A 56,446-nucleotide genomic window follows, 5' to 3' on the forward strand; every position below is an offset into this window, starting at 1 on the left:
AAAGCTGTGACAAGGTTAGAATTAAAGCATATTTCACCACAAAGCGAAGCCTGTCATTGGCTGCACCATCATCAGACTCATGATAAGCAACAAAGGCAGAGATTTATCAGCAGCCTGAAGGCCTGACAGCTGCTTGACCCTGAACATGTCCCTGAGGCCACGCTGCTGTTACCTCACACTGCACGTGTTCAGCACCACAGTGTTAAATGTTTGTTGCTGATGAGATGTCTGAAGGCACGTTCCACCACAGAACTGGCCTTCAACCACATATCAGCTAGTCAGCAGAATCCATGTAGCTATAGTTACACACATTCATATCAAACTGCTGTATTTATGGAGGGGATCTGACATTTGACATAGTTCAGGAATTTAAAAAAAGATATTTGAAACAGCTGCATAAAGGAACAATTTTTGTGAGCTGAAAGGACCATGCCAGCCCTTCTTAAACAACCCCAGTAACACAGTCGAAACATTTTCTCAGTGCAGTCTTGATTTCTGCCCAAACAGGTTATGTATTCTCAGAACTCAACAATGTTGAAGTGTCGTCTCAACAGTACGTTTTCAGGATGACTTGGGGGACACTGGATTGTGACTTTAGCCCAACTGGAGCTCAAAAGACAGACAGATGTACACTGTAATCTCTGCTTATACAATAATAATGACAATTCAATATCATTTTTATTTTATATTAATTTATTATATTATTATTATAAAAACAAGTCCACAGGCCCAGACAACATTCCTGAACGCGTAATAAAAACTTGCGCTGATCAGCTAGTTAATGTTATAACTGAGATTTTTAACACTCACTCACTCACTCTCACAAGAGACTGTTCCCTCCTGCCTCAAGATAGTCATCATCATTCTTGTACCTAAAAAGTCTGCTGTGCCTAGTCTTAATGACTACTGCCCTGTGGCTCTTACCCAATCCTGATAAAGTGCTTTGAGAAATTGGTTCTCCAGCACATCTAAGACAACATCCCTGCCAGCCTGGACCCTCACCAGTATGCTTTCAGAACCAACAGATCCACAGAGGATGCCATATCTACAAGTCTTCACTCAGTCTTCACTCACCTGGAGAATAAGAACAGCTACATCAGGATGCTGTTTGTTGACTTCAGCTCAACAGTCAACACAATCTTTCCCATGAAGCTGATTGGAAAACTTAACTCTCGGCTTTAGTACAACACTCTGCAACTGGATACTGGACTTCCTCACATGCAGACCCCCAGAGAATTCAGATGTGCAGACGACACCATCATCATCTGCCGTATTAAAAAAAAACGATGACAGTTCATACTGGGAGGAAATCAACAATCTTGCAAAATGGTGCACAGAAAACAACCTACTGCTCAACTAAAAAATCAAGGAGCTGATTGTTGATTTTAGAAGGAAGGAGGCAAAGACCCCTGTCTACATCAGTGGAGCTGAGGTGGAGCAGGTCAACAGCTAGAGGTTCCTTAAAATTACTGTCACTGAGAACCTACCATGGTCATCACACATCACCACCCAGGTTAAAAAAGCACAGAAAAGACTCTACTTCCTAAAGAAACTTAAGAAGGCTAAATTCCAGAGCAAGATCCTGTTTAACTTCTACAGAGGAGCAATGGAAAGCATACTGACTGGAAACATCACAAACTGGCCTGGTTCGTGCACGGCCCAGGACAGGAAGGCTCTACAGCGAGTGATTAAAACTGCCCAGAACATCAGTGGTTCCCATTTACAGAGCATCAGTGAAGTGAGGTGTCTGCACAGAGCCCAAAGGATACTGAAAGACAGCAGCCACCCCAGCCAGTCTGTTCACCCTGCTGCCATCTGGAAAAAGATACAAAACTATCCACAGCAGAACCAGCAGACTACGGAGCAGATTCTTTCCCCAAACTGTGAGACTCCTCAATGCCTCGTTTGAAGATGTAGCAGGATGTAGGGTCAACTTTAATTTCATTTCTTTTTAAACCCTGTTTAATAAAAATGACGAATAAATCTTCCTTGTACCTTGTACTTTAATTATATATATTTACAGTACTGCATTACAATATGTTAACAGTGTTTATGCAACCCCAATGTGGAAAAAGTTGGAATGCTGCATAAAAGGTAAGTAAAACCCTAATAGTTATTTGAAAATTCCGTTGATCGCAATTCAATTGAATCCAGCACAAAGACAAGATATTAAATGTTCAAACTGACCAACTTTACTATTTTTTGTAAATATACACTCATTAATAATTTGCCTTCAACTTGTTCCCAAAGTGTTAGCACAGGAGTATGTTTTTTTCTTTTTTTTCCAGATATTTTTATTTGTTTTGATATTTGAAACACAACATTACGTATAAAACCTGCACATACAAACAGTGCTGCTCAGCATAAAATGACTTTTGAAAATCCCTTCTGAATAACATTTAATCACTTCATCCGCTCACAGATTTAAAGTGTCAGAGCGCTTCCATCAAAAGTCATCACCAATATACAGTTATGTGCAAAAACCTTAGACCACCATAGATTTTTTTGTTTTAGAAAAGTTGTAATAAGGACATAATATATACCTTTATTGCTTAGTCTCTTTATGAAGATACAAAGAACACAGAGAACATGTACAATGTTTTAAAACAGCAAAAAAGTCAAAACAAAATGGCTTCTTCTGAGTGAAGTCAATATTTATTGGAAACATGGAATCATTCAACCATAACAAAAGGTAGCTCAAACAGTCAATACTGAGCTTTGGACATGTCTTGAACGCTACCTGGTGTCAGGACACCAGCAGATTAGTATTGTAAATCTCATATTGCCTGCTTAAGGGAGTTCAAGACATGCTAAGTGGAAATGGCGGTCACAGTAAATTTTTGCGACTTAAGCCTGATGAGGTTGTTTTATTCTGAAATATTTTTAATACTGTATTCTGGTTGCATTTTAATAAAGAGACTACTGAAATCAATAAAATAAATATGTATGGTCATTATAACCCTGCTAAAATAAAGTTCAAAGTGGCCTAAGACTTTTGCACAGTACTGTATATACTATACAAAGGCTCTTATTAATATAGCGGACAGGTTTACATCAACATATTGCAAAAATGGTATTATATATGTTAGATAATCTAATGGAATGTACTCCAGGATTAGTTTACACCAACCAAAAAGTCCAGGGGCCTTTCAGATGTCCAGCAGAGTAACATGTTCTTCCTTGCACAGAAAGTCAAGATGTTAAAAAGTGTTTTCTTATGTAGACTGACAATACAGTTGCTGGGTAGGCCTAAGAAGAAAGACAGTGGATCTACTTCAGTGCTCATCTTCAAAATCTACCCTATTTCTCTCAAAATACTCAACCAATATACCTGAAGTTTAGGGGAAGTCCAGTAACAATGGTGAGAGTTCCAGCATTTATCTTACATTTAGAACACATTGGAGAGACCCCATGTTAAAATTTTGAGAGACGGTCTGGGGCCAGGTGGGCCATATGTAGGTAGCTTTTTTCTTTAAAAACACTCAGTCAGTGCTTGGCAACTGAGGACACTAATTATTTAAGTTTTGATAGTGAAATTCTTTTCAGTTTTTGCTTGGGATACAACTTCAGTTGTCCAACAATCTGGATCTCTGTTGTCGTATTTTGGGCTTCATAATGTGCCACATATGTCCAGTGGGACACAGGTCTGGACTTCAGCAGGTCAGTCTAGTAATTGCACTCTTTTACTATAAAGCCACGCTGTTGGAACACGTACAAAATGTGTCTCATTGTAATAAGCAGGGGTGCCCCCAAAAAAGACGTCGAGACCAATAATTATCGGCCTGATAATGGGTCTTATGAAGTCATACCGATAGTTCCAATAATACAATTTTTGGCCGATAAATAGAAGTGATGATAATAAACAATAATTGACTTGATTTCGCCTGTGTTGCCCATGGTTTTGCTCCGCCAGTACTACACACACTGCATTATGCAGCGCGTGATGTCAAACTGCTGTGCCTGCTAGATCAGTCCAAAACATGTCATCACAGTCAGCAGCAGGGTTACCCCACTGTTTCTTTTTTTTTTAACTCTTTACCCGCCACTGACAAGATTTTCCATCAATCTGTGTTTTCACTGTAGAGTAGGAGACACTGTTACGAAAGTTATGCAATAAAAAAACATTTCCATGTCCAAAAACAAACAAGACGATCTAAGGTCCCAGGGTGAGAGGACTACTAACGTGCCAACTTATCGCTATTTAGTGGCTTTACGGACCCTCTCAGCTGTGTTGTTTCAAAAAATGCAACACAAGAAACACTTAGCGATTTATTTAGATCATTAGGGAACAAGAGGGAAATATATCGTCATTTATTACCAAGCTCGCTGCTCACAGTAACCGCTGAACACTGCTGACAGCGGCCGCTGCTACTTAGGGACTGTTCTGTAGATGTGGTGCTTTCTGACATATTATTTTCGGCATTATTTTTGTACAAATCAAGTTGACATAAGAAAACAAGCAGAAAAAATCAATAAAAATGAAATGATTTTGCTCTTGAAAATGACTTTCTTTAAAAAAAAAAATGATTTTCCCAGCTTTTTGTCTAAAATGTAATTTTTTTTGATGAAAATGCAAATTCAGATGTTGATAAAAAAAGAAACGGAAGAAGCTAGAATTAAAAGTTTTTTGTGTGTATGAAAGCTGAAGATCTGTTCTTTATCTTGATGCATTCATTGTTTTTATGTTGTTTTTTATGTTCAAAACAAAATATTCTGGATGTCACAACAGCCTAATATCTATCTGTATTCATCAATGTTTCATTGACAAATAAGCAGCCGTAGGCTTTTGGTTGTATAAAAGCTTTTATATTTTTATTGAGTGATACAATTTACAGTTACTCTGATTTGACAGATTGTCAGAGAATTTCATTTGAAACCAAAGTGTCCATTTAAGAGTCAGAACTGTTGTTGTTCTTGTTGTGTTAACTGCAGTGATGTCAGTTATATTTGGTTAGGTCAGAGCTATAATGTTAAATTGATCTGTACTCACTACATCTCAGCCTTTCATACCCCCAGGTAATGGAAAAACAAACAAAAAGAAATTATCAGTATCTTATCGGCCACGAGAAGCTGGAAATTATCGGTTATGGGTCTTGGTTGAAATAATGATTAATTCATCAACACGTATTACATAACTCAGTAAAAAAAAGTTTCCAAGGTCCTTAAATTTCAGAGCAATTCCGGCGCACAGCGCTTGTGTGTCGGAGCAGCGCATCACTTCCTGTCCCAGCAGCACTGACCAGCAGTGTGTTACGATGTAGAAATATGGCAGATTATTAACGTCAAACCCTCCTGCTTAGACAGTGTTGGTTATCGGGGATCCTCCTGAAGCGCAGGTGTCCTCTGCTGCTCCATCACTTGAGCAGGTGTCTCAGCTGGTCCTGCAGGTTTTTAGAGTGCTCCACACTGCAGGAAAGAGAGGAGTCTGAGCAAACAGTCAAATTGTGTTATGGCTGAGTGCTAAGACTGTGATGTCAGCTGCTTCTACTGAAGCATAAACAGAGACGAGTGTTTAGACTTACTTCTTCTGGATGGCCTCCTGCCTGAGTGAGAACAGACAGACAGACACTGTTTAAATATTCACTTCCAGTTTGAGCAAAGTCAGTGAGTTCACATGTTTGTACTCATACACAGCTGATGATACTCACTGGTACTGTAAATGTGTGGTGATGATGGACATTTTCCTCAGACTCTGAAACACAGATGATAATAATGTTGAAACGTTGTTGATCATAAAAACAAGAGCAGTGTGCAAGTGTTTTCTGTATTTTGTTTTTAAAGGATGTATTAACACTTGAAACCTGGATCAGTTTTCTCATGCTGCATTCACACGCCTTTCACACACACCTTTCACACACTACTGCATTTATTAATTCATTCATTAATTCATTCATTAATTCATTCATTCATTGCCCATAACCTCCTCCTCTTAAGGGTCGCAGAGGGGTTCGAGCCAATCCCAACTGCCATGGGGCGAGAGGCAGGGTACACCCTGGACCAGTTGCCAGATTATTGCAGGACTGACAGAAGGCTGGTTTCCATTAGGGCTGCAACAACGAATCAATAAAATCGATAATAATCGATTGTTAAATGTGTTGGCAACAAAAAAAATTAGCAATTCGTTGTGTCAAACAATTATTATATCACTCACTGTGTAGTGGGACTGTTAAAGTACCATACAAACAAGAACAAGAAGTTTTTGAATTGTTTCATGTTTGATTTTGTAGTTATTTATTATTCATAATTTAATATTATTTTGGCAGCTCAGAGATGTTCAAGCAACCGCCTGTTGATGCACTTTTAGCACTGTTGTCAATGATAATCTGTTTTTAAGCAAAGTGTTGGCAGAAAAAAAATGCTTATTTTATTATTTCTGTTTTATTTTTTTAATCTGATTCATCGATTAATCAAAAAAATAAACGACAAATTACTCGATTAATTAATTAATTAATTGATCAAAATAATTGTTAGTTGCAGCTCTTTCCATTAACCCTCAAATTGCACAAATAGCAATTGTGAATACAAAATACGCCTCATGGAAACACATCAGTTTAAAAAAACTCCCGTTTATCACAAAAAAGTTTTTATGCTCACATGAGGTGGTATTTCAGGCGATTTGATAAAGCCATATAACGCAAAACTGGAATAGAAACATTTTTCTGGATTTTCTAGATTATATGATGTGCAACACTGATGCTGTAATGCGACTTTATGGATGCCAACCGCCACTAAACCCAAAATAGAAGAAGGAGGAGGAGAAGAAGTAAAACAAAGTCACATGACATCCTACAAAACACTGTAGTGCAGATGGCGAAAGATACCAAGATCATCTTAATTCTTATATGAGACAAAGAAGTTACAGGCATATTAGATCAGCTTCATCAAGTGGCTGCAATAGAAATAAACCTGCCAGTGTCTTGAAAATCCATCGCCATGCTTCACTGAATGTTATCGCCTGAGAAAAGTTGGAGAGCATTGCAAGGGAAGTCGCAGAACATTCTCTCAATTGTGTTTTATTGAAAGTTTTGCACAAATCTGTAATGGAAACCCGCCTTCAGATAGACCACCTCGCATTCACACCTACGGGCAATTTTAAGAAAACCCACGCTGACACAAGGAGAACATGCAAACTCAGCACAGAGGGAACCCCACCCAAGGTCCCAACCCAGGTTCTCACCTGGGACCCTCTTACTGTGAGGCCATAGTTCTAACCACCACATCACCATGCCACCCTACAGTATTTAGACTTTTTTTGTACTGCATTTATACTGAACAAAAAAGTAACACAACTCTTGTTTTTGCTCTCATTTTTCACAGGTTTAAGTCCCGAGATACCTTTAATGCACTCAACAGATATTTCTCTCAAATTTCTCTCACAAATTATTTAAAATCTGTGTCAGTGAGCACTTCTCCTTTTCCAAGATAATCCATCCACCTGGCAGGTTTGGCATGTCCATATGCTGATTAAGCAGCATCGTAACCACACAGGTCTGTCTTGGAATGACGACAATAAAAGGACACTCTAAAATGCGCAGCTTGATCTCACAACACAACACCACAGATGGAGCGTGTCACTGGCTGCTGTTGCTGTGAACCAAATGTTCGTAAGATGTTTTTAGTTGTTTCTGCGAATTTGGCAGTACATCCAACCAGCCTTTCAACCACAGACCATGTAGCCACACCAGTTCAGGAACTCCACATCCAGCATCTTAACCTGCAATATCATCTGAGAACAGCTAACTGAAGACCTGATGCAACAATGTATTTGCAGAACCAAAGAAATTTTACACAAAGATCAGAAGCCTTTTAAGGGAAGCTCATCTGCATGTCCTCACTAGGGTCTTGACCTGACAGCATTTCATAACTGACTTTTGTGGTTGTGTGGAAGCTTGGACGTACTGCCAAATTCACATCTACAACAATGGAGATGTCTCATGGCAGTGAAATGAACACTCAGGCAACAGGACAGGACAGGACATTCCTGCAGTCAGCAGCCAATGACACGCTCCATCTGTGGCGGTGGGTTGTGTAATCAAGCAGAACATTTCATTGGGCAGGTTTCCATTACAGATATGTGCAATATTTATGCAATATTTTCGATACGTCGATGAAACACAATTGCGAGATGACTGTGTTTTCACTGAGTGATGTGCTCCAAAACACAAATTTTGAGAACAAAATTGGAGAAAAATCTATCTGTTCAGTGCTTATGAAAAGTCTTGATTTTTGACTGTGAAAAAATCAGAGCAAAATCTAAAGTGTCAAATTTTGTTCAGTGTCGTTGTCACAAGCATCAATCAAAGAGCCTGAATGATGGAATTTAGCCTTTTCGTTGTGATGCTCTTAGAGAGGTGATCATTTAACTCTTTAGTTTTTGGCACTGTTGTCTTTCTCAACAGTGAATAGTGTGTGCTGTATTTTGTCCTCTCATGGCATCATATATGATATAGATGATACTTACATCCTCAGAGTGCAGGATGGCATCCTCCTGAATGACCATATTTCTTGCTGCTTGACCAAGAAGCTGGAAGAGACATAAACAACAATATGGCATTCAGGGCTGCAACCGACTATTTTGAGACCAATAAAAATGGTTTTCTTCATGAATCATCAGAAAACAAAACCCGTCATGATTCCTTTAAAGGGGAACAGCATATGGTTTAAGAATCCCAATATGTTATTTCCATTGCTCTGGAAAGTTCGATTAATATTTGTTAACATGAGCTAATCTCTCTCAAAGTGAAACACCGGGAAAGGAAGTCGCAACCTTGCGATGTCATCAAGAAATGAGCTTAATTCTGTTCTCAGTTCTCTGCTCTCACCTCTTTTCCACCAGTATAATACTGATTTCCGTTCCATTTCCCATAGCTAATTTGAACCATTTGGAGTGTTTTGAATCTTTCAGGATTTCAGAACGAGAGAAGTTGGTTCTAGAGCCAAAAAATAGGTGGAGAAGGCATCGATGGGAAGGCCGAGAAATTGTCAAATTAAAAAAAGAGTGTGCATCTGTCTCATTAATAGTTGGTTCATGCTTGGTTTTTGGTGGGTAAAAACAAATATCTGTAATAACAGAACCAAAGTTCACAGTTCATAGTCTAATCCGCAATTTTGTTACAATGCCCTGTGTTGTCCTTGATGGCAGCTTTGATTTGCAAAGGTTCAACTCCAAACTGGTTGAAGTGCTGAGTCCTTAATGGAACCAGTTTAAGAAACAAGAATTAATCTGGTGGAAAAGGGGGTATGGTTTTCATCTCTAACATCTTTCCCAATTCACTTTCTATGGAGCAGCTCCAGGCTTTACAACCTTTTGGCATGCTGATTTTCAGATTTGAGAGATATGTGTCCATGTTTATTAGTATTTTTGGACCATCTTAGACCAAAGGAATAAGATGTATGAATTTTAAAAATGGGCGTAGATCACCTCAAACTTATGGCTATGTCTTACATGTGCTGGTAATTAATAATCAGTTTAAAATCACGAAAGAAAAGCAGAATTCGCAAAAACTGCAACACTGAAACTAAGAAATGTTAATAGGACTCATGATTAACAAAGTAGTTTTTGTCAGTAAAACTCAATTAATCGACTTATCGTTTGAGCTCCAATGGTTAGTTGCATCACAAAGTTTACCTCCTGAATAGATTATGTCTATGACGTAATAATGGTAATGATAACGTTAGGAAGATGTTGTTTGTTATTAAATAAAGATATGCCAACTTTAGTTATAGTGTATTGTTTTGACTTGGTGTTATAAGCATTGACTGTGTGGTTTTGTGCCTTTATCGAGGCCCCCCGCTGGCCTGCGTTAGCAGTATAAAGCTAAAGAAAGTACAAACTAAAGCTCAATCTTAAAAATTAAATCCCCAGTGATGGAGCCAACGGAATCTGCGTTGACAGTACTAGCGAAGCTTTTATTTTGGAAACAAAATGACGTTAAGGTTTGTGCTAACGTTAGTTAGCATGTTAGCAACGCTGGTCTGCTGTGAGTCACGCTCTGCTCTTTTTTAAGAGACGCGCATCGTTTTACCTCTTGACTGCGGGATCCTTTCAGCACCTGGCGGGTCAGAGCGATCACGTCCCCGCTGCAGGAGCCCACTTTGTCGGATAACAAGCCTTTGACAGACTGGCCGAACCGTGGCTGTGTCTCTGCAGACGCCATATTTTGTTATGGCTGGCGATGGTGCGCGGGGAGGGTCAAAGCAGACAGCAACGCGTCCACTATAATGACAACAAATTATGTGTCTCACAGCAGCAGTCTTCATCCTGCAAAAAACAAATGAATTGACTTACCTTGTATTTATTATCAAATCAATATATTTTTCTTTCACTCCTCTCCAGCTTTTTGATAGCTTAAGTTACTTTTTAGATTCTGGTTAATGTAGTCTAAAATATTCATTCATTGTCTGTAACGGCTCTTCCTTGTAAGGGTCTATCCTAGCTGTAATTATTAACAATGTATGGTGTAAATAAATAAGTATAAATCAAGCTACATAGCAGTATATGAAACTAAAATTAGCTCCACCTTCACCAGCTGCAGCATAAACCCTTTTGAGTATATTGTCTTGATTTCTTCCTAAAACATTAGAGGGCGATGAGCATCTTGATAAGAAATGGCACAAAAACTTGTAAACTACAGGAAAATGTAAAATAAGGAAATAATTAAAGATTTTAGAAATTAAATTAGTAAACAACAAATAAGAAAATGACCTCAAGAGAAAACTAAAATCCTAAGCAAATATATATTATATAAGAATTAAAGCTGTAGTTTTCTGAACATTTTTCTTTCAAAAATTTGAGACAAGTTGCTCATTATTTTTTTTCCTCATGACAATGAACCACAATTTTCTCAGGAATTAGAGGTTAAAATTATTGTGAAGGCATCTGAATGCAGCACGAGAGAACTGGTGCTGATGTAGGTGTTAAAGGGTTAAATAAATGGACACATAATCAATATAAATGAATGTATATTGTATAATATAAAATCATCTATACTTACAATCCATTGATGTTGTATTATTCTGAAATGAGCCAAAGTCTGCACAATGGGTAGTCTATTTTTACTTGCAGTACTTCTTTTGATGCTAATACTTGTGTATTTTTACTTAAGTAAATACATAATTAGTAATATGACTTGTAACAGTGTACTTCTGCACTGTAGTGTTTTACTTAAGTAAAAATAAAATAAAAAATTTAAAAAAACTTCAGTACCTCTTCCACCACTGCATTATTGTAAATTATATTATTATGTTTTATGTTGTAATAACACAGCAGCTGCTCTGAGCTCCTTTGTCGGGTATAGTGTACCCCAGTCTATTATTTTTTATAAACTAATCATGTGTGTTGTGTGTAAAATGTTCATGTACATGGTGAGCACTAACATAGCTTTCCAATAAATGGAGTTTGATGGAAATGTTGAATGCAAAAAAATGAATAGCTAGAGTATCAGAATCAGAAATACTTTATTGATCCCTAAAGGGGGAATTTGTGATTCACTGCAGTCACTCTGATGCCAGCATAGAGAATTATAGTAAGGAGAAATACATACCAGCACAAGTATGTAAAAATATGAAATATAAATACAGTAATAGTAAACAATTGGCACTAGTATGTAAATACTTAAAAATATAAGAATGTATAATGTGCTGAGTATGTAAAGTATGTCAAAATATAAGTACAGTAATAGTAAACAATTGGGACTATTATGTAAATATTTTAAAATAAACGTATACATAATGTGCTGAGTATGTAAAGTGTTTAAAAACATAAATGTACAGAAATACAGTAATAGACTATTGGCATTAGTATGTGAACATTAAAATTCTAATATGGATAATGTGCTGAGTGCGTAACATCTAAAATTGTGTCTTATGCTACAATGCAATGTATTAAACTAGTATGTAAGTTAAATATAATATGTGTGCAATGCTACAATGAATAACAGTTAAAGGGATTTTAGGGAGTTTTTTTCATTATCCAAGGTGAGGGTCTAAGGACAGAGGGATGTCGTATGCCTTAGAACCCTCTGCAGCAAATTGTGATTTGTGATAATGAGCTTTATAAATAAAATTGAATTGAACAGAGATACATAAATAAGAGAAAAAACACAGATACATGCAATATGTGTCATATTAAATATAGCCTACATACAAGAGTTGTAAGAATATTGCACATTTTAATAATTGCACAGAGGATTCCATACAAATATTTCAGAACTGTCCTTCAGTGATGTACTTGGCTGCTGACTGCACTTTCATAGCGTCCATGTCATGTGAATATGTCGTCATGGTTGTTTTTTTCAATGAATCAGGTGTCATGTTATCTTTTTGGAAGTGGCCCAGCCTTAAATATTTCGAGTCAAGGATGTGGCATTGAAGGAGCGGGATAAAAGCGAGTCTCTGCAGCAGCTCAGGGCCTCCTGCAGAGCTAACCTCTGTAAAGCTCGGCCTCCCCTCTGTCAGGGCCCCAGCTGTGGATATGACTTGGTTTCTGTGTCTGTGTGTGTTCTTGGTCGTGGGGCTGACTTTGTTAGCTCTGCAGCTGAAGCTCAGGACGCCCACACGTGGCCCCCAGGAGCCCCCACACCTCCCAGCACTGCCCCTGATTGGCAGCCTGCTGAGTCTGCGGAGCCCACACCCTCCTCATGTGCTCTTCCAAAAGCTGCAGGAGAAATACGGACAGACGTATTCTCTGATGATGGGCTCCCACCGTGTCATCATCGTCAACCAGCACCTACACGCCAAAGAGGTCCTGCTGAAGAAGGGGAAGATATTTGCAGGGAGACCCAGATCTGTGGGTAGACCTCCTCTTCAGTGTCTTCCTCCTCTTTGCACCAGCAGCAGTCATTCATTATTTTCTTCCCTTCCCGTCCCGTCCTGTGTGTGATGAAGGTAACCACTGATGTTCTGACTAGAGATGGCAAAGACATCGCGTTTGGAGACTACAGCCCCACCTGGAGATTCCACAGGAAAATAGTGCATGGAGCTCTGTGCATGTTTGGAGAGGGCTCTGCTTCCATTGAGAGGATCAGTAAGTGCACTTCTCTCCAACTTCTCACTTAATATGAGCTTTAGAAACTGTACACATCTCTGACACCAGGCAGCTGTGGTTAAGGATGTAGAGTAGGTTTAGCACTTATCAGAAGATCAGCAGTTTGATCCCCGTCTCCTCCAGTCTGCATGGCAGGCAAGAACCTGAAATTGCTTGCCATCAGTGTGTGAGAATGTTTGATGAGTGGCAGCTGGCTTGTATGTCAGCTTCAGGCATCACTAGGTGACTGTGAAATGTAATGTAACAGCATTTTGACGACTTCAAAGGCTCCATACAGATGCAATTCCATATACAATTCTCCCTCCAGACTCCTTAGTCAAACACACCTATGCATATAATATTAATGAAGAATACTGGAAGTTCTGTGTGAAACAGATGCACAAATGATCAGTTAAGCCAGGGGTGTCCAAACTTTTCAAATGGGGCCCAGATTAGATAATGTGATACATACCTGAGGGGCCAGCTGCTACTCGTATCATAGGGTTATTACCTTAGGGACTGTTGGGCACATTATACATGCTTTTCATTTATTTCCATGGAGGCGTGGGGGGAAAACATTTTCTACATGAATTCAAGGTTACACAGCATGACTAACTGATATAAAAAAAATGGCATTTTGTGGGTGAAGTATTCCTTTAACCTTTTGAAATCTGGATTGAAATAACTTGTCTTTTGTGCATTGTGCTGCATTTAAATTTCCTTTAAAGTTTCTAAACCTTGGAGGCCTGAGGAAACTGGTGCAATTTCTTCAAAAGCAGGGGGGGAAAGGCAATGAACAACCTGACAAGACTGTCCCACAAATTTCAAGACTGTAGATTTATAAAAATCACAATTTAAGCCTTTTATTCAAGGTCTTTTCTTGTTTTTTTTTCATTTGTTTGTTTAACTTTTCTAGTTTTTTTTTGTTTGTTTGCTTGTTTGTTTTTTAGTTATTGCTGTTGTTGTTCTGTGGCTAATTTTCAGGTTTTTACTAATTTCTTGCTCATTTCTGGGTTTCTCCTTAAGTTGCTTATTGCCCTCCTCCCATTTAAATGAAAGAAATAAAGTCAAACAGGAGGATATAATGCATTTGTTTGCGACTATTTTCAGCAGTGGATTCATCCATATTTGGTGCTGCGGTGAGTATTTCATGGTAGCAGGACTGTGTGTGTGTGTGTGTGTGTGTGTGTGTGTGTGTGGTAATGACAGAACATGTCACCCAGTGACACATTGTGGCACCTGTTTTTTACTACAACAGAGCTCTACAGCACAGAGGAAGAATATCCATCAGGCAGTAATACACACCATATACAGTAAATACAGGTGAAGATTTCAGTCAGATTGTAAACATGTCAGTGAGTGAAGCCGGTGTGTGTCCTGTGTGCTGCTTAGTCTATGCAGAGGCCCAGTCTCTGTGCTCCATCCTGTGTGAGGCAGCAGCTGCAGGACTGGCCCTAGATCTGGCTCCTGAGCTGACCCGCTCTGTCACCAATGTCATCTGCGCCCTCTGCTTCAACTCCTCCTACCAGCGAGGAGACAAAGAGTTCGAGGCTATGCTGAGCTACAGCCAGGGCATCGTGGACACCGTGGCAAAGGACAGCCTGGTCGACATCTTTCCATGGTTGCAGGTACATAGCAGCAACACGACATGAGAGCAGAGTGTGAGAAAAAAGAAACTAGAAGAAACAGGAACATACAGGAGATGTACAGGAGCACAAGTAAAGGTGCATCATGAGAACGAAATCAATGTGTTTTATCAGTGCTTTTGATGGTAAAGGTGAGGGCACTGCACTGTAAAATCTGACAAGTTGATCTAACTTAAAATAATCTTGGAAACCAATTAACTTGAAAAATGCAAGTAAGTATTAACCTTCATGTATTTTGACTTTAATAGTTAAGTTTACTTAAAATGTGGCTGTATTTACTTAATTTTGTGAAGTTGCTGCAACTTTAAATTACCTTGTGTTAGCAACTTCAATAAAAGAAGTTAGTCTGACTTCGTTTATTGAACTTGATCATGACGAAGACAATTTAGCCAATAATGAAGTCGGTTCTGTTTTCCTTAAATGTTTAAGAAAATACAAATATCATTGACTAGTTTGCAACCAGCACCATGCAAATATATAGCATATTAAACTTGGTTTACTTGAGTTGCTAAAACTTAGAAAGATTGATTTACTTAAACTTGTCAATTTTTGTTAAAATTAAGTTACTATGACAACATTTTTAGTAAACCTAACAGTAAGATATGAGGTACACATAAATTAAGACTACTAGTTTTATTGATTTACATTTTTTAAGGCAATGCTTTTCCTAGATTTTTGAAATTGAAGTCGACATTTCAGGTTTTACAGTGTATAACTTACAATTGATGTTTGCAATGTACCAGTTAAAGCTGCTGTCTGAATAATATTAGACTTGTCATGGACTCCTGGGTACATGACAGTGTGAAATTAGTCTTTTTTTTCTTTACAGCAGTTATACTGATTCATGTTTGGTCTAAGGTTGCCGCAAAAATGGATATTTAACCCATCGAGCAAATTGGCTTTAAAGAGCAACAAATGAAAAAGTGACACTGAAATTCTCAAGAAATTCATTAAAAGTACCAAAAAATACCTAAAAATTAGTTTGAAAAAAAAGAAAAAAAACACAGAATTTGTGGAGAAAGCATTGAAAAGTTATAACTTTGTGATTTTATGATAAACCTATCTGAGCTATTTTCTGTCTTCCCTAGACGTCCTTTTCCCTAGAAAAAATACATTTCAACTAATTTCTTGCTTTTTGTGGAAGATTTAATACCAAGTTGCTCATTTTATGTTTTTAAAAAAGAAACTGTACCAGATACAGTCAATATACTGTATGATATCATGATGTATAAATGATATCTGTCTCTGTTTGCCAGATTTTTCCTAATGCAGACCTGCGTCTTCTAAAGCAGTGTGTTTCCATCCGAGACAAACTCCTACAGAAGAAATATGACGAACACAAGGTACAGTTGGCCCCTTATTTAATAATATACTGTCACTGATGAGCAAAATATGGTAAAGATGTACGGGTTATATGGTAGAGCTGGCAAAAAGCCACAAATTCATACCATCTCTAATTGTAATCCCTCAGGGACATTACTGGAATTTGTAAAGTGTCACTAAAAAGAGACTGTGTGGAAATTAATTCAAATGAAGTGCAAGCTTCTATTACTTAAGCAACGCCAAAACTTTAGCAGCATTTTAGTTAGTGCACAGCAGGTCAGCTGAATATACTTAAATGTCAAACTTGCCTGTGTGGTCTAAAACTCAGGCAAGCATACAATTCAACAAACGTAGGAAAAGGTTTGTGTGCACAGAGAGATACGAGTGTGTGTAATATTAAAGCAGGTCCGAAGGGTTAATCAGCATCTTGACATGCAGCACCTGTCAAGTGGATGGATTATCTGGAAAAGGAGAAGTGCTCACTAACACAGATTTTAGGTAATTTAAGGGAAATTGTCCTTTTGTGTGCTTAAAAATGTCTTCGATCTTAAACTTGGGAAAAATGGGAGCAAAACCAAAAGTGTTGTGTTTAAATTTTTGTGCATTATTATCATTACCTCGATCCTTTAAAAAAAAAAAAAAAACTCACAAGCAAATTGAACATATGTATGGACATCAACAATTTAATTTTAAAAAATCAATAATAATGATGATAAAAAAAAAATAATAATTGAATTTCAAATTTCTGTTTATAAATGACTCAACAAGACTTGAGACTTGCTTAGATTTCAGATGACTGGAAAGGATTTGACGTTTTTATTAAATATTGCATATTTCTAGACATTAAGAGCTTGCATTTCGTGTTTTAAACATGGTTGAGTGATTTCTGGTATAATGTGCACAAACCTGACAACCGATGAGTCCAAAAACAATTTAATTTGGATTCAAGGATTATGTTATCTATGATGCTCGTAAGAAAAGAACAGCGGCATATAAAGTGACACAATCACCTCAACATCCAACTTCATCCATCACTGACACACCCACAAGGAACGGTATGTCAAATGTATCATTTTAACTTTAACTTATTAGCCCATTCAATCATCAGAATTACATATGACTTGGCCTGTGACTTTACGTTTGACTTGCTTGTGACTTACCTGACCTGCGCAATGACTTGACTTTTCTTGCTTGACTGATAGCAGGGACTCCACATGACTTGTTTGATTCTCACTACGGTAACTTAGGACTTGTTTTAGACTTCGAGGTTAAGAGTTGAGACATTTTTGTGTCTTGTGAATGTGTGACTTCCACCTGCTCCGGTACGCTGACCTGGGGCCCCCTCTCAGGCAGACTACAGCGACCATGTGCAGAGAGACCTGCTGGACGCTCTGCTGAGGGCCAAACGCAGCGCAGAGAACAACAACACAGCAGAGATCGGAGCAGAGTCTGTGGGCCTCGGTGACGACCACCTCCTCATGACTGTGGGAGACATCTTTGGAGCCGGCGTGGAGACCACCACCACAGTGCTCAAATGGGCCGTCATCTACCTCATCCATTACCCACAGGTATGGCTGGAGCTGCAGCAGAGGGCACCAACAGCTGGGGGGTTAAACTTGTCCCATATTGTTAACCTTACCCATTTTCTGGTAAGAGAAAATGTAAGAAAAGTCAACTCAAGAGGCACTAAACTTTCTTAACCATCCAACTCTGACCAGTTGTGCACAATAAGGAACCCCAATGACCATAGGTACACAGGCAAAAAGGTTTAAATGAATGTCATAAATCAAAAAATTTAAATAATTTAAAGGAAAAGCAGCCAGTCCTCATATATTCATTTTATATGAGAATCTGGAAAAATGACTTACAGGATTACAAAAAAAATAGTTGCTATTTAATTTTCTAATTAATCAACTAATTGTTTCAGCTGCAATTGTGTACTTTTATATGGTTTGTGTAAAAAAATGTAATTTGTAAAGTAGTTATCTAATAATAGTAGTAGAGTGAAAAGTACCACATTTCCCTCTGAAGTGTGAAGTAAAAGTAGACAGTGGCATGGGATAATAATACTTGTAATAATAATAATAATACTCATAATATGTGATGTATAAGTTCCTCAGATTTGCATTTAAGTACAGTACTTGAGTATCAAGTATAGGAGTATTTCTTTAGCCCTGAAATTTATTAATCATATCAGTTTAAATACATTAAAACATGATCTAAATTTGATTAAATGAAATTTATGCATTTTTAAAGACTTTTATACTTTATTACACACTTGTGACAAAAACTACTTGCTGTTCTAATGCTTAGTTTTTGTAGTACTCACCAAATCCCACTTTTTCCCAAATACGTGGGAGAAATTAAAAATCTGTACTAAGCTGTCACAGTGAGACAGATTTCTAAAAGATTTCTTCTGTCTTTCTTGTGCCTGACACTCTGAATTTAGTTAAGAGTGTGGCTTTTTGTTAAAGTTTGGTTTTCAATTTGGGGGGATTTTTTTGTACTTCACTAGCATGTGGAGAATGTGGAGTACATTGAGCTGCAGTTCCCCTGAAGTCCACTAGGTGTCACTCTGACTCTTGATATTAGAGGCAGAATCATTTCAGCTCCAAAGTTTAGTCTCTCTGTAGTTTTATTGACAGATATCTCAGCCAATCGTTGTCAGCAGTTGTGACTGCCCTTCCATAATGCCATATATTTCAGATGAAAATCATGATGTATGATAATCAAGAATTCAAGCCATGTGGGTGATGTCACAGATGCTACATCCTCAACAGTTTAACCACAAAGTTTCTATGAAAGTATGAGTCACCAGTGCTTTATTTGTGAAATCTGAAGAACCCACAATCTGCTTTTTAAGTGCTTAAGATTAGTGGTTTCACCTTGTCCTCTCACAGGGTCCAGATGTCTCCTTTTTCATTAGTTGAAGGTCCACACATTAAATTATCACATATACAATTTTATTTCACAAAATGTAAATATGCTGGCTTAGTCCATAAAGATATAAGAACATATCGCAAGAATAGAAATAAACTGCACTTCAAATAAAAAGCTCAGTGGCAGAGATTTTTTTTTACAAACTTTACACATTCATGAAACACTTTGTCAGTGATTCAGAGTAGAACCACCACCCACTTTTGGACTGTGACTCACCAGTTGGGAACAACTGCGGGGGGACACTCACTTTTGTGAATATGAAGTATGAAGTTACTTCCACTACATAAATTGAGAGACAAAACACTTCAGGTGAAAACAGTTTTTTCATGGTGCAGAACACTGATATTTTGACTCTGTGTGTGTGTGTGTGTGTGTGTGTGTGTGTGTGTGTGTGTGTGTGTGTTTAGGTGCAGAGGCATATTCAGGAGGAGCTGGACAGTAAGGTGGGGGGGGACCGGAGCCCCCAGCTCAGCGACAGAGGTAGTTTGCCCTACCTGGAGGCTACCATCAGGGAGGTGTTACGGATCCGCCCTGTGGCCCCTCTGCTCATCCCCCACGTGGCCCTCAGTGACACCAGGTACACTCAGAATATGCCAGTCACTGTTCTACTGACTGGTGTTACATAACCAGAAATACTCTGGTTGATTTTGCTTGTGATTTGATCCTCAAAGAGATATGAGTTTGACGCTCAGCCATCTATCTCTGTCTGTCTGTGTGTCTGTGCTGCTCTGTAGCATCGGGGATTTCACAGTGAGGAAAGGAACTCGAGTCATCATCAACCTGTGGTCTCTGCACCATGATGAGAAGGAATGGAAAAACCCCAAGCTCTTTGACCCCGGTGAGAAAAAAACAAGGCTTTTTGCTTCTTTGCTTTTGTTTTTGATAAGTATTTCTGTGCTTTTACTTTTTAAAATAATATTTTTAAATGCACAAATGGAAACCTGTCACATTTTTGAAAATTCAATTGCACTATAATTTGAGCATCTGTAAATAATAATATCACATGTTGTTCCTCTGCAGGTCGCTTCTTAAACAATGAAGGCACAGCTGTGATCATCCCGTCATCCAGCTACCTGCCATTCGGTGCCGGGGTCAGGGTGTGTCTGGGCGAGGCCCTGGCAAAAATGGAGCTCTTCCTCTTCCTGTCGTGGATCTTGCAGCGCTTCACCCTCTCAGTCCCAGCAGGACACTCTCTGCCCAGCCTGGAGGGCAAGTTCGGTGTGGTCCTCCAGCCGGCCAAGTACAAGGTGCATGCCGTGCCCCGCCCAGGCTGGGAGGAAAAATGCCAGGAGTTTTGAGACTGGACACATGTTTTTACCAACAGAGGCTCAGACATTCATCCTGCAGGCAGAGGACCGAGCAAGAAGCAAAGAACTGCAAATATCATCTCTTTGTTTGCATGACTTCTATTATCATATCTTCAAAATTTGGGCTATCACAATATTGACATTGATGACAACCGTGATTTATGTTAATAATACACCATTATATATGATAATATTGTATAAATAATCCAGCGCCTCTTAAATAATTTTCTTTTTTTTCTGTCTCCCTCTCTCCCCCAGCACCTTCTGCTTTCCTCTTCACTGTCCTTTAAGCGTAACTACTCTTTTTGTACGATTTTGCACAGTTATGGTTTCAGACACCCCCTATTATTTTGGGTGTAATTCATTTGCTAAGACTGTGCGGACAAGAAAAAAGATGAAGAAAGGCGAGCAAGAAAGTGTTCTCCGCTTGCTCCTAGTCAGCACACTGACCTTCCTCTGTAGGTAGGGATAGGGACTGTTTGTTATTTATATGCATAAAGGGGGTAAAACAGGTAAGGCATTTTTTAAAAAACATTAATCACTGAGGAGGGACATACATCTTTCAGTGGTAGTATTTGTAATTTGTTTTAAATAAAAAAGTCACATCCAGTCCCACAACACCGACACGGAAGCTAAGCAATGTCCTGCTGTGGACCGCAGCAAAACATATTTTACCCACTTAAAAAACATCTGTATCAGTTTAACTGTACATTAGATTTTCATATTGTCTCCTCTTCAACTCCCACAACAGCTGATGGAGGCAGAGGCAGAGCAGCAGGTCCACCGTTCAGTGGAGTGAAATGAATGTTTTTCTCAGTGGAGTCTGGTGTTTTTGATTGCACAGCTTCAAATCCCTGTCGGTAAGGGCTGCCTTCGAGCAAGTTAAAGCGGTGAAAATCTTGTAAATAAAGCATTTAATCAAACAGATATTGATTTTTTTTAGGGGCCAAAATTTTTTTTAGTGAAGGCAGAGTTTTCTCTATATCGTTTGATTATATATAAGTGTAACCTCGGTTGTCTATCTGGAAGTTATTGTAAATAAACATTGTGATTGTGAGTGGGTCAATATGGACTGTATAAATAATATAGGTTTATAGCAACTAGCTGAATCACTACTGGTGATTGTATACTAGGACAGGGACAGTAGTCCCATTAAATAACCTAACTGAGTTATTATCATAGCCGCTCCCACATATAAGGGGCTCGCCAAATGACAGCTAGTGTGGTGGCTGCAATATAAATAAAGCTGCTAATGTTTTCAACATCCACCACCATGATTCTTGGAATGTTATCGCAAGAGGAGAAGTAGCAGACTCAGTGGAAACACAGTCATCTCACAATTGTGTTTTATCGACATTTCAAAAATATCGCTTGAATTTTGCACAAATCTGTGATGTGAACCTAGCTAGAAATTTTTGGTTCTAAAATTGTTCTGAGAATAGTACAATGCAACCAATGCAAAGTTTTAGTAACATTTTCAGCAGGAAGTTTGCTTTTGGTTCCCAAAATGTTGTTCTTAAAAAACATTCTATGATCTGTCACCTCTAAACAAAAACAACCTAAGAAAGTTGCAGTTATAACGTCAGGCTACATCTTAGTAAGCATTTAACCTAACAGGGACATTATTTGAAATAATTAACATCCTTAAAAGGTTCTTTGAAAATTAGATTAGAATGTTGTCTTTTAAATATTATTACAACTTGTGGGTAAAGCCAATGTTGTGGGAAAGTTCCCTTCTAGCTGGGGTGGTTGATATTCTCCTGCTCCTCTTACACTGCTACACTGAAATGATGTTACAAATAAATTATTTCGATGCCTGGCCCTCTATTATGGTATTATGTTATTTTGAGATCTTAGATTTAAATTAAAAAAATGTTTTACATTTACAAGAGATTATATATAGAAAATCATCTCCTTATCTCAAGAAAAGGGAGGAAAAATAAATGCACAAATGTGTGGCAGCTTAGGGCTTCCATATAATGTGCTAAAGTTTTCGTATTTGTGTTTTATGGTAGACCTAATACAGACAAGGATAGGCCTGGCAAAACCACTTTTGTCCCATTCATATTTAAGACAAAAATGTGAGTTCATCTTTGGTGATTTACTGTAGATTTTTCCATTAGTCCAACATTTACCTTACAAAACATAAGCAGCAGCTGCCTGGTGTGCTTCTGTCTCTTTGATATTCATTCATGTGATAATTTTTTGTATCCGCTGCTGTTGTGCTTCATGTTGGGGCTGTTGAGCAGGGGAAAGATTTTCCAGGCCGACAAGTGTGTGGCTGCAGCCTGAGCTCCGGCTCCGGCAGTGTGAAGTGCTCCTGCCTCTATAGTGAGCTGCTATCACCATTCATACACCTGTTTTGTTGGGGTATGCTGATTGACACGCAGAGCCCGCCCCCTGCACTTGTCCTTTCTTTGTAATTGGCTCCACACTGTTGTGTATGGAAATTCCCCCGCGCGACCCTTGGCTCGCACCTGACCAGCGGGAGAATGCGCGAGGCCACAGGCGAACAGACACACAGCCGCCTGAATCACTAACGGGCTCTCTCACACCACCAACACCGACAGCTGCTGCCGTTAACCGGCGGCTGTAGATCCCCCGTCACTCCACAGCGACTCCCGTGAAGACCACACCGACATGCCGCGCTCCTTCTTAGTCAAGAACCATCACAGCGCCAAGAGAGCAAACTATGGCAGACTCCAGCCCCTCACTCAGGGTAAGGCTGTGTACCGGACAGTGCAGGATGGAAAGTTACTCAGAGGCTACTCCGTTACTCCGTTACACGTGTACTTGAGGACACTTTGGTTGAGTTTTTGTTTACTTTTTTGACTATATTTTACAAAATAGAAACAGCCTAATATAACCCTTTGAAACACGGGCCAACTGGCTTGATCTTTTTTTTAAACACAGAAACTAACTGCTAACCTGGTGCCTGAGAAGAAGAAAGAAGTGAGAAAAGGGGGAGAGCAATAGCAATGTGTGTGTGTGTGTGTGTGTGTGTTTGTGTGGGAGAACAGATAGATGGATGAAATGATGATGGATGGATGGAAGGATAGATAGATAGAAATATAGATAGATAGATAAATATTTAATGATTATTTGAAGTATATGATAATTTTATATTTATAAATCAACTTCAACTATTTGTCCCCAAAGGGCAACTGGTTTTGCAGTTATTGGCACATCTCTTTTCATGTTGCTCAGTGCTCTTTTGGCCCTGTTTTCAAACCAGTTTGCTCATTTGCTCAGGTTTCAAAGGTGTAAATGAATGTAGAAGGCTTCTGAACGCAGTACAAGAAAATATTTCAAAAGGGTTAACTCTTTTCAGATGCCTTGTAGATTAAGATTTTATGTCCATTACCAGAGGTAGCCTAGAGTTGCCTTAGCTAACATCAATAATTGAACCCCCAAGCATCAGACTGAGTCATTTTGGCCTAATATTGATATTGACAGAGACTCTTTGAGTACTTTGAAAAGTATTCTATAAATAAAATGTATTATTATTAATTTTAGTAAGTAGAATTTTCTACTTGGAAGAGCGAATAAATTTAGTTAACATGTTTCAAGTAAAGCACTGGAGTCTCCATATTTATGAAATAATAATGTTTTGGCCGATATAGGAATTATATGGAGTAGTAGTTTTTGTTGTTGACGGTTCACAATCATTAGACATTAGTGTTCATATAAATTAAAAACGGCCTATTTTGGACCAAACTGACTTTGGATTGGTCCAGTATCCTACTAAATGTTTTAAATCAGCACAACTTTCTGTTTTAGCTCTTTACACATTTATATAAGGTAATGCTGCATAAAGGGACATGACATTTTGTCTGGCCACAAACAAAGTGTCGATTTGTGTTCAGCAGGTGCAAAATCCCCAGGTCCTTGAGAGACCAGAAGGGCCCCATTAAGCAGCCTCAAGAGCCTATGTAGCGGCCTTCCAGGCTCCTCCTGACAAATCCCTCCTTCAGCCTTTGTATTTGTTCCAATACAGCCCTTAAAGCGAGCTTGAGACTCCCTCCTCCCTGTCCCGACTGTATTGATAAACTTCTATTACTGCCATCAGAATAGAGCCCAGGAAGAACAGCTGGTTATAAGAATGAAATCATAGTTAATTCAAAGGAAAATTTGCATTGATGTTAGCTGTACAAACTTGGTCAACTGTGTTAAGTTTTGGCTTGAAAGAAGCACAGATGTGGACGTCCTGCATGCTTTCAAAGGTTTGATCACAGTAAATGTACTATTGTGTGCGTGTGTGTGTGTGCGTGTGTGTTCTGAATATAAAATTGGACCTTTTGAGTAAAGAATTAGAATTAAAGCCCCTGAAAAGTTAGTTATAATTCAGAAGTTTCCTCTTTAGTATTAATATTCATGACTAAATAATCGTGTTGGGCCGCTGTGAAAATTCTCAGCGCTATTTGATATTAAGCCAAAAACAACACTGTACCGATTTACCGAATGTTATAAGGTATCCAACTTGGCTCGACAGCTGTTCCTGTGTGGAACAAATTGACGCTGTGTCTCAACTGAAAATGAACATTAACTATTACGTAGCATTGCGTAACACTGGAGCTCTTTGCTAACAGTAAAAATAAATAAATAAATATTGAATATGTGCTTCTGTTACTTCATGTAACTGCTGGAAATCCGACTGGAGACATAAACACTTAAAATATGAGTGAGTAGCGAACTTGTTATCCTCCTACATTTGTAATTTTACTTTTTAAATCAGAAAACACTTAGTTTCATAACGTAATATCCACTGAAAATTACATACAAGATAGCCAATAGCAAGTAACATTAGCCTAGCTTGTTTTTAGTGATGGTTATTCACCTCAGTAGAAATTTTTAGCTTTCCAGTGATCTCCCTCCAGCCAGCTGACACTGTGTCTGAGTTTTTGTGGTGAAATAAGGAGATTTCATGTAAGTAATTCCGAATTTCAAACAGCTCATCCACAGCAGCACTCTCAAAGCAAGCAATAGGAATAAATAGAAACAGCACCTGCAGCCAGTGAGGACAGGCTGCAGGTGTCCACCAAATATTACCATATAATATTACCATTTCTTGAGTCAAGAAAAGCAATTCAAAAACATTTGACATCATCACAATGTAAATGAATGTAAACCCAGAAGCTAATAAACTTCTCATTCAGTAATTGCCAGGGTCTCCTACACATTCATTTTATTTTTCTGTGGTGGCCAAACACAATTACCACATCTGCAGAAATGTTTTGATTACCTTATTTTGGAGCTGGACTGTTCAGCGCTGTTGAAATATACATATTTTTCAGTTATTCATTGTGCCACACTCAGCGCAGCGCACAAATGGAGCAGCAGAAAGCTAGATGCAGTGTAAGTGAAACCTAACTGTTGATTGCACCAGGTCTAAACGTTTGCATTCCATCTTCTCTGCAGCAGCTGCTCCTCTCATCGACCAATCTAATCAGCTGTAATCAGATCAACTGATCAATTATCCACCCCAAGATTCAAACTCCTCAAACTGCGGCTGAGGAAAAAGAGTTTAAAAACTTCTGCCTGTGCCGCACAGACCTGCAAAAATGTGAATTAAAGGACTTTAATTCAACACCAAGGCATTCTGTAGCTGAATTCATGTAGTCAATAATAAAGCGTGTGTGTGTGTGTGTGTGTGTGTGTGTGTGTGTGTGTGTGTTCCACAGAGGCTCCCTGCAGCATCCATGAAGACTCTCTGACGCACAATGCCATCTCCCCTCACCACCATTGTCCAGGCCCCCGGCTGCAGCAGAGAGCTCCCCCCTCCCGTCCTCTCTCTCTCAGAGCAGAGCGACTTCATCTTCCGTCTTCTCGAAACACCTCCCCTCGATCTGTTTCGGGCGACTCTCCAGAGATTTACACTAGAAGCCCTGCGGATGCCTGCAAACCTGCCGAGTCCTGTACAACAGTGAACCTGGAAATCCAGTGCGTCACAGGAGAGCACAGGAGGAGAGATGCACTCTTCCCCTCATCCCTCCCTCTCCTCACCCTCTTCCCAGCCATCCCTCTTGGTGGCAGCAGCCAGGAGAGTTTTGAGTGTTTGGACTGTCATAAAGAGTACTTGAGCTTCTCGGGCTTGGCCAAACACAAGCAGCTCCAGTGTGAGTGGAGCAGTAAGAAGTACTTCAGCTGTAAGTACTGTGAGAAGGAGTATGTCAGCCTGGGAGCACTCAAGATGCACATCAGGACACACACACTGCCCTGTGTGTGTAAACTCTGCGGCAAGGCTTTCTCCAGACCCTGGCTGCTTCAGGGACATATACGAACACACACAGGTCAGTCAAACACTCACACTCACACATTATAGTGTCTTCAGCCATTTGAAAATTAAAAAAAAAACTCTTTATTGACATTGCTTCCTCCAGTTTTACACGGTGAGTATTAATGATGTCATCACGAGACTACAGGAGACATGTGCATGAGGACATGAACACAATGTCTCCACGACACCTTATGGGAATTTATTCAAATCTGGAACACATGTCCACTTGGACTCAAGAATGAACATAAAAGAATTTGATGGTAGAGGGTCTAAGATCAAGGTCACCGTAACCTCACGAAACATGTTTTTGGTATAAATGCTAATCATGACTGTATTTCACAGAAATGTCAGGATAACAGGATATAATGATAAGGTCAAAATTAATTTATTCAAAAGGTCAACTTCATTGTAACATCATAATGTTCTGCAAAAACACTTTTTTGGCCTTCAGGGGAGACATTTGGTGAGATTCTGAATTAGTGACATCTTCGGTGTTGTCTGTTTTTACAGACATGGATATATACTGTCACTGAAACTTGACTGGTTCGCAGAGTTAATCTAGTTGATCTTGAGTCATACTAGTGACTAAAAGTCAAGAAATCTCTGCTGTTTTGATTTATGACATTCTTAAAAACATCTATTATCTCTTATTTGTCCCCTAACTTCATGGAAGTGGATACAAAAATTCAACTTTTGATACTTTGCCAGTCTGAATGGGGCACTGTTGTGGTTGAGTTTGGTTATAGGGTTCATGGAACAGGAAATTACAACCCCCTTTCATCACTAGGCGGGTTTCCATTACAGATTTGCACAAAACTAAAGCAATATTTTAAATGTCAATAAAAAACACTTGTGAAATGACTGCGTTTCCACTGAGTGATGTTCTGCGACTTCTGCTCTGGCGATAATATTCCAAGAAGTATGGTGATGGATCTTCAAAACATTAGCAGCTTTATTTCTATTGCTGCCACTAGCTGTCATTACTTCAAATCGAAGTTGACGTAGGTATGTTACGCAAGCAATAATGGACAGGTGAGCAGCCATGTGGGATATCTGTAAGGTCATCCATGATTTCACAGAGGAATTGTGTTTTGTATTCGCAATTTCAATTTGCGCAGTTTGAGGGTTAATGGAAACCCGCCTACTGACATGAATCTCTGTGTTCCCTCTGCAGGAGAGAAACCATTCTCGTGCCTCCACTGTAGCAGAGCTTTCGCTGACAGATCCAACCTGCGAGCTCACCTCCAAACCCACTCTGAAGTGAAAAAATACCAGTGTGCCGGCTGCTTCAAGACCTTCTCCAGGATCTCACTGTTAGCCAAGCACCAAGAAGCTGGCTGCCCCCTATCCTGACAGAGACCGCCCGTCAACCTGCACTGACCAGTGCTCTCAGTGCCCCATGTTACTGGTTGTTAGCCACCGTGCTTGGTGCTTTGAGGTGGAATTACACTTGTGTGTCCCATCGTTGATGTCTCCAGTATAGGTTTTTAATTTTTGGTTAGGTGTCATTATCACCACCACAGTACTATCACTAATAACTTCTCATGTTTTATCAGGCTGTAGAGTGCTGTAGACCTCACAGTAATTGTTTACGTGTCATTGACTGTGACGGAGAGCAGTGACAGCGGTGAGCAGAGACGTCTGTGTTAGATGTGTTAGTGAAAGGTTACTGAGTCTTCAACTTGCTTCTAGTTGTCCTCACTCTCAGTTGTCTCTGCTGTCATTACAAACCTGAAGAAGAAAACAACAGCCCAATCACAGCTCCTCAAGACCCCAAGTGGTATCCCTCTGTAGCTGCCGTAGTCCCCACAACATGCCCGAGGAGATTCACAAGGCAGACTGAAAGCCGTTCTATACATTGTCTCGGAACATGGTCGTACGCCTCCTTCATTTTGAGACTGGGCGTCCATTGCACTCGCAGAGCTTTTCATTTCAAGGTGGACGAGTTTAAAATGGGTTTTTTTTCTGACCTTATTAGATACAGAAGTTGAACTGAGATCATGAAAAATCAACATTTATGTAAATAACATTTTGCCTGCAGAATAAATTTTTTTCCAACATATTCAACGTGTCAGTCTTTGTTGAATGTATTACTGATCCATGGCAGTGTCAAGCTGAATTCCAGAGTGTGCAGCTGTTTGGTTGATGGTCATCTTCAAGTAAAACTCGATGTGTATTTTTTGTTCGTATGTTTTGGAGAATACTGCAACAATTAACATGTTGAGCATTAACTCATCTGTGTATACATCATCAGGTGGAAAATAGTAAAAATGACAAATTCTGAGGCAAAAGCCCAGAATGACCCAATAATAATACAGTGCACGTTTTTAAGCATTGATGGCTGTGGGGTAAAAAAAATAACAATTTTGTTTTCATAGTGTGTTTTAGACTTATTGTAGCAGCTGAGTTGGAAATTCCAAGATTAAACACAAAAATATTCAGTCCTGCCTAAATGTATGCCACATGCATGAACACAGCCAAGGAGTGAAAACTGTGAAATGATCCAAACAGTCTCTTAAGGTTCATGTGAAACTGCTTTATTCAGGGTTTTTTTTTCACAGGTTTAAATTACCTTGTCCATTTATTTTTTTACGAGGAAGAGACCTCTGGGGATAGTTTTCTTCAAGGTAAAAACCCTCTGAATGTCTGGATCACAAAAAAAGTGAGCATACATTAAGTTAACAGAGGAAAAAAGTGAGCATGCATATGCAAGAGCTGGAGGCGGGGCCATCTGCAACGTGCCAAACAGGGTAGGAGAATTCCTGATGTGTAATGTGGAACTGGTTCATTGTGTGTTTTTAAGCGTTTTAATCACCTGGTCTGTTTGTTTTGGAGAGGAAGAGACCTCTTCAGATATTTCAACTTCTGCTAAAAACCTCTTTAACATCTGCATCTTAATTTATCCGAGAAAAAAGGTGAGCACACATTGGCAGGCATCAGGTCAGCAGTCATTGTCTGATGTGCCAAACAATATCTGAAAGACACTGATTTGTAATGTGAAACTGTTTTATTCAGTGTTTTAAATGGTTTAAATCACTTTGTCTGTTTGTTTTGGAGAGGAAGAGACCTCTATGGGTAATTCACTACAGGGAAAAATGTCCTGAATATCTGGATTGGAAGAAAGCTGAGCACACACAGCAGGGACTGTGCGAGCAGCCCGTTTGCCACATGCCAAATAGTGTAGAAAAACCACTGATTTTTAAATGTAAAGCTGTGGTTTCGTTGGTATAAATCCCCTTGTCCATATGTTTTGGAGAGGAAGAGACCTCTGTAGATTATTCGGCTCCCGGTAAAAACCTCCTGAAAAATTAAAACTGAAAGAATTGTAACCAGGAAAAGTTTCAGCTGGTTGCAGTCCCCACTGCTAGATGCCCGTAAATCTCCCTAAACCTTACACACTGGACCCTTGAATTACCTGTCAGTAATGAATTCATTATAAATCATCCCAGTCTGGGTATATATATTGTGTTATGCTACAGTCTGCTAGTTAATAAAAAGATTATCCAAATTTTTCCATGTGTAGCAAAGGTACAAGAGTTGCTGCCCTAATGCTGCAAACACTTGCCCTGCCCTACACCTGCAGTTGGAGTCTGAGCACCTGTTGTTTGCTGCTCTGGATGGCTCAGTTATGATGTAATGGAATGCTATCAACAGTAACTGTCTGTGGAACAAGGTCTAAATATTCCCAACCAGTCAGCCAGGTTCATTTTCAATACACACAGATGCTATTCTGACTCCCTGCAGCTCTATAAATACATGGAAAGCTTTTTATATTAGGCATGAGGGCAGCTCTCCATCTCAGTGTGTCAGTAATACAAGACAGCGCCACCCAATTTAGCTGCTGTCAAGACAGGAGACCTATTTTTAGGCTACGCTATTAGGCCAGCGGATACAGTAAAAAAGTGCATGTGTGTGTGTGTGTGTGTGTGTGTGTGTGTGTGTGTGTGTATGTATATGTGTGTGATAGGTGGGCGAAGTAATAGACACAATGGTAATCACATTATGTTGGTATTTTCCACAGTGAATGTTTGAGTGTTTCCAGAGAGTCGCTGTCCACAGGCCTCTGATGCCCCGCAGATGACTCTGAGTTACACTTGTTACTAAGACATCTGTCAGTGTGTGCAAGAGTTTGTTTGTGTGTGTGTGTGTTTGTGTGTGTGCTAATAAGGTTTGAAGGATGAAGAAGGTCACATGCTGCCGTGAAGTCAGATGAGGGGGAGCAGAGGGAACATTTAAGGTTGGGTTTAAGGCTTTATGAGTCGAAGTGTTATAAATTAAATTATTAAAATGGCATTTGAACATTTGCTGGGGTATAGAATTGTAAAAATTCAAGGCATGTGGCTATGCAAAGCCTGTCTGGCATTCATTTATTTTTTAATACCACTGAGCAAGAGTGTCATTATTTTGTCAGGTTGTCTTTCTGTTTATCACATTCTCATGAACGTGATATCCGAAGAATGCCCTGTAGGAATTTCTTCAAATTTGGCACAAGCATCCGCTTGGACTCAAGTACGAACTGAACAGAGTTTGTTGGTCAAAGGTTAAGGTCAGTTTAACTGGGTCAGTCTCATACAACACGATATTTCAAAAACACCCTGAGGGAATTCCTTAAAACTCTGCACAGACGTACAGTTGGAGTCAGTGATGAACTTATTAGATTTTGGAAGTCAAGGTCAAGGTCACTGTGACTTTGTATCCATCACATTGTTGTGATCGCAATATCTCAAGAACACCTAAAAGGATTTCTTTTTTCTTTTTTCTTTTTATTTGGCACAAACATACACTTGGACTCAAAGATGAACTGATTAGAATTTAGTGGTCATAGGTCCCCGTGACCTGGCATTTATCTCATTCTTGTGAACGCAATATCTCAAGAACACCTTTGGGGGAATTTTTTTCAAATTTGGCACAAAAATCCACTTGGACTTATTAACTGATTCAGTTTTGTTGGTCAGAGGTCACTGTGAACTCAGACTGTTTTAGCTATAACTCAAGAATTCATACACTAATGGCAAGAACATTTAAATGTCTATTGAATAGACATTAGTGTAATAATATAATTAAGTGATGACATTTTATATCCTCAAAAAGTCATCTTCGCCTTTTCATCATAATAACCCTGCAGAAACCCTTTTCTGGCAAGTATTAAGCATTATAATTCAGGAGCAGGAGGACAGATATTTGGTCAAATACTGAATTGGTGGCACTAATCTTGAAACTGTGCTGATTGTGGAGATCTTGTGTGCTGCCGGGACAAGATGCATGTTCATGTTTTCAAATTGTAGCTTCTTCACAGCAACATTCATATTTTAAGCACTGTCTACTGCTATGACTGCATATGAGCCAGACATGGATGTTCACTGTAACTGGCTCACGGAGGCATACAACCGATTGTGGGGATTTAATGTTCTGCGATTACACCAGGTCAAAACATGGGACTTATGTTTTCATGTCTTAAATCAAGTCTTTATGGAGTCAGGTATCACTTGAGCAGCACAAATCTTGAATCTGCACCTCTGCTGGACAAAACGACATACCCATAAGACTGTTTTTTGCTCTTTAGTTACTACAAGCAGATATCAATACAAAGTCAGTGCAGATACTCTTAGTATGGACTTTTTGCAACATTTTAGATACAATCATTGAAAATGTAATCCAGGTGACAGTGTTAGAAATCATAAGTGCATACATACATTTCCTTGTCATAACCAAAAGAGTAATATAAAAGTCTATGACAGTGTGTACTCCCAGTGTCACAGTCTTGGACTCCTTTGCAAATTGCAAACTTCTAATACAAAAAAAAATGAATGCCACAGGTCCATTAGCCAGTGACACCACCTTAAAATGTGACAACTTTGTGGATTTTTCTTGACACATCTCTCATTAGTCATTTTCAAACTTACTTATAGCACTGTGTTTGGATTTAGAAAATATATATGGGTATACTTTGTAATACTGTAGGTACACACAAAATATCACATGTCAGCCATTTGTCAAAGCATAACCATGGTAAAAACATATGATTAAGTCATCTCATTGTATTCCACATGGATGCACACTTAACAATGCCATCTCCAGCATGTGAGGTCATGTTTATATAAGTGAGAAAAGAATGGGTGACTGTATTTCTCCTGGGGTGAGAGAAAGAGGGAGGGACAGGCAGGAGAGATGGAGCTGGATATATCTGTGCACTCGCTGTGGAAAAGCAGCTTGCTGAGGTGCTAACGTTTCAAACTATGCCAAACCGAGCCAGTAGAGCCCCGCCTCTTTTTCCACCACAGCTGGAAGTGTGTGTGTGTGCGCATGTGTGTGTGCAGTCATATCTCTGTACATATTGCAAACCCCTTGTAATATTTATTGATTTTTTTAAGGGCTAGTTCACCCAATTTGCAGAAGGTATACATGTTGTCACCTCCTCACTACATCTATACTTTGGGTTTACAGATTTATTTATTTTACAGTTTTTTAGGCTTTTGGTGTTTATTTGATAGGACAGCAGTTTCAGAGTGAAAGGGGCTGCTTATGCTGGTTGCCCGTTGCTTTTTTTTTTTTTAAATAATTATTATTTTAGTGGTTTATAAGGCGCTGCATGACCTTGCTCCACACTACATCTCAGAGATGCTATAGTTTATGAACCAGGAAGGACCCTCAGATCCTCTGTCTCCTCTTTTTTAGCTGTTCCAGAGTAAAACTAAAACATTTGGTGATTCTGCTCTTAGTCTTTATGCTCCAAAATACTGGAACAGCCTGCCGGAGGATCTTAGAGATCTTTTTAGTCTGGCTTTTGTGTAATATTTGAACAAAGAGTTGACAAAGTGTTGTAAATCTGCTAAAGCATACGGACATGTTCAGTTGGAGCTGCATGAAACTGGCCAGCTGTAGTTTATCTGAGCAGTAATCCAAATTTCTTTTATCGTCTTATGTCAAAGCACCCCCTAGTGGCAACATCCTGACTGCGGCTCGTGCTGTGATTTCCAGGTGACACACATCAGACAACAAGCCCACAGTGACCTTTGACCACCAACATCTTATCAGTTTATCATTACAGTAATTATACCCCAAAACTACTTTTTCTAGTAAAAAGCAACAAATATGGTTATTCAGTAGCGTTGCTGATTGATTCAGGCCCAACTCTTGATATTTGTGTGCACTAGTACTAAAATTCTACATATTGCGTGTAAATATGTATAATGACTGCCTTCTAAAGGTTAAAACCTGATATGGCATTTTTTTTTTTTTGCTAGTGGCTAATTCTGGTAGCACCAACCCAGCCCCCCATTACTGCCCTCTTACCAACTGTCTACTTAATGTGTGTACGGGGGGGGGGGGGGGGAAGGGGGTGCTGCAGATCAAGAGGCGGCATGGTTGGGTGACTGTGTCCGTGTCTTAGCCCTCCTCCCAGCCTTGCACATTTTTTAAGACTTTTTTTTTCACATTCCAGGAAGGAGGCACTCAAGTCAAAAGTTGGGGTTTAGTTATGCTTTAAATCCTAGTGGCATTTGTGCTTGTGATGTAAGGGTTTTTATGTTCTGGACCCAAAATGGCTGAGACAGACACCAGGAGAAGTATTAAGAGTTCATGAATTTACACAAAATAGGCATGCAATGGTGGCAGAGGCAGGCTGGCACTAGAAAAGATTTCTGCAAGATGTCTGCACCTGGTGATTCTCCAGGGAAACACAGGAAAAAGACTGAAGCACGAGGGACACAATGGCTAGCAAAGCAGCAAGGCACACACTGAAAAAAAGCCACAAAACATTGGGAAGTTCAGCTGGAACAAACGCTGGAAAACACTTGCTACAAACAAGGAGCAAAAACACTGAAAACAAAGGGTCGTGCAGGGGAAACACTGCAGGAAGGAACAGCAAAAAGCACAACAGACATAGTCAAAATGATCTGGCAGAGAAGTGAAGATCAGCTTTTCTGGGGGCCTTGATGTCGACTCAGGAGAGAAAGGGAGCCAGCCACGGCTCCCACCACACACACTGCAGGGAGAGAAACACAGCGGAAAAGAGGAAGAGAAAACACACAGCAAAAAACAAAAACCCAAACCACAACAGAGCTAAATTAGAAGAAATTCCCTTTATGGTGTTATTAAGGTATCATGTTCACTAGAATGGGGTGGACGGACCACCCGAACACCTAATGCCTCCAGCAAAGATGAGACTTTGTTTTATGAATTTTGCTTTTTTTATTTTATTTGGTAAGTAACTCTGTTCTTTGATTTATTTAGATAAATAAGCTAATTTCATTAATGGGAAATCCATACATTATATTGTTTTAAGTTGCTCCTTAAAGTTAAAATAAGGAACTATTTAATGTGGTGCACCTTAACATTAAGGGTAAGGATGGTTACAATACGGAGTGATATGAGAGATGCTCCTTGTGTGTTCAGTGCAGTTGAGTTGTTCTTCTGCAGAAGCGAACATTACAAATGAGATAAACTGAGGAGATGTCGCTGTGCTGTTCTTACCCACAGTCCTCAGGTAATTCAACCTTTAAAGTTAAGGCTGCAAGAAGGGAGCAGTAAGTGCTGAAATGCTAACTTTTTCACAGGTTTTAGGACTCATTCCTAGGGCACTGTATAAAGTCTTTGTGATTTTAAAAGTTAAACATCAGTGATTTGTTCTCAAACGTGTTACTATGTTCATTGCATTGTCCCTGACAAATAAACCAATAAAACAAGAAACAAAACAAACTAGGATTACTTACAAACTCTAATGGAGAAAAAATAAATAAAAAAAAAATATCTGTACAACTGCTTTTAACCCTTAGGACCCGCTTTAATATTACACTCACTCATATCACTCTGCTTTTCAAAATTAAGCTTATATAATATTATAAATTAATATTATTTTCTGCTTTTATTTATTTATTTATTTATTTTACCAACATCAGTCCTAATCATATTCATTAATTTTCAGGAGTTTAACTCTTTAAATGCCAGTTTTTGTCATGATTCTACTATGTTTAAAAAAAAAAAAAAAAAAAAATCCAACACAAAAAGTGAATTATTTTCAACATATTACATGCTAACTTTTTTGTTTGTTTTTTGATGATGACAGCCTGGGATATGTTAATGACGAGCAGCAACATTGATCCATATGCCAAATATGGTAAAAAATTATATCACCTGGTAGAAAAAAAAATAAAAATGAGCAAAAGCCCAGAATGACACCCAGAAATAATATAATGTTTTTATGCTTTGATGGCTGTGGGATCAAAAATGTAAGTTTGAATGGGTGTCAATGGAGCATTTTTTGCACTTAACAGTCTGAATGTAACAATTTTGTTTCCACAGTGTATTTTAGACTTACTGTAGGAGCTGAGCTGGAAATTCACAGATTAAACAAAAATACACAATCGCGCCAAAATTTATGCCATATGCATGAACACAGCCAAAATGATAAAAAAAAGAAGAATGAAAAGCGCATAAAACAGTCTCTACGGGGTTACATATCATCAGTTAATGGCAGAAACACTTGGACAGAACAGAAGACACAACAACACACAAACTGGGATTCAAAAGAGATTATTTACACCTGTTGGGGAAACGTGTTCAACTGAAGAAGCAGAGAAACATGGAGTACACAAATTGTAACAAAATTAGAATCTAAGAGTCCTGCTACAGAGGTACCAAGGTAATAAACACTTATAAAAGATTGCTATTATAACATGAGTATAAAAACCAACAACAGAAGAGATAGCTGTGTGTGTCGGGGCTGAAATATAAAAATAGCTTTCATTTATGAAAGATTTTTATATTAAGAGTGAGATATGCAGTTACACTGAGAGGACGCATAAAACATGAGCATAATCTTTTCACTTATCACATGCTAAAAAAGTATGAGCTGTCTGTTTTTAGGAATTGTATGATAGTTCTGAATTTAAAGAAGACAGATGAGATTGTTAAAGACTAACAGTGAGTGTGACTTTTTCATAACAATTCTTCAATATGTAAAGGTGTGTTCGGGCTGAACCTGAGGCTGATCTATGAGGTGGTTCATTATGGAGCTACAACAGTGACAGGAGGTTTTGGCACTGAAAAATGAATAAATAAAAAAAAGTTAGTCAAAATCATTTTATTTATTTTTTGTTTTGTTTTTGCATTGTGACTTTTTTTTCCAGTGACATCCTTGAGATTTTTTTTAAAAATTTGTTTCACACTGACAGTTTTGTTTTTCACTAAATATTTTTGGGTTCCACCTCCTGTCACTGTTTGAGCATGCAGAGAGGAAGTTTGAAGGGCAAGCAAAGAGTGATTTAGATCAAATCTACACACTAAGGAGAGAAAATGTCTTTTTGAACCACAGTCCCTTAAGGGTGACATGACAAAATAATCTGAAGAATGTCGTTCAAAACGCAAAAAAATTGAAATAAAATGATTTTAAATGTCTGTGTTTTAATTTGCAGTGGAACTTTTTTCCGTGCTTTTTTCAATGCAAAATGTAATTTTCGATTTCAAAATCACTGTCACTGTTCTAACTCCAAAGGACATTTGCTTTTTATAGGTCCAGTGCATGAGATTTAGCGGCACCTGGTGGAGAGATTGCAGATTGCAATAAACCCAATTCTAGTCTTTGCAAGCATGACCTTTAACTAAAAAAAAAAAAAAAAGGACCTCTGTAGAGCCACTTGATAGGTTTCCATGCACAGTTAAGTGGAACTACAGTTATTTTTTGATTAGATCATTTAACTGGTCTACTGTCCTTGTCCCAGTATAGAAGCACCGGAGGAGAATCTGTTTATTGACAGAACTATGTCTGACTCCTCCACAGCAGGTGGCGATATGCTTCCTTTCAGCTAGCTGCTATTGGACCATCTGGTTGACCTATTACATCACAAACCAAACAAGTTAGCAAGCGGCAAACAGGTTTCATGTCGAACGGTGACAACATAACTTTTCAGCGCTGTACACTTCATATGTACGCTTTATTTGGTACCGTCATATTGTTTTGTTTTTCCCCTTCTTCTTCTTTTGTTTTTCCAAGCCAGTTCATGAACGAGTCAATCGAACGCATTATCTAGGTGTGTTAATCCAACTTCTAAGAAATTAGATTTAGCACAATTTCATTTGGACTAACATGTTTATATTAGCATATTTTAAAAGTCTAGTTTTAGCTGGAAAAACACCATAATGCAAAATTCATTTTCTAACATCACTAACTGACTGTTTGGTTTGTCCTTTCAGGGCTACTGTAGAAACAACATGGTGGTAGAGGACTCTCTCCATATGTAGATATGAAGGACTCATTCTAAGTGAGCAAAAACACAATGATTCTTAGTTTCACGTGATAATACATTTACGTAAACATTGTTATGAATATTTTATACAATGTCTGCCTATAAAAGCCCCTAAATCCTACACACTGGACCTTTAAGTCAATGCAGAGATTTGGGTCATGAATGTGAAGAGACAAGAAACATGGTGAGGAGTCTGGTGGAAACTTATATAAAGAATTAGTGAATTCTGAGGTCAGACAGGAGCTAAATCAAGTAACAGCACAAGCACATTGCCATGCATAATGTGAACTACAAAAAGCTAACATCAGCAAAATAAAGGATTACAGAAACACTCACGCTGCCCAATAATGCCAAAAAAATCAAAAAATCTTTTTGGTGGACAGAATTTTTTGATGATGCTGCGTTATGTCTTCAGATGAAGTAATGACATAAACATCCATGTTGTTATTACAACCAAGAAACACATCTGACATGACACCTTAAATGTGAAGCTAACAAACACGGAGCCCTCACCACCTTCAAGGTCATTAACAGCCAGTTTTAAACAGGGTTCCCTCAAAATTTCATAGCATTTCGATGACTTTTCAAGGACTCATAACATGTAGATATTTTTTGGCCGTCTTGTCTGTGATTGTAATTTTAGCATGCTGGCATACGTGGAGGGAGAGACAGACTGGGGAGAAAGTGAATAAAAATGTACATGATGGCAAACAAACGTCACACATCTAGATTAGAGCTACATCAGCTGCTGAAAACAAATTTGTTGTTATGTTTCACTACATGGAAGGTCAACCACGAAAGATGAATGAATCACATTCTTGACACCCAAAGTCCATCACTTTTTCACAACTATCAATGATTTTTACTAATTCCATTGCTTTGTCCAGGCCTGAAAAAGGTGATTGTGAAATTCCATGACTTTTCTAGGTTTTTCATGACCATGGGAACCCTGTTTAACCCTTTGAAACCTGGATCATTTTTTTGTGCTGCATTCAGAGGCCTTTCACAAGCATTTAAACAAAGAGATGTGAGCAAAGTGGTTTGATTCTTTTCAAAAACATTGGGAGACAAAATCAACCAGCAACTTGGGATAAAATGTCTGGCAAACTGCTTTAAAAAAAGACGTTAAAGGTGATGGGAAATTACCAGAAAATAAGCTTTAAAAAAGAAAGATCATGAATAGAAAGATATTATCGAACAAGCAGAAGAGAGATTTATTAGTCATTTTTTAAACAAAGTTTAAACAAACATTTTTATCATTATTACAATGATATAATATTATAAATATATCATATATTTAAAGTATAGAAAACATACACATACGTGTGTGTGCGTATATATATAATATACGCACACACACATACAACTTTTTTCTGTTTTTGTTTTTTTTTTACTTTTGTTTGTGATAATTTGGGTAATTTGTTTACTTAGTGATTTCTTGCCTTTCAATTCATTGCCTTTTTCCACGATTTTGTGAGAAATCAAACCAATTTGCTCAGTATTCAAAGGGCTAAAGCATGTAAATCAATTTCATGCAAAGAATTTTCAACCCTCACACGACCAGTTCATCAGCTGATGTGAATAAACACTGATTTTTCTCTATGTGGCCACAGTCTTTAGTAGAAGTGCTCCTGTACACTGGACCTGTTGAAATGGTAGGTGCATGTTGCCTCTGGTGTTGCATAAAAGCATTCGCAGTCAATACAAATGATTTGGACCATATAAGCATTATTGGAAGGAACACATGGCACATGCTACCCATTGAAATTAACTACTCAGTCAACAAATATTTGAATGATTTGTCACATAAACAAAACTATTTCCTATCAAATAACTTGGAACCCCAGACACCTTTTACAATTTACAAGATCTTTGTCAACTCTTTTTTTTTAATAACAAAACATTCTGCAATGAAATCTAATTGCAAAATCATTGAACAAGAAGATTATATAAATCAAATCCCAACTATTATTAAAAAACTAAATGACTTAAAGTGCAAATGATGAATGCATCCCCCTGTGGTAACATTACCCGGGTCCTGTCTTTAATTTCTCCAGCAGCTATGTTGCTTTCAGTTTGTCTCTGCTGTGCTGCCATCTGCTGGTCACACTAACATCTGTGTTTAACAGTCTCATTCTCTCTGCTCCTGTGCTCACCTCCTCAGTGTGTGTGATAACAGCAATTCAAGTTTGTCACTTCATTGTCCCCGAAAGGTTGCAGATATGTCTGATGATCATGTCTGATAATAGTCAGATGATTTGAAACATTTTCCAAAAATAGATCTTTTGATACTCATCTATCTTGGCTGATGGATCATAAAAATATTACTCATAGTGGGAGTTGAAGAAGCAGACTGCAGTGAAACGGAGGTCTGACCTCCATTCAGCACTTCCATCCCACTAATATCAGATCATTCTGATAGAAAAACACTTTAAGAATAGCAAATAGTAACATGAATAAGAAGTGTGTGAGTCTGCTTTCAGAAGTGGTGGTGGGGTGGGTGCTGTTACTGTAATGTTGGGGTTGTTGGCATTCTTAGCTGTTATGGACATGACAACTCATTGGTGCACATGAAGCAGCATGTGAATCATCCTCTCCTGTTGTCTTCAGTACAACTGGGACAAACAGTAAGGGGGTTACCATAAACCCGACATTGCAAATATAAAATATGCCTAATGGAAACATTTCAATTTTGAAATCGCAAAAACAAGTTTTTATGCACCTCATGCAGACAAATAGATTTTATTATTTTTGGAGCTGGACCATTTATCAGGAGCACTATGGGAGTATACGTATCCTTCTGTTATTTATTAAAACACACTGTCAAAGTGCAGGTGTACTCTGGGCACAGACGGAGCAGCAGAACAGCAAGTGCAGTAAAAGTGAAACCTAGCCATTCATTGAGCTAGGTTTAAAACTTTCACTCTCAGCAGCAGCTGCTCCTCTCATCCATAAACGTCATGTCTGCATGTTCTGAGTGAGCCTTCAGGTAAAGCAGCAAAATGATGATGAGCCAATAAAAGCAGGGGCTGGAGTTTGTGTACTGGGTTATCTTAGAGGCGCAGGCAGGCTGAGGGGTCAGATGTGGATCCAGTTCCGTCTGTACTACACCGGCCGTTTGCATATAGGGATGCTTGCTGGGGCAGATGTGGCACACACATGGACATGGGCAGAAGACAAAATGTTGATGGAAATATTATGAGGCTTTTTGTAATTGACTTAGTATTTTCAAACATAAAATATGGGTTATTTTGGAGAGGCGAGAGTGTGAGGATGACGGCTGAGAGACAGGCCTTAAGTTTCACTTTGGTGTGCTGCAGGAGTAATGGGACTGAAAAAGTAGAGCTCTGTAAAAATAGCGAATTACATGGGGTCTCTTCAGCACAGTTTAACATTTCAGCTCATCACAGAGAACCATCAGCCTCCAGACAAACTCCTCTTCACCTCCAGAAATCTGACATTTCAGTTCATTGTGTTTCTTAAGTGGTTTAATTCTATCATATACAATAATTGATTAAATTTAAACATAAAACCTTCAGCCTGATATATTCTTATTAATATGTTGAGCAGTCTGTATACGGTGGATAACTTTGTCGCTTTTTGACCTGGACCCTATTTTCCCATATTTTGTGTAGAAGTGACGATGTGAACAACAGTTACTTAAGTACTGAGAGAGAGTGCTACAGCTGGCAGCCAAACAGCTCCCACGGTGTAACCACATGGGGCAACTGTGCACCAAAATTGTACTAATTGTGCAGTACTATTGTACTGTTTGTCATTCTGTCTAAGCTGTGCAAAGAGTAGCATGACATTTTGTGGCACAATGTGGGGATGCAAAAATTGCGTTGTTTTTCTCAGTTTCGAATTTTTGAGATAACACTTATCTGTGTTTTCTGTACTCCAATACAACAAACTAAAGTAAACCTGGCACTACTCTTTCCAACTGTTGTTTCCAGCGTTGTATTCCTGCAACAAGTTATTCTAAAGGTATTTCATAACGAGAGAAATGTGTCTGTCCCTTTTTATCAGTCTGCAAATTCGAGAAGTTTCGGGTCCATGATTTTTTATTTCTTAGCAGCAGTTTGTGACTCGCGTGGTAGATAACTGACCTGTTGATCCGTTAACAGCTGATCAGATAAGACCGATGGATGAGAGGAGCAGCTGCTGAGTCAAAGCAAACTTTTATACCCAGCAGAATGAAAGGTTAAGTTTCACTTCCAGTGCGCCTGATGTTGAGATGCTCCGTCTGTAACCACAGTATGCTCTACAATCCAACATAGGCTGCAATTAGTAACTTAACAGTGTATGTATTTCAACAGCGCTCTTAAATGGATCAGCTCCAAAAATCTATTAGTGACAGCAGATTTCTTTAATCTGTCAGGCTGTCACAGATAAATAAATGTGTAGGAAACAATGTGTTCACATCAGTCACTTAGAGTCAAAAACATGGCAAAATAGGATCCAGGTTGAAAAATGCCAATGCTACCCTAAAACAGTGCTGTTTTCATTAGAATATTTCAAAATACTGCTCTGATCTTTCAGTCCGTATCATATATATATTTTGTGGCTTTATCCATTAATCTTGAAATGTATCACCTAGTAACATACATTCTGTTTTTGCTACTCAACACTGGATTTATCTACTTACTTTAGGGGGGTAAACTGTCAGTCGGTGCGTGCTGTCTTCAGTCTCTCTACATAAAGAATGTCTGTCACAACTTGAACGGAGCAGGCAGAATATTCAGACCACACCTAAATCAGTGAGGACAACCAGGAGTCTCATTTATAAATCAGTGCATAGGATTCATACATACAGACAAAGGCTGAAATATGCGTGCGCCAAAAACTATTTTGATTTATAAAACCCTACGTACGCCTGCGAGTTGACAGTTTCCTCATATCACAGCCTCTTCATGCCCATATTAAACCTTACATGGTCAAAATGTAATGTAATTCTGAACTTGTAGAATACAGCCACTTTGACAGTGCTGATGCCAAAAGCCAACTTTTGCATTCACATGAAACATAGCTCGACAGCCACATGGCACCTGCCACATTACTTAAGAACGCGGCCGAACAGAACCCGTCGCATCGCAAACACGGCATGGCGGCATCTGATTGAAACGCTGCCAGTAACGACATAATAAAAGGAGCATCAGGGTGCCTTTAGGGCGGGTGAGAGGGACAGTCGGCGGGTCCAACAAACCCTGGACTTTCATGCAGGAGTCCAATGTTTGCTTGCCATCTGAATGAGATCTTTATTCCTCCACCTTACCATGTGCCTCCTTCACCTAATCCTAACCATCAGTGCCAGCATGTGCATTTGTTAACGTACCGGCACTGGTTGTCATGTTCTGTTGCCTAAACATAACCACATGCAGTGTCATCCCACCATGTGCCTGTGTTGACATCACAGTAATGGCATCCTGGAATGTAAAGAGCAGACACAGAAAGATACCTAGAGCATAATATGTAGACGCGGAAGTCCACTGCAAAAAGCTGCAACATGTGACAGCTTGAGATGAGAATGTGTTGGCACACACATCGGCCAGAGTCTCCCTACAGGTGCACCCATTCTCCCATCAAGTTTTTTTTTATAGATCAGCTTTTGCATGGAAAGTGGCCTCTTTCAAGACCAGTTTTGTGCATACACAATTGTTATAAATGAGACCCCAGGTCACCACAGTAAAACTACAAGGCCAAATAATGTTACATAAAAATCCATGGAACTTCCTCTCCATACATGATGTTGTGAGGGGGATCCTTAACCTTGAACCCACTGATAGTGACCATTGCCTTTCTAACTCATCTGATTTATGTTTTGTCTTGTGAGTGCAAAATATGACACACCAACTCTACAGCAGTTGCATCTATTTGTGGAGACGAATATAAGAGCTATTGATCATTGTACTTTCAATTCATTTTTCTTCTTTTTTACCTTTGCAAAACACTTCCTAGTGAGCTCTTGCGTGCCAGTTACTGTTAACTTATCAAACAAACGTGATCACTACAGAACAATCTGGAGAGTAAGTTACTCACAGTGAGCACCAGCAAACAGGGCTTTAATAGCAGGTGACTAGTGGTCTCTGATGAGGGGTTTGGAGGTGGAACGCTGCAGGATGGTTCACAATTTTCCATGGAGGTAGCCCTTCATGCTGTGGTGGACTGGATGGCAGCTGTGAGTGAACGGACTGTTTATCGTAATACAGTCACAGGATCTATTCTGAGTCAGCAGGATGTTTTGTCTTCAAGTCATCAAATCAAAAAGAAGACACGTCCTGCTCCTGTGCTGCAGCGGAGCAAACTGTCTTTACTGCTACACCAGGAAGAAGATCCTCCACGTGAGGAGGAAGAGAAGCCGGCTGGACCTCTCCGTAGAGGCGGTGAACCCGGCCGGGTCAGGTGAGTCTGTTGGCTGGATGATGTTGGCCCTCTGAGCCGTGGAGGGGGCATCAGTGCAGAGGGACGAGGGTGACACCAGCGTGAGAGGATGCCGTGGTGTGACAGGTGTCAGTTCTCAGCCAGTGACAGTGCCAGAGCTGCCTGCAGTGCTGCTTCTTCATCGATGCTGTAGTCCTGACAAAACGCAACAAAAAACAAGTCACTGAAAAGCACAAAATGCTACCCAAACCTGATGTAAACTCATATTTTAATCACGTGTAAATCCTAGGAGGCGGGATCATTTACAGGAACAGCCTCGCAGTCAGTCCTCTCAGCCTTTTTGTCTCATCGCAACGTAGGTCCCCGGTAGGACCCAATGGACTCCGGAGTTGATGTAATCATTCTATAAGTTATAAGTATAAGTTTCAATCATGATATAATCACTCTATCTCTTCCTCTTCAGCTGCTAGGTTTTATGCTGCATTGTGTGATGTCAGAAGTCATAGTTTCCATGTTAGGAAGTCGTTCTTCCGACTTGGTTGTGTTCATGTGTTTTACGTTTGTAAAGTGGGAACAACATGGAAGATACAAAGAAGATAGGTTGCATTTTAATGCTAAGAGCATTTTTAACAAGAGGTTTGTTGGCTATTTCCAGTTTACTGATGATAACAAAGAGCAAACGAAACAGATAACGTGAGCCATGATTTCAAAGATATGTATTTCATTCATGAAAACAGGGCAGTTCCTGCAGTGGAGACACATACCACACACAGAGAGAGAGACTTGTGGAGTCAGCAGCAAGCAATAAGTCCTTTTGTCAGATTAAAAACTACTGTATATGCAGGAGGCTTACAGGTAGCATGTAAACACCGGCGTGTAGATTCCGCAAGCTCTCACTGGTCTTGCACGAGCACATATATGTGAATGCAGCTCCCACACAGGAGCTACAGGCTACATCAAGGCAAAAAACATGATGCCAATGATGTTTTTCAAAACAACTTGGCACATCGGGGCTTCAGGACACTTGGATTACTTCAGGCGAGCAGTATGGAATGGAGGCATTTTTTTCAACAGAGCATCAGTGACCTTGGTAAAATGAGGTGTCTGCACAGAGCCCAAAGGATACTAAAAGACTGCAGCCAACCCAGCCACAGTCTGCTCACCCTGCTGCCATCTGGAAAAAGATACAGAAGTGTCCACTGCAGAACCACCAGACTGCAGAGCAGCTTCTTTCCCCAGGCTGTGAGACTACTCAACTCCCCCTTGATGTCAAAAGATGTTGCAGGATTTATGGACTAATTTTAGTTTTAGTTAATTAATCTACCTTTTGTCTTCTTATTCTACCGTTTGTGGTTTTATTATGTTTGTTTGTAATGTTCGAATCCTGGTCCCCATTTGCTTCAATTGTTTGGGAGTTGAGTGCAACGCCTTTTCCCTGTGAACCTCCAGTAGTGTTTTGAGGACTATGAAACATCACCCCACTTTCCATCAGCATGAGCGTGAGTAGAAAATGACTGAATTTTCATTTTCGGGTGTTACGACTGAGGTCGTTATGCATGTTATTGGTTGCATTTCTTTGTTGTATCATGGCTGGTTAGATGTGTGTATTTTGCTCCTTTGTGTGCCTGTGTGTGCATTAATTCAGGTGCGTCATTGCTCTGAGCTGATTGCTGATTGGTGGATCGAGCTCCCGCTTCGACAGTTGATAGGCGGTGACGGAGGTCCTGCCCTATTTAAAGAGCTCAATAACGTTGTTGCAGCGCAGGCGGAACCCCATCTCTCTCCTCTCCTCTCCCAACCGGTCGTGCCACGCTTTCCTTTATTTGAGAGTTTGTGTTTAGTTGGGTTTATTTTGGGTTATGTAAGGGCAAACTTCAGTTTAGTTAACTTCCTTTTGTTCTGGTTCTGTTAAGTTAAATTATATGTTGTAAATAAATCACTTCCTTTGTTAAATCTTGACAAACTTGTTCTCGTGGCTGCTTGGGACTTGAGGGAAATGGATTTATCATGTTGTGTCCTGGCCACCCCTAGACGGGGCACAACATTGGGTGAACTATCCCTTTAAATATATGAATTTAGGAAAACTAAAAATGATAGCACAAACATGAGACAAATGAGGATCTAAAAACTAGATTCTTACACAGAATCCCTGTGCAAAACTTAGATAAAGTGATAAAGCAGGATCTGGTATTTAACACTGCAAGAAGCCCAAATGAAAGTCCATACACCTCCAGTGTACTGTGATAGAGGTAGGAATCTCAGAGACCTGGACTAATAAACGGAGAGAAATGGAGAGATAGCACTTAAGAGGATGCTGAAAGTATGTTTACTTTTCCCCACAGCAGAACTTACAAATAATATTTGCAAAGAGAACAAATAATGATGATGTTAGACTTACAACGAAGGTGTCATAAGAGAACTTGTGTCTGTGGAGGAGATGCTGGAGGAAGTTGGAGCTCTTATAGCTGGGGTCTCCCCACGGCATGGCCGAACACACCGGACACACCTGCAGATACAAACACGCAGAAAGTCAAGTGAACTCTACTGCTGGGTTTGAGTACTGTTGATGTCTATATGAGAGCACCATCACCGCTGTGGTAACCGTGTGGGCCACATGTGGTCCGGACCCTCTTGGATCCATACATTATTCTCACAGTCACAGTCTCATTGTACACAGTCAGCTTCTCTTCAATATGTGGAAGTCAGCTACACATGGTTGTCTAAATTTTATTGACATTAGATGAAATGTTTAAGTTCCATAGAACCTGAAACCGCTCCTGTTTTTTATGTTCCTGCTATTTCTGGGACAGACTAGAAGCACTTGAGGTGATTTATGATCATCTGAGTCTAGATGATGTGATGCAGTGTATTAAAGCGTTGTGTCTTACCACTTTATTAGGGTCATTACGGTGGTTGTCCATACAGTGCTTCACCAGCTCCTGCTGGTCCAGGTTTCTGGCCCCACAGAATGGACACACAAATGTTGACCGGTTTGGAATATTGCTACAAATGAGAGGACACACACACACACACACACACACACACACACACACACACACACAGAGACATAAACATAAGACATGAATGATCACAAGCTTGTAGAAGCTCATTCAATTCTTCTAACTCACACTGTGTGTGCATGTGCTGTGTGTCAAATATTTGATGATTTGCAGATAGCAGGTGCCTCTACTGAAGCACCTGCAGTCCATTCCTCACACACTCAAAGTGTATGAGGAATGGACTGCATTCAGTCTGTTGTTGCTATAGACATATAGCTTGAACTTAAGGTTACAGAGTTAAAAAGTCAGCTGCTGTGTCCTCCCACAGAGGGTTTATCAAAGCTCCAGTGTGTAGGATTTAGGGGGATACATTGGCAGAAACGGAATATAAACTAAATAAGAATGGTTGTGTTTTTGTGAACTTAGAATAAGCTGTTTGTATCTACATAGGGTCCAGGTCCTTGTTTATTGAGATCGCCATATTCCACCGCCGTGTTTCTACAGTAGCCCAGAATGGATAACTCAAACACTGGCTCTAGATAGGCACATTACATTTTCACGTCAGCTACTGTAGTTAAAAGCTCCTCTGCAAGTCAAGTTAAGTCAATTTTATGTATAGAGCCCATAATCACAAATTAGAATTTGCCTCCAAGGGCTTTACAGCATACGACATCCCTCTGTCCCTCTGCAATAGCAACTGCAGAAAAACAGCAATTTCCTAACATGAAGCTCTTTCATTGAGTATTTTTACTGGTTTTAATCACCTGGCCCATTTGTTTCAACAAGGAAGAGACCTCTGTGGATAATTCTGCTCCAGATAAAAATTTCTAATTTCTAAGGAATTCTAATCAGGAAAGTTTCAACTGATTTAAATCTGCGCTCCTCACCACTAGATGCTACGAAATCACCCAAAATCTTACAAACAGTCCTATAAAGGTCCAATATTGTAAAAAGTCAGATTTCCATGTCTTTTTTATTATAAAGCATGTATTGGTGCAACATAAATACTGATAAAGTATTAAAATGCTCAATCCACAGAGACATGCACACAGCCCGTATTCACTAGAAAGTGCTGCTACAGTTAGGGGTGGGCAACATATTGAATACACTTGATGTATCGCGGCTTGTTCCACATGCGATATATAAAATGAATATATCACGAACATGGGGCATTAATTATCACATTGTTTTATAAGCCACCAGCATTTTGGTTCTCTCACTCTTTCCTCTGAAGCTCTCTGCCTCTCAGAGACACACACACAGAGCAGGGCTTTTGCAGAGCTCCAGACTGTAAATATTTAGTCACATTTTGTGACCACTGGGCATCGGTGTGACTTATAAATATTAGTAATACATGACCTGGAGGGTTGTTAGTTTGTTGCCCGCTCACAGTGAATGAATCCTCACAGTTAAAGCAAAAACATCGACACTTCTGCCCCATGGATGTATTATAGGGAAGTGGGGATACAGCCGTGGGGGCGGGGCCTCATTCATTCCTATGACAACTGCTCATTGGCGCATGAAGCAGAAAATGCTCTTTTTCTGGGTATGGATGTGAATTATGTGAAATACCTGGATCTACTGGCCCATAGAGCATGCTAGAGACTCATGGCAGCTGAGCGTATCCAAGCAGGTGACTTCCGCCAGCAGAGCGATCGACTTCTGGATTAGCGCCTTGCTAGCTTTAATAGTGGTCTAAAAAATTTAATCTTGCAGCTCTTTTTAAATGTTATTGAACTGGATGGTTTAAATCTAGATAGTGATATGAGTACTTTTGCTGGGTTTTTGATGCATGTGAAATTTGCATCAAAGCCTGGCACATTTCCTGGGGGCTTGGTCCAGCCAGAGAAAAGCCAGTAACATGACAGTAGCTACTTTATTCACCTTAATTGTAACTGCAATTCATTCAATTTACAATTATAATTTTGTTTAAATACAACAACACACAGCTACAATGAGCCTTTGATAGCACCCCTACGGTTAGGAATCATGGGAGCTGTAGCTGTTGAAGGCACAAAAGACATTTTGTTGGCTTGAAATGTGTATTTAAAAAAAAGTGAAAATACATTGTTTCATCATGTAAACCAGATTTTTTAGATTGAGTCAGCTCAGCATTGGTGTGGTGTGAGTGTGTGTACCTTGGTATAGGTTGAGAGGTGGGCACCACAGGGACAAACTTGGGACAGTTGGCTATCTGCTCCTGGACTTTAGAACAGGAAGCGATGTGGGACCTCATCTTTACCAAAGCCACCTGACAACACACACACACACACACACACACACACACACACACACACACAATGTTAGGAATGGATATCAGTGACAATAATACAACAGCAGTATTGATCATTTTATTTCCTTCAGCCTCATCGGGGATCAAGCTGACTCAGGCTGACTGGCTGTCCATACATCCTCATCTCCAAGACAAGAGGACCATAGAGCCGTTACTAAGCCTTTCCTTTATGCAGCCTTTGCGTTTTTACACAAAACTGAACAGCAGCATCATTCCACTCTAGTGTGTAATTTTAGACAGCATGCCGGCATAGCGGAAATGAAAGAGGTGTTACGGGCATGTTGTTTTAATAACAATGGCATAATATGTCAATGAAATCCTCGCCAGCCTGCTGTCTGCCACCATCGCCTGCATATTTTGTGTGAATTCATTTTTTATTAAAACTCTTAACACTGCTACATGCGTGTCTCAGCCATTTTGGGTCCAGAGCGCAAAAATCCTTATACACACACATACACACACACACACACACAAAGTTGGTGAGAGGGCAGTGATGGGCAGTGATGGGCGCTTTGGCTGATGATGAAAGCAGCCTCCTGCTAATGGGAACAGCCAACAGCAAAATTCAGTTGCATTAGCAGGTTGTAACCTATAGCGGGCAGTCTCTATGCATTTACAATATGTAGAATTTTAATACTTTTGTCTCAGATGTCAAGAGTTGGACCTGAATCAATCAACAACTAAATCCCTATAAATGTTGCTTTCCATCTGGAAAAAAAAGTGGTTTGGAGGTTTAGTTACTCTTTAAGTGGCTGTTTACTTGGCAACAGTTCTTGCATGAAATGTTCTTTCAGTTTGGCCTTTCATTCACATTACAACAGCGTTTTTGGGGCCTGAAAATGTAAAATTTTTAAACCAGGTACCAGAGTGTAACCTTTTTAAAAAAAACCACCCTTTCTGTCACCGTGTAAACTGGCAATGCTCAGATCCTGTGAGATGACGGATGTATTATAGGAAAGTCGGTGAGAACGGTAATGTCATAAACACACTTTGCACATGTAGCTGGTGTTCTTCTGTGGTGTTTTATTACAAAGTTACACCTCCAACTACTGGCCTGGCATGCATACTACAGCCTTTTTGGTTGTTTTTGTTGATCCGTGTACATGAGGATCGTTTTCACAATGGTATCATATGAACGCAGATTTGTTTTTAAAAATGCAAAGAAACGACTTCTCTATTTTTAGAAGGATTATGTTGTTTAAACGTGGCCTATATCTCCTGTGGTGGGTCGCACAAATAGTGCATCAAAACATCCCACCCATTCCGTCCATGGTCCCGTCCTGCTGGCTGTCCCTTTCATACATACACTGTTTCAGCTGCCGGCTGACTGGAGACACATTCTGTCCCCCTATTGCACAATCGTACCTTTTACACAGAACTGCGAGGTGTATGACTGCATGGTATTAAAAAGGCAGCATAAAAGGTTACAGTTCACATTACCAACATCATTTTAAAGGTCTGGCTAACCTGCAAGCTAAACAGACACATGCAAACCAAAAATTACAACTGATTAAATGCATTCAAAATCCAACCTGTAACTGTCTTTACTTTGGTAAAACTCTTTGTGGTTATGTAGCATGTATATGAGCGGTGTACCTTCTTGTTGCAGCCCCGACAGGGAGCTTTGAATGATGCCAGCTGTTTCTCCACGCTGGAGGAGCGCTCCACTTTCTTGGGGTCAAAGGGCACCCGACAGAGAGGGCAGAGAGGCGAGGTGACCTGAAGACATGGCTGCAGACACTCCCCACAGAACCTGGAACAGCACACAGCAGACAGCAGGGGGTTTCTTCCACTGTGATGGTGCCAACCGTCACACTGATGACGTGCTCAACAAGAGAATCAGAGCAGCAGTGTGCTGCTGTCTGCATCACTGCTGTGACTATGTGTGGTGGTCCTGATGGTGATGAAAAATGTGTATCCCAGAGTAACCACGGTCTAAATTCATGTCTGACCAAGACTCACTTCACAATAGAATTTATCAATATTGTCATTGATTGATGGCTATGAATTATAAAAACACATCACTATGCTCCATGTTGCTCCTTAAATACTACAGCACCTTAAAAATTACTCAACTACTACTCAATACAATACTTCCAGAGCTTTCACTTAAACTCGAGATTTTGTGTTTTTTGTTCTTGCTGCTTTCCTTCAGTGTATATTCTGTTTAGGCACCACATTATTCTGAACCTGCCTTCTTAACCAACATCACTTCCAATCCTAAATATGAAATAGTCATTCATTTTCAGAAGTTTAACCCTTTAAACATGGGGCGGCTGTGGCTCAGAGGTAGAGCTGGTCGTCCTCTAATCAGAAGGTCAGCGATTCGATTCCCAGCTCCTCCGGGCAACATGTCGAAGTATCCTTGGGCAAGATGCTGAACCCCAAATTGGTCCTGATGCTGCGTCATCGGAGTGTGAGTGTGAGTGTGTGTGAATGATTACTGAGAAGCAGGTGGCACCTTGTTCGGTAGCCTCGGCCACCAGTGTGTGAATGAGTGAATGTGACATGTAATGTTAAAGTGCTTTGAGTGGTCAATAAGACTAGAAAAGCGCTATACAAGTACAGTCCATTTACCATTTAAATGACAGGTTTTTGTTATGATACCATTATGATTTTTGGTGAGAAACCCCCCCACAAAAAAATAATTTTCAATACACTACATGCCAAGTAGATTTTTTTGTTTGATGATGACAGTCTGGGATATTAGCAACAACACTGTACAACATTGTGACAGTGCACCTAGTGGAAATAGCATGTATTTTCTCCATATGCCAAATATGGTAAAAAAAAATTATGTAATTGGGTGGAAAATATTAGAATTGACAAATTCCAAGGGAAAAGTCCAGAATGACACCCAGAAATAATACAATGCATGTGTTTATGCTTTGATGGCTGTGGGATCAAAAATGTTCGTTTGAATGGGTTTCAATGGAGCATTTTATTTACCTTAACAGTCTGAATGTAACAATTAAGTTTCCACAGTGTGTTTTAGACTTATTGTAGGAGCTGAACTGGAAATTCACTGAAACAAAAACACACAATCTTGCCAAATTTTATGCCAGCAACCCAGATTTCTGCATCCAAATGAACTACGCGGTAACCAGACCGAGCCTTTAATGGAAACAGGGCTTTATTTGTCAAAATGTGGAGCCAGACCAGCCTGTAAATGGGACTGGACATTCAACTGGACTGGACTAGGCTTTTATTTTTTTATTATTATGAAGTATTTCTGGACATCACAGGTCAGCAAAGTCGTTGGGACTGTGACATTACTTATTACATTTTAAAAAGGTAATAAGTAATTTGTAGCCTATTACATTTCAAAAGTAACCTTGTCACCACTGTGTTTATCAGACAGTGGAGGTGAGTCAGTGTTTCCTGAAGGTTTATCCGTCCCATCAGCAACAGAGGAGTAAAAATAGCTGCATTTTTCCTTAAACTGGAAATAGATCTGAGGCTATCTGAGGTCTGCTCAGCTCTTTGTTGTTCTAGACTGACGAGGATCAGAAATAGTCCTCTCTACATTCATTAGACACAAGCTGAGAAATCTGTGAGGGTGAGAGCTGATGTCATCATGCCGTCACTCACACACTTCTCAAGTCAACATTCACCTGAGTGTAAATGCTCATCTGGGACAAGACTCACGTTCTGTTATGTATCTTGCCACTGCAAATACTGTGTTTTCTGAACAATCCAAGCCTAACGGGGACTGACATTTATGTTCCAGTCATCTCAATCAATCAACAGAATGTTTTAAACCGAGCTGAACTTTGACCTTTGAAAACAGCAGAGACTCATAAACACAGTGTTTCCCCTATACAGGTGCATCTGTGGCAGGGAGTATAAGGTGCATAAGGTGCAAAAGTGTCTAAAAAAAGCATCAAAAGGTCTGGACTAAGCCCCCAATGTCCTCAATTTCTCAAAACGCTTCTGTCCTCCAGTAACTATAACTGCACTAATGCCAGGTGATGTATAAAGCTTAAAAAAAACATGCTGCTGATATTGATAATATATTGATAACTGAAAGTTTATAGACAGGTCATCAGTTATTATATTTTACATAAAGTGAATAAGCATTGTGAATATATTAGATTGTGAGGGACATACTACTTTACAAGACTGCATTTTTGTTTATTTTACATAACGTCTGAACCACAAATTCTTCTAGAGGGTTTAAAAAGCATGTTTTCTTTAAAAATCTTTGGAAAAAAATCAGCACGTTGTTGGTTTTAGCAAATATTGGCTTTCAAATGAAATATCAGAATCAGCCTACATGCTGATTTCTTCTGATATCACAAACCGACCAGTTGCAGTATTTTCCTTATTTCGTACAATGAATGAATATTACATACGCTGAAAAGCATAGTATTTCATGTCTCAATCTGCTGGTGGGCCATCACAATAAAAGGATGAATAATATGATATTAATGCCACTACAGAGGAGACCTGATGATCAGTAAAATTACCGTGGGGAAAAAGGAGGATGTATCGACATCGGTACTTGTTATTGGCCAGATGACTTATTATATATCAGATATCTGCAAACAATCTGATATCGTGCATCCCTCAAAAAAATCTGCAAAATAATGCCATTTATCATAGCTAGGCTACTGTAAATAGGCCATTGGAAAAAAGTTTCCAATGGCCTATTATCACATCATTTTTAAGGAGGATTTGCTTGAGAAATTTGCTTTGGCCCATGCTGTTTGCTAGTTGCATTGACTCCACCTTCATTTGGTTTTAATTTAAAAAAAATGTAAAAGTTATTTATAATGGAGGTGGAGTGATTGATTAGAAAAACACATTTCTAGCTTGAGGGAAGGTCAAGATTAAAAAGTAATAATAATAATTACTTTTAAAAATTGCCCTCCTCTGATAAATAAAGAACAGTCCCTTGGAGGGTCTGGGTCAGGTTTAAGCAGGCCTAAAGGGGAAACACATATCTTGGGGGAAACGGTCTTCAACACACATTTTGCTGTGTACAAACTTGTCAGTGTTCTCTGATGGTCAAACCATGACACTGGTACTGTTTCTAATTTAACATTTCTCCTGTTTCCATAAGCTGAGGATCATCCCTGGAGTGCTGGCTGAGCATCACACTGAGGTGCGTGACAGTGTTATTGTCTGCTGACAGATGTTTGAATGCTGAATGCTTCCAAAAACAAACTATATGAGCCAAATGAAGTCAGCTGCTAGACACAGAAAACACACTGCATGCTGCCTGTGTGACACAATGCAGGATGTAACTCACTGAGCCTCCACACACAACAACAACACACACAAACAAACAAAAAAAGTAGCCACTTTACGTGTGAGCACAGCTGGCGATGCTGACGGGTTTGTGGTAGACCTCCAGGCAGATGGGACAGGAGAACTGACTCTCGATGCCCTCTGCCGGGGCTGCCAGGGAGCCCGAGCCGCTGCCGGGCTGCTGCTGCTGCTGGCGGAGCTGGGTGCTCGCCGAGACAAAGCTCCGAAACATCGCCATCATGGAGCCGGAAAGGATCCGTCGACAACAGCTCGCTGCCACACAGAGGAAGCTGGCCGAACTGCTGCTGTTAGCTAGTGCGTTAGCCGGACAGCCATTGCAATATATGCCGCACAAAAATAGTGGCTTTTCAATTTGTTACTCCTAACAATCTCGTCAATAAACCGGGACATTACTTTCCCAGCCAGGAGGAGACATGCCGGAGAAGTAAACATTGGGAGCAGAGTCCGTCAGCGGGTGTCAGCGCGGTGCTGAAAGGATGACCTGAATAAAAAACTCGAATCTACAAACCGAAGGAGCGCGTGAGATCCTGTCTCCGTGTTAGTGTCAGATTAGCGCTTTTGTAAAAACGCCAGTGAACGCTCGCGAACATCACGAGAGGCTACAACAAAAGCCCTCCGCGCGCTGTGTCTTGTGGAGGCTCGAGTCCGTTAGCTCAAATACTCACTGTTGTCGACATCTCTGTAGAACTACAATCCCAGATGCCCCTCCAAAACTCTGGTTCAGAGGGGCTCAGACAGCGGCCCGGGCCAAACAATAGCGCCACTTCATATCCACATACACAGAAATCCATATTTAGTCAATCTAAACCGTCATTTTTGGAATTTGAACATACAACCAGGAAAAATACAAGACGATTCTCCTTTACCAAAACAAAAAGTCTATCAAACAGTAATTTTATGTATCTCCTTTAATATTTTGATTTAAAGCTACATCCTTCTCTGGTTTTGTTATTGCATGATTTGTACCCCCTGGCATCTGTTAGTTCGTCTTGTTAAACTTGTTGCAGTTGATAAGATGAGATAAAATAATCCTTTATTGATCCCCAGAGGGGAAAGTCAAGTGTTGCAGCAGTACCAGAGTAGAAGAACAAGGGTAAAAGTTACATGCTTGAAAGATCAAATAAAATAACATATAATAAATAAAAGATCAATATACTGTCCAAAAATACAGATCGAATACAAAATAGAGGTACATTCAATTTTTTAAAAAAGTGGAGGAGTAAAGTGTCATTTCAGGACAACAGAGACATTCTGTGCAGTAGATGGGAGTTAAAGTGACAGTGATGTTACAAGGTGACACAGTGTGAATGGTAGCAGCAGTTGTGTAGACAGTACAGTGTAGCAGTGCAAATTTTTAGCATGAAATAGTGTGCAGTAGTAGACCGAAGTATACTATGGTACAGGGCGCAATATAGTGGAAGTAGCATATTCAGTAGATGGATGGATGTGGTATTATAAAAAAATGCCAAAATAAATATTAAAGTGCAGAAGTACAATATAATGTTATTAAATAGTGTGCAAAGTAAGCATCAGAGTCTGTATTCACAGTTGTTTTTTACCTCTTCCTGCTATTCTGTACCTGCACACCCCTTTTGCGCAATAAAAAGGGGAAAAAAACTCTTCATATTTATATTCAAACCTTTACTTAAGACTTGGAAAATAAATTGAGGGAGACCCTAATTTCCAATGATGCCAAGCATGAACATTAAAAGAGATTAAAACAATCAGTAAGCAAACAA

At 39.5% G+C, this 56,446-nt stretch overlaps 3 protein-coding genes across 4 annotated transcripts; 1 reads left to right on the forward strand and 2 right to left on the reverse strand.

Moving 5' to 3' along the window:
* Positions 1–4,790: 4,790 nt before the first annotated feature.
* Positions 4,791–10,190, reverse strand: borcs7 (BLOC-1 related complex subunit 7). 2 transcript variants are annotated; one of them, XM_042501821.1, is made up of 5 exons: positions 10,026–10,187; positions 8,462–8,524; positions 5,649–5,692; positions 5,523–5,543; positions 4,791–5,406 (listed from the first exon to the last, which is right to left on the reverse strand). In XM_042501821.1, exons 1-5 carry the CDS (start codon positions 10,155–10,157, stop codon positions 5,355–5,357), a joined length of 312 nt encoding a protein of 103 aa, XP_042357755.1. In that variant the 5' UTR covers positions 10,158–10,187; the 3' UTR covers positions 4,791–5,354. The 2 variants fall into 2 exon arrangements, with proteins under 2 accessions (XP_042357755.1, XP_042357756.1); XM_042501822.1 differs by having other exon boundaries at positions 5,352–5,425; positions 10,026–10,190.
* A 2,282-nt stretch (positions 10,191–12,472) lies between these two features.
* On the forward strand, positions 12,473–28,552 carry LOC121954365 (steroid 17-alpha-hydroxylase/17,20 lyase). The gene is made up of 11 exons (XM_042501819.1): positions 12,473–12,787; positions 12,886–13,024; positions 14,417–14,652; positions 15,927–16,013; positions 17,343–17,561; positions 19,341–19,510; positions 19,668–19,771; positions 19,954–20,196; positions 22,870–22,959; positions 25,922–26,530; positions 27,692–28,552. Exons 1-11 carry the CDS (start codon positions 12,473–12,475, stop codon positions 27,868–27,870), a joined length of 2,391 nt encoding a protein of 796 aa, XP_042357753.1. The 3' UTR covers positions 27,871–28,552.
* Positions 28,553–43,237: 14,685 nt separating this feature from the next.
* LOC121954737 (E3 ubiquitin-protein ligase RNF166) lies at positions 43,238–55,269 on the reverse strand. Its single transcript, XM_042502423.1, has 6 exons — positions 54,746–55,269; positions 51,030–51,186; positions 49,279–49,391; positions 47,030–47,144; positions 46,540–46,647; positions 43,238–44,336 (listed from the first exon to the last, which is right to left on the reverse strand). Exons 1-6 carry the CDS (start codon positions 54,925–54,927, stop codon positions 44,271–44,273), a joined length of 741 nt encoding a protein of 246 aa, XP_042358357.1. The 5' UTR covers positions 54,928–55,269; the 3' UTR covers positions 43,238–44,270.
* Positions 55,270–56,446: the final 1,177 nt, after the last annotated feature.

This window comes from Plectropomus leopardus, chromosome 15, assembly GCF_008729295.1.
Source record: "Plectropomus leopardus isolate mb chromosome 15, YSFRI_Pleo_2.0, whole genome shotgun sequence".
In the NCBI taxonomy this organism is placed as follows: Eukaryota; Metazoa; Chordata; class Actinopteri; order Perciformes; family Serranidae; genus Plectropomus; species Plectropomus leopardus.

Coding starts and splice junctions, on each gene's coding strand:
- borcs7 (XM_042501821.1), bottom strand. CDS start 10,157: ATGGCGTCTGCAGAGACACAGCCACGGTTCGGCCAGTCTGTCAAAGGC. Junction 8,525..10,025: donor AAGGATCCCGCAGTCAAGAG/GTAAAACGATGC, acceptor TGTCTCTTCCAG/CTTCTTGGTCAAGCAGCAAG. Junction 5,693..8,461: donor CCATCCTGCACTCTGAGGAT/GTAAGTATCATC, acceptor TCTGTGTTTCAG/AGTCTGAGGAAAATGTCCAT.
- LOC121954365 (XM_042501819.1), top strand. CDS start 12,473: ATGACTTGGTTTCTGTGTCTGTGTGTGTTCTTGGTCGTGGGGCTGACT. Junction 17,562..19,340: donor ACCTCATCCATTACCCACAG/GTATGGCTGGAG, acceptor GTGTGTGTTTAG/GTGCAGAGGCATATTCAGGA. Junction 19,511..19,667: donor GTGGCCCTCAGTGACACCAG/GTACACTCAGAA, acceptor GCTGCTCTGTAG/CATCGGGGATTTCACAGTGA.
- LOC121954737 (XM_042502423.1), bottom strand. CDS start 54,927: ATGATGGCGATGTTTCGGAGCTTTGTCTCGGCGAGCACCCAGCTCCGC. Junction 51,187..54,745: donor ATCGCCAGCTGTGCTCACAC/GTAAAGTGGCTA, acceptor GTGCTGTTCCAG/GTTCTGTGGGGAGTGTCTGC. Junction 49,392..51,029: donor GTCGGGGCTGCAACAAGAAG/GTACACCGCTCA, acceptor GTGTGTTGTCAG/GTGGCTTTGGTAAAGATGAG.